The sequence below is a fragment of the Physcomitrium patens genome, chromosome 6, assembly GCF_059467195.1.
Source record: "Physcomitrium patens ecotype Gransden chromosome 6, ASM5946719v1, whole genome shotgun sequence".
Lineage (NCBI taxonomy): Eukaryota > Viridiplantae > Streptophyta > Bryopsida > Funariales > Funariaceae > Physcomitrium > Physcomitrium patens.
The window spans coordinates 13,752,569-13,823,664 of NC_143415.1; the positions used below are offsets into that span (position 1 = coordinate 13,752,569).

At 34.7% G+C, this 71,096-nt stretch overlaps 6 protein-coding genes across 16 annotated transcripts; 4 read left to right on the forward strand and 2 right to left on the reverse strand.

Annotated features, from left to right (window-relative positions):
• The first annotated feature begins 24,802 nt into the window (after positions 1–24,802).
• On the forward strand, positions 24,803–31,142 carry LOC112283841 (uncharacterized). 6 transcript variants are annotated; one of them, XM_024523082.3, is made up of 8 exons: positions 24,833–25,118; positions 25,736–25,831; positions 25,932–26,227; positions 26,375–26,442; positions 26,536–28,751; positions 28,872–29,763; positions 29,889–30,090; positions 30,216–31,142. In XM_024523082.3, exons 3-8 carry the CDS (start codon positions 26,074–26,076, stop codon positions 31,022–31,024), a joined length of 4,341 nt encoding a protein of 1,446 aa, XP_024378850.1. In that variant the 5' UTR covers positions 24,833–25,118; positions 25,736–25,831; positions 25,932–26,073; the 3' UTR covers positions 31,025–31,142. The 6 variants fall into 6 exon arrangements, with proteins under 6 accessions (XP_024378847.1, XP_024378849.1, XP_024378851.1 ...); XM_024523085.3 differs by having other exon boundaries at positions 24,984–25,118; positions 25,950–26,227; XM_024523079.3 differs by having other exon boundaries at positions 24,803–25,831.
• A 208-nt stretch (positions 31,143–31,350) lies between these two features.
• LOC112283843 (NADH-cytochrome b5 reductase-like protein) lies at positions 31,351–35,527 on the reverse strand. 3 transcript variants are annotated; one of them, XM_024523088.3, is made up of 13 exons: positions 35,056–35,527; positions 34,635–34,677; positions 34,418–34,493; positions 34,158–34,217; positions 33,874–33,921; positions 33,544–33,598; positions 33,259–33,329; positions 33,012–33,063; positions 32,640–32,717; positions 32,420–32,509; positions 32,151–32,264; positions 31,738–31,806; positions 31,351–31,646 (listed from the first exon to the last, which is right to left on the reverse strand). In XM_024523088.3, exons 1-13 carry the CDS (start codon positions 35,251–35,253, stop codon positions 31,590–31,592), a joined length of 1,011 nt encoding a protein of 336 aa, XP_024378856.1. In that variant the 5' UTR covers positions 35,254–35,527; the 3' UTR covers positions 31,351–31,589. The 3 variants fall into 3 exon arrangements, with proteins under 3 accessions (XP_024378856.1, XP_024378855.1, XP_024378857.1); XM_024523087.3 differs by having other exon boundaries at positions 32,420–32,512; XM_024523089.3 differs by lacking the exon at positions 34,158–34,217 and having other exon boundaries at positions 32,420–32,512; positions 35,056–35,409.
• A 313-nt stretch (positions 35,528–35,840) lies between these two features.
• Positions 35,841–39,146, reverse strand: LOC112283842 (L-cysteine desulfhydrase). The gene is made up of 5 exons (XM_024523086.3): positions 38,031–39,146; positions 37,173–37,841; positions 36,695–36,908; positions 36,234–36,386; positions 35,841–36,004 (listed from the first exon to the last, which is right to left on the reverse strand). The coding sequence occupies exons 1-4, from the start codon at positions 38,910–38,912 to the stop codon at positions 36,238–36,240; spliced, it is 1,914 nt and encodes a 637-aa protein (XP_024378854.2). The 5' UTR covers positions 38,913–39,146; the 3' UTR covers positions 35,841–36,004; positions 36,234–36,237.
• Positions 39,147–39,295: 149 nt separating this feature from the next.
• LOC112283845 (uncharacterized) lies at positions 39,296–40,698 on the forward strand. The gene is made up of 4 exons (XM_024523095.3): positions 39,296–39,511; positions 39,896–39,966; positions 40,104–40,228; positions 40,394–40,698. Exons 1-4 carry the CDS (start codon positions 39,382–39,384, stop codon positions 40,491–40,493), a joined length of 426 nt encoding a protein of 141 aa, XP_024378863.1. The 5' UTR covers positions 39,296–39,381; the 3' UTR covers positions 40,494–40,698.
• A 412-nt stretch (positions 40,699–41,110) lies between these two features.
• Positions 41,111–43,016, forward strand: LOC112283844 (uncharacterized). 4 transcript variants are annotated; one of them, XM_090251346.1, is made up of 5 exons: positions 41,111–41,336; positions 41,535–41,648; positions 41,812–41,892; positions 42,156–42,199; positions 42,475–43,016. In XM_090251346.1, the coding sequence occupies exons 2-5, from the start codon at positions 41,580–41,582 to the stop codon at positions 42,572–42,574; spliced, it is 294 nt and encodes a 97-aa protein (XP_090107472.1). In that variant the 5' UTR covers positions 41,111–41,336; positions 41,535–41,579; the 3' UTR covers positions 42,575–43,016. The 4 variants fall into 4 exon arrangements, with proteins under 4 accessions (XP_090107472.1, XP_024378862.1, XP_090107471.1 ...); XM_024523094.3 differs by having other exon boundaries at positions 41,578–41,648; XM_090251345.1 differs by having other exon boundaries at positions 41,111–41,302.
• Positions 43,017–48,437: 5,421 nt separating this feature from the next.
• On the forward strand, positions 48,438–51,423 carry LOC112283932 (protein CLT2, chloroplastic). The gene is made up of 2 exons (XM_024523342.3): positions 48,438–49,798; positions 49,979–51,423. The coding sequence occupies exons 1-2, from the start codon at positions 49,079–49,081 to the stop codon at positions 50,693–50,695; spliced, it is 1,437 nt and encodes a 478-aa protein (XP_024379110.1). The 5' UTR covers positions 48,438–49,078; the 3' UTR covers positions 50,696–51,423.
• The last annotated feature ends 19,673 nt before the right edge of the window (positions 51,424–71,096 follow it).

A 71,096-nucleotide genomic window follows, 5' to 3' on the forward strand; every position in this document is an offset into this window, starting at 1 on the left:
TTGGAGGTGACATCAATAATTTCTTCAATCTTTGCATTGCCTGAATATGCCTTTCTTTCCATTCAAATCGGTAACCCTTGCGTAACACTTCATATAATGGATCCGCTATGTGAGCAAAATGAGGGATCTAGATTCGATAAAATACATATGCACCCAAAAACCTGCGAACCTCTGTTAAAGAACCACAATCCTCTTTCATCCTTCCAATTGCATCAACTTTAGTCAGATCTGGTTTTCTTCCGTAAGATCCGCATAAATGTCCAACAATTACAACCTCTCGCACTCCAAATACGGACTTCATACCCGATAATGTAAGATGAACTTCTCCAAGCCGAGTTAAAATCTTTTTACAATCTTGTATATGATCAACAACATATTTGCGACACCCCTTCGTATCTAAAGTTTCATCCTTGTCTCCTTCTCTGCACCCTTTTATAAGAACATCATCCAGAAAAGGCATAGTCTTTTCCGGAATAAAATCTCTCAATACCTTATTCATCCCATTCATCATATGCGCAACTGAGTTGGTCGCGCCTTGAGGTAGAGTGCACATTCTAACCAATCCAAGCGGTGTCCTCATCGTTGTCATATCTCTACTTCCTTCGGCAAGTTGAAATTGATCATAACTTGAATACAAATCACCCATTGAATAGATCGCCCTTCCAGCAAACGCCTCAGCAAATTCATCCACAATAGGTCCAATTCCTGCATTCCTGAAAGTTACAGCATTCACCGGCTGCATATCTTGAATAAACCGTATTGACCCATTCTTCTTAGGTACCGTAAACCATCGACTAGAATACGGCGCAAATGAAGGTTCCAATATTTTCATCTTTATCTTTTCTTTTAATAGCTCAACCAATTTAGGTAAATGTGCCCTCGGTACTGGAATCGGTCTAAGATTCCAAGGTACATGTGATACAGTGAAGATATCCATAGGTGTTACAATATTTAAATCCACACACCCAATTTCATGAGATTCGAAGGCAAACGATCTTCCTTGTTTAGCCAACATCTTTTTGAAGCAAGTAATTTCCTCCGACAATAAAGAACCATCAGAACCAATCTTCAATTCTTCAAAAGTCTCTTCAGTAAATTGATGTCCAATACTCATTGGATCTCTTAAACTTGCTTTTTTTGATGCTTCTCCCATTTGTTCTTTAGAATCCTCTGGTAATGGTCTGACAACAGGCTTTACCTTCTTATCTGCCGTTTTATATCTCGTCTCTACTGTGACTTCTGGTGCTTGAAAAGATTCAAGCATGGTATAAACCTCTCTCGAATGAATCTCAACAATCTTATCATTATCCCCTAACCCAATAGATGTAATCAATTCCAATGAATCTTCCAGTCCATTTTCTTCATAAACACCCAAAATCCTCTCATCATCTTGCAATGTACCTATCTTGCGTAACTGTCCTTTAATATCATATAATCTTTTTCTTTCTTTTCTTTTAAAATCATCAACTTTCTTATACATAATATTTCCATTCTCCAATATACCAATAAAACTCGCATCAAAGGCACCTTCATTTCGCGAGAGTACCTCCTCTTTTGTACCTCCATAATCTCGCTTTACAGTGGTACCTCTCCAAAATCCTTAAATCCTTCAACAATCTTTGGCAATGGTTTCTCCCTCAACCTATCTCGATTCCGTTCATGGTTAGGAGGTACTGTTAGAAATGGTACAGCTTTCCTCCCATCTTCGCTCCGTACCCTTGCATAAGCAGAACCATCGTCAAGTACCTTTGTTTCCATCCGTGTTGCCGTGATATAAGGTTGTCCTAAAATCAACGGATAAGACGTTGTATCTTGAACGAAGAAATGTTGCTCCGTCGCAACATCCCCAATCCAAATTTTGACATCTAGACAAGCTCCATATAATTCGCCTCGTATGTTATTAGCTGCTCGTATTGCCCATCCATGTTCCATATTAATTAGCCATTTTTGCTTCTTATAAAGATCTTTAGACATGAGATTTATTTCAGAACCATGGTCCACCAAAGCAACTATTGGTTCTTCTATATCTCCTACCTTCACCAATACCTCAGTAGTTGCCCTTGCCCAATGCTTTCGAGTATAATGGCTCAAAGTTTTTATTTCCTTGTCACTAGAATCTTTGAAACGTACTCGCTGATTATACCCATTCTTTTCATTTGTTGGTTGCTTGTAACTAATATCAACCTCTTCTTCATCTCTACATATTCTTGCATCAATAGCATGACTCATTCCAGTTTCGCTCATTAATTGCCTCTTTTGCTTAATGCTGTCAATGATAACATCATGAAACTCCTTCTTTGTAATTTCCAAGACTTCTTTCAATGTGAATTCCACCTTAGCGTTTAATATACGTTCTTCCAACACCCCTTTCAAATTTGTTGCCGCTTCAATGTCAGAAAGTAGCTTATAAGCAATTGATTTGCCCTTATCTTTTGTCTCCGTTGTTTTTTCTCCCAATGATGCTGAGGTATCCTTTACAGGCAATTCTTGTGAAGCTGCCTCCCGAGCCTTGTCTCCTCGAGTTTGCCTCTTAAAAGAATTTCCTTCTCTAGTATCATCAAAATTTCCTCGTCTTTTTTCTTCCATCAAAGCTTCATGTTGGCTCTTAGCAATATATGCATGAACTGAAAGAGACTCAACAAGATCCTCCCAATCTGTTCTTCCTCGTATTGTAGCTGCAGTTCTCAATAACGCTTCTCGAGGTAATTTCCCTTCTTGCATTGTAGAAACGGCAGAAGCCCAAAACTCACTAGTTTCCATACTTCCACCAATTTCATCATCTACTCTAGCACCATAACTTGCACTTTCTCGTATTACTGTTTCATACTCTTTTAAGTAATCTTGAACCAATGCTCTCATTCTTCCCTTGCCAAAATTGGTTTGAAGAAGATCCTCCCTATCTTTCAATGCTATCTTCCCATCTTTCTAGCAAATAATTCCCTGCCGTATCATATTATTAAATTCATTGCAATCTTTTCTAGTGTGTGAAGCATCATCACACCAAATGCATCTTTGTACATATCCTTGTTTTGAAACATTCTTCGAATTATTTATAGAAGTATTCTCTTCAAGTCTTGCCAATTTGATTTGAAGATCTCGCATTCCTCGTATAATTTCTTCCATACCCATATCTGCTTTCTTTGACAAGGATGTCGAAGGTTGAACTGTAGGCATTGTCGGTGGTGTTGTACGTACTGGAACTTTGGGTGCTTGTACTGTTTTCGGAATATTGCTCCTATCCTTCCTCCTTTCTTTTTTTGTAAGCAACCCCACCGCATCTTCAACGTTCTTCCACTTCGTTGTCAATCCTTCATCTTTTTCTTTGTCTTCAAGAAGGGGTTCTAATTTCTCTTGCAATTCTCCATCAGCAGCTTAAAGAAATAGATCAACTTTGTTCGGCTCCAATGTCAATTTTTCTACCTTCGATAATTGAGAGTACTGCCTCTCAAATTTCCTTAGTAGCTCTGTTGCTTGCAAATTCTTATTGGGCCGTTCAATCCATCCCAGAAACAGCTTCTTAGTAACGCGATCAGCATCTTCCAAGAAATATTCGTCTTTCAATGCATGTGAAAAATCCTCCCATGAATTCCCACAACGATCCGTAATCGATGTAATGTGGTCCCTTATCTCCGGTATCGTGGCAAGTCCAAATAGTGCAACCATTTTCTTCTCAGAAACCCGATTTAATTCCATTTCACGAACATAACATCTTAAATACCTTGAAATATTCCTCCCATCAAATTGATCAATTTTATTGACCACTGCTTGCAATGCTTTGGTTGCCAAAGCTTCCTTTCAATCATTGCTTTGCTGTTGCTGCATTGACAATGAGAAGGCTTGAAACAAACTAGCAATAGACGGATCCATGTGCATACCTTGTCCTTTAGAAGACTCCCCACCAGAAACTTCTCCCAAAAATCCTTCAAAATTTTTATCTTCGTTTTCCATAAAAATAAAGATAAAATCAACCGAAATCCAATACCTTTTACCTCAAGCTTTCACGTCGGGTTCACCACTTATGTCGTATTACGTGCTTTCCTGCTCAAGAACACGCCGGGCGTTTGGTTGTAGAAGGTAGTATGGAGATCCGCCGATAGTCAAGCAGTCTATCAGTTTTTACTGCTGGAATATAAACGACTGCAAGAATACACCGTAAATCTTTACTGATGTCCTTCGACTCCTTGTCGAAATCCTTTTTTTGCCCCAGCCGGTAGGTCTCTAGACGTTACAGAGAACCCCAAACAACCCAAACTGTTAATCTTCAATACCCCTTTGTACTTACGATCTTGTATCCACTGACTGTCCTGTTAGATTAACCCAATAAATTTCATTCACTCCGCATACTCAATCCTATAGACACCCCTTTAATCCTTCAATCACAGACGTAACTCGATTTCACAAAACAGTCAAGAGTATTCAAACCCACTTCATTTAAAAATCCCGATTCACCATTACAACACTGACTTCAGCAGCAATTGCCTCAGTCGTCCCAAAACTCTACGAAGAAGAAAAATCCAAATTCTATGTCTTTCCTTCCCCGACCCAAAGCATGAAGCTCCTCTCTCTAATTCCCTTGATCTTCCAAAAACCTCCAATGAAAATCGAACTAGTAACCTTGCAAAAGCTTGAAAACTCCCTCCCCCCCGATTCCCCTCCAAAACTATATCCCCCCTAACCTTATCCTCTGAATTTCTTCAATCTTCCATCTTAGATCCGGAATTGGCTCCCACCTCAAGCTTGGATCCGAAATTGGCTCTCGCCGTCAAGCTTTCTCCTCCGTTTTTACCTTTACGAAATCTATTTTATCGAAAACAACGTTCACTGAAACGGCACAGAGAACAGGACAGCCTGAAACAGAATCGAACCCCGCAATCGGGACCACATTGAGTCGCCCGACCAATTCAGGTCCTATATTGGGAAAGATGCCCATAGTAACCTGGATGTTCCCGTAATTGGGTCAAATTGGTCGTCGCGTCAAACTGGCTAAGACCCGTAGTAAGACCTGGATTTCCCGTAATTAGACTGCATTGGGTTGACCGGCCAATCCAGGTCTCATATTGGATAAGAGGACCTGGATTGGATTCTCGAAATTGGATCCAATTGGCTCCTCGAACCCGTCGTGTGAATTGGTCCTTCTCTTCCTACTGACTCTCGTTATTGGAATCGAACGGAGCATTTCAGTATGCCCCGGCTGACTGTAACGGAGTGACTGAACCTGACCACTCAGTATTTGTACTGGAGTTGGTTGATGCTCCCAATATTCGAGGTAACTGAATATTAATAAAATTCCCCTTTCTTTTTATTTTCACTGTATACTCGTGTTACAACATGACAACGGACAATGATATATGATTTTTACATGAAAAGATTTAATTTTTTTTATTAAAAGTATTATATGTCTTTTTAAAAAAAATTACTTAAAAAAAATTAAACCTTTTAAATAAATATAGAAAAATATTTATGATTATTAGATCCTAATTAAATATCTATTACAAAATAAAATAAAAAGGTTTTAAGGAGAAAATAAGATCTTCATTAGATATTATACAAGATTCTATTTGTATACTCTAATATAGTTGAACAAGCTTGTTTTTCAATACATGATCTTTTTTAACAGCCATGCTCTTTATTTTGTGGTTATATTACTTTTTTAAATAATATTGGACAATATGCTTTGATTTTCTATAATATAAGCATAATCATTTTTGACAACAACAAGTCTTTTCTTCGTTACTAAGAAATTTAAAATATATTGTATCAATTCATATGTCTTTTACTTCCAAATGTATGTATTGAGAAGATATTTATGTTATCATTGATTTGTAAGAACATTGAAATACTTTTGTGTAACTTTCAAATTGAAATTCCAAAAACCAATTGTCAAATTGCACTTCAAAGTCAATTGTTAGACTTAATGTCTAAAGATCAAGTAAGTTTGATAACAATTTCTTTTTATCTTAAATTGTAATTCATAGAAAAATTGGCTAATGAACGCACTATCATTCTATATGATATTAGTCACAAGTTGTCAAAATTGTAAAGCATATAATGTTATTAATTGATTACATTGATGCAAAATATAAATTTTATCAGTTGCAATATAAACTACATAATATTTTTTATACAAAGATCTAAATTTTTTTAAAAAAAAACCTTCAAATAATCTAAAATTATATCATATTATTTTTTTAAAAAAAATTGAACCTAAAATTATTATTGCAAAAAATTTAATTTATAATCTTAAAATTAGATGGATTTAAAGTTGAAATTCAATTCTTAGTTATATTTGACTAATAAATTCTTAAAACTTGAATCTTTTGCTATTAAACTTCTTAAAAAAAGTAGCACTTAGTTCTTTGATTATTGAATAATGTTCTACAATACAAGAAGTAATATGATTTAGTGTAGATCTTAAAGTAATTTTAATCATCTCTATATCTTTACTTCTTGCCAATCATATTGATTCTTGTGGTGTTGAATAGATATGATGCATTACAAGCATTAACTTCATCATTTTTCTTATCTTATTATCGTTTTATTTTTTATTTTAACAAGATCTACTATAATATCATAATAGAAAAAATATATATCTAATATATTTTAAAAAAAAGTAGACAAGAGAATTTAAGAACAAAAAAATCCTAAAACAATATCAGTATACAAGTGGAAAATATATAATATACTTGTATCTTATAAAAAAATAAAAAATAAAAATAAAAATAATAATCTACTCTTAATTAAGAAAAGATAAAGTTCTTATATTGTAAGTATATTCATGTTCATCTATTTGTCACGGACATACTCATAATTACATATATAAATAGGTAGAAATAAGTAAAAGTAGGTAAAAGTAAGTTAATTCTATAGTATTTGATATGAAAGCTTCCTAGAAGCTTCATAGACACTGTTTTGACTTCATAAGTGTCTTTAATTGACTTTTTGGATTAGAAACGTGGTCAATAAGTTGGTCATGTGCCACACATGTTGTTAGCTTGAAGACCAAGCTAACTATGTGGCCCACATATAGAAAAACTTACCTTGTAAGTCAAGGCATGTATCCTACAAAGTCAACACATATTGGAGGTCCTATAGAACGTCGCCACGTAGCTCCTAATTAGATAGTATATACGGAGACAAGAGTGAAGCCTTCTTCACTCTTGTCAACCCCTTTCTTGCTTCCAGTCTAGTTTCAAGGATCTCTAGTTTTCTTGTCTATTGGCAATAGCCATTCCAGTTTCTCTTTCAATATACAAACTTATTTATTTATATTTTGTTACCTTTCTTTCAGTGAAGGCTCACTTGTCTGAATTGCCTTTTCATTGAGCTCTTGTCCTTGACAGATTGACAAGACTATACCTGCAATATCAGAGCTTTGTTTAATCTTGATTAAGAGTGGATTACTCTTTTTTCTTGATAAGATATAAGCATATTACAAGTTGTGGATTATCCTCTTCTAAATTGATATTGTCCTTAGTATTTTCTTTGTTCTCAAGTCCTCTCTTCTATTTGTTTTGAGTGATATTAGACATCTTCTCTTTTCTAAGTGTTATTATGGCAGAATTTATTGAAATGAAGAGTGCAATGGCACAAATCCAAGAGCAATTGAGGGAGTTAATGCTTGCGATACATCAACTGAACTTACCACCACAAGAAGCAACAAGTTTGACAGGAAGTGAAGATATACAAATGGTTGGAGCTGCTTCAACATCTTCACCAAATCATATCCTTTTTCCTATGGTGGAATGCCCTTCCAGTGTTAAAAAACCAAGGATTGTCCTACTTGAGAAGTTTGATGGCACTAGATCCAAGTTTCAAAGATTCATCAATCAAGTGTAACTTGTGATTGAACTTCAACCCCAAAGCTATCCAACTCCATGATCGTAAGTTAGATTCATTAGTACGCTTCTTTTAGGTTCAACACTATCGTGGTTTTCATCTTTTTTGGAACGACAAGATCTAATATTGAATAATCTAGAGGCTTTTTTGGTGAAGTTTTGATCCATGTATGGAGAACATGATGTAATTTGTATTGCAACCAATAAGATCCATATTTTACGACAAGGCAATCGATCAGTAATATTGTATGCTTCATAATTTTGACAACTTGCAACTGATATCAAGTTGGATGATGCTGCACTTATTAGCCAATTTTTCTACGGATTACAATATGAGGTAAAAAAATTAATGCTCAACTTACCTGATCCTCAAACATTGAGTCAAGCAATTGACTTTGTTGTCAACTGCGACAATTACCTTTTTGAATTTTGATCTAAGAACCGTAGAAGTGGACCTCAAAGTTACTATAATTCAATGGCAAAACCAACACCTCTTCAACACATACATTCGGAAGTAGAGGATATGCAAATTGATGTAGTATATTTCAAACCTCTTACTGAGGAAGAAAAGACTCGTCGTCATCAAGAAGGATTATGTTTATATTGTAGAGAACCAAAACACACTGCTCAACATTATCCAAAGAAACGACGCAACCACAAAATGAGGAGTATGGCTGTCAAAGAAGACAATATGTCGAAAAACGAGTTTGTCCAACTACAATAGGAATTGTGCCATTAGAACCTTGTACAACATCTAGTAAAGGTCATATTCTCTCCTTAGACCCCTCTCCTTGTTTTACATTAAATGTTATTTTAGGACCTAAACATTACAAATCCTTTGCTTTATTAAATTTAGGAGCCTCAGCATGTTTCTTAGATGAAGAATTTACTAAAAGACATTGCATATCTTTAGTAAAGAAAACTAAACGTGTTCATGGAGAAGTCATAAATAGTCATCCATTGTCTTTTGGAGATATTACTCACGAAATCCTTCCTATAGAAGTAATAATCAATGGTCATAATAGCTTTGTAGTATTTAATATCATTAGATCACCCTCTAATCCAGTCATTTTAGGTTTATCATGGTTAAAAAAATACAACCCTTAAATAGATTGGATTTTTTAAACTCTCACTTTCTCTAAAAGTATAACTAACAGTGTAATTAATCAAATAGAGAGTCATAAGTCCAGTTCAATCAAATCCGTGTTTATAGGTGCCAAAGCTTTCTTGCATGGTGGTATGAAAGAATTACCATATATTATTTATGCCACACCTGTTTCTATTGGTGGAAAGACTTCAAGTTGCATTCCAAGCCAATATCAAGAATTTTAAGATGCATTTGAAAAAAAAAATGCGGATACACTTCTGGAACATCATCCCTATGATTACTCAATTGACTTTCAAGAAAGAGCACAACCGCCATTCGAATCAATCTACAGTTTATCACAAAATAAGTTGACTGAACTCAAGGAGTATATTGAAGAAAATCTAGCCAAAAATTTCATACGCCATTTTAAATCTCCGACAGGAGCTCTAATTCTATTTGTGAAGAAAAAAGATGGATCATTGCGGATGTGTGTTGATTATCAAGGACTCAACAAGATTACCATCAAGAACAGGTATTCACTACCTTTATTATTTGGACTTCTTCATCAGCTGAATCAAGCTAAGATCTATACAAAAATAGATCTTCGGAGAGCATACAATCTAGATAACATCAAAGGGAGGAGTTAGGAGTGCAAATTAGTAAAAATTACCTCAAGAAGATGAAATTGATACCCGAAGAGGATCGGTTATGAACCTGGGTCGAAATCAGATCCCGAGGCACAAAACCACGCTTTGACGACGACTCAAGGACTCTTTGATAGATCAAACTATAGAATTTGATAGAAGATTGAATAGGATTCTTATGGGTGTTGATTTTGGGTGATTTGGATTTTTATTGACTTTGTAATAGCTTTGCAAAGTCAAGGTTTGTTTCGGAAGATTTGAGTTTTATGAAATAAAATAGGGTTTTTGTTTTGGATGATTTCAAGAGTTTTGTAGTAGATCTACAGGTGGAATTTTGTGGATTTATGGTCATAGTTGTGTTTAATATGAGTCATGAATTTGAACTCGATCTATTGGTTGAATTGAAGGATATTGAAGTTTAAGTAGATCAAGGTCTTAGAAAGTAGAATTTTAGGTCCAATAGGGTTTTTTAAGATTTCGTGCAATCTACTAGTTGGATTGGAGTAAAACTTATGTGAAAGGATATAATACTTGTTTTTCTATGTGTATGAAAATTTTGAGATGAATCGAACAGTGTAAAGGAGAGATATTGGCTCTAGAAGATTGGCATCAAGATTGGAGAAGGAGGTCGACCAATACCCGAGAATATTTTTAAGGTTATTGTCAATTTGGTAACTTCGATCCTTTTTAATTTTTTTGTACTTTTTTTGAACTTAGTTTTTAAGAAGTGTGAAAAAATTGAGTTAAGATCAATGGTTTATTAATTAGTTATTGAGGTTTAAATCTGTTGTAGGAATTATTAGGATTTGGTTTAAGATTTGGTTAAGGTTTGATTTAGAGTTTAAGATTTAGGATTTGGATTAGGATTTAGTTTAGGATTAGGGTTTGATTAGGATTTGGTTTAGAATTTAGGATTTGATTAGGGTTTGGTTTAGGATTTAGGATTTGGTTAGGGTTTGATTTAGAATTTAGTTAGGATTTTATTTAAAGTTTAGAGTTTGATTTAAGATTTGGTTAGGATTTGGTTTAGGATTTGGTTGTGATTCAGTTTAAGGTTTTTTTTAGGATTTATTTTAGGATTTAGGATTTTATTAGGATTTAAGATTCAATTAGTTTTGGTCTTAAGTTTTAATGAAGTTCAATAGGATTTTAACTAGAATTAAATTAAGATTGAATTGAGATATATTTGAGTGATATTTGTGATCCTTCTAACATTTCTTTAAGAATTCTTATTGTTTGTTTGAAATTTCTTTGAGGTTTGGCCTTCATTCTATTCGAAGGAAGTTATGAACGCCTCAACAATGATCAAATAATTGGATGGTCTTCCCGCCCTTGTATGGAACACTACCGATGGATGAGAGGCCCTATCAATCATCTTCGAAGAGAACAAAGATCTAAGTATGTGGTGAATACAATTTGTCACATCATAGATTTCTTCAACATATGATGACCGCTCCTCGTGGAACTTCTCCCTAGAAGGGAGGTAATATCACAAATATACTCATAATTATATATACAAATAGGTAGAAGTAAGTAAAAGTAGGTAAAAGTAAGTTAATTCTATAGTATTTGATATGGAAGCTTCTTAGAAGCTTTATAGATGCTGCTTTGACTTCATAGGTGTCTTTAATTGACTTTTTGGATTAGAAACGAGGTCAACAAGTTGGCCATGTGTCACACATGTTGTTATCTTGAAGACCAAACTAACTATGTGGCCCACATGTAGAAAAATTTGCCTTGTAAGTCAAGGCATGTGTCCTACAAAGTCAACACATATTGGAGGTCCTTTAGAACGTCGCCACGTAGCCCCTAATTAGATAGTATATATAGAGACAAGAGTGAAGCCTTCTTCACTCTTGTCAATTCTTTTCTTGCTTCTAGTCTAGTATCAAGGGTCTCTAGTTTTCTTGTCTTTTGGCAATAGCCATTCCAGTTTTTCTTTCAATATACATATTTGTTTATTTATATTTTGTTATCTTTCTTTCAGTGAAGGCTCACTTGTCTAAATTACCTTTTCATCTAGTTCTTGTCCTTGACACTATCAAGGATAAGAACTTGAAGAGTATAAGTAATCAAATGAAACATTTTTTAAAGAAAAATTAAAAAATTATAGATATATATATTCAAAAAAATTAAAATGAATATGTCTAATGACTAAAAAATTAGACTAGAAATAAAAAAGAAATTATCAAAAGAATGGAAGGCCTCACTCTTGACTCTATATATACTACCTAAGTAGAAGTTATATGGCTATATTCTATAGAACTTCTAATACATATCTAATTTACAAGATATATATCTAATTTATAAAATAATTTTCTTATATGTGCACCTTATGTCCAACTAATATTACAAGTGTCTAATTAGTTGGCCAAGTTTTCAACATATCAATCACCTGAAGATATGTATTAAAGCAAAGTTATATCTGTAAAGCTTCTACAAAGCTTTTCTATAAAATATTATAAAAAAAAAAATACTTTTATTTACTTCTACTTATTCTTACTATATAGATAATTAATAGAATAAATATGTATATTTATGATACATTGAAATAAATTAGAATATATCATACAATGGCAAAAGTATGGTATTAGTAAATGTACATGGAAGTTATGTGAATCTAGAAAATGCATCAAAACTTATTTTTATTTTTTATTGACAATATCCAAAGAAATTAAAAATTAATCATTGTCAATAAGATAATATAAATCAGAGAAAAATAAGTTTAAGAATCAATTTATAAAATTTCTTTACAAACATGGAGAATAAACAACTAATAGATTTATTTAAAGAATTTATATTTATAAAATTATTAAATAAATTACTTAGAATATCTCAACTTAGATCATCTTACAATTATAATAAAAATCTTCAAGAGAAACATGTTCTTTTTTAAATAAATGGTGAAATATAACATATTTGTATCAAAGACATGAATCATAAGAAAATTCTAAAGAGGTAATAAATTTTAATAATATTCTAAGAAAGAAAATAAAAAAATAAAAATTAAATATAAGATAGAAATCAAAATATTTATTGCCAAATACAAAGAGACTAAAGATTCTTAAATTTAAAAAAATAAAATAAATAAATAAAGAAATAAAAACATAAAAAAGGTATTTATTAGAATAATAAAAGTTTCATTCTTGCTTCCATATATACTATCTAATTTGAAATCTATGTCTCAATGTTTAATAGGTCATTTAATATGTGTCTAATTTATAAAAATAACTTTAAACATGTGTGCCATATAACCAACTTGTATAAGAAGTGATCAACATGTACAACAAGAGGCCAAATTTTTAACTTATTAATCACTTATAAATACTTAAAAAGTTAAATTTGTATCTATAAAGCTTCTAAAAAGCTTCTCCACAAGATATTATTAAATTTACTTATTTTTATTTCTTCTATAATGATCAAAGAACTTTGTGATCTTTTAATTTTGGTATGGAATATTAACAATGATTAAAAGCACCAATTAATCACCTTCATGTGGAACAAAGATCAAAGTTTTTTGCTAATACCATTTTAAGGATCTTAAATTTTATCAACTTATAAAGCAATGATACAATTCCTTGTGGAATTCATAGCCTTGAAGGAGAAGTAATGTAATAGATAGCTATATTAAATAGCAAATTTACTTAAATAAATAGAATTATATAGAAGTAGATAAAATTATTCAGGTCTTGTTGAAAAGCTATTCAAAAGCTATGTAGATTTTATATATGTTTATAAATGATTCATATTTTGATAACATAACCAACAAGTTGGCCTAATGTGACATATTTAGCCACTTGTATCATAAATTGGCTATGTGGCATATATGTCAAAAACTTGCCTATAAATTAGACTCATGATTTGTAAGTTGGAAATGTATTGTATAGCCTATAAGACATAATTACTTAATTCTTTAATAGATAGTATATATATTGAGGCATTCTTTAATTACTTAAAAAAATTTATGGTTCATATCCTTAACATATTTGGTGTATAAGAAAGATTTTTTTTTAATTATTCTTCTTTAAAAAAAATTGGAGAATTTACTGTTTAGTCTTTAAATTATTTTAATATAGATAAAAAAGACATGTAAAAATTTTAAATAAAATATATGAACTTTAATTCAAAATGATCAAAAAAATTAAAATTTATAATACTTTAAACAATCTATATCAACAAATTTAAATAGTTTGTATCTTTTTTTAGATATTTATTTATTTACTCATTAAATTAATTATTTTAATATTCAATTATTACTTTTTCTAAAAATTAAAATAATTTACTAATTTAAATTTATTTATGTTTTTAAAAAAAATCTATCCATAGTAGATACATTCAATTACATATTAGGATAAATAGACAATAATTGCTATTTCTTATTATTATTGTAGTAAATTATTTTATCTTATTGTATTTTTCTTCTAAATAGATTTTTTAATTTAATTTTTAAATCTGTAATAAAATAAATTACAATATAGATATTATAATTATAAAATATCATTATATAATAATAATTTTAAAATATATTAAAATACATATTTGTTGTATAATCTCTGTTTGGCATTATTAATATTCAAATGATAATGCCAAATATTTTATTTTGATATCAATAATTTTTCAGTAATATCAATGTCGAACATTTCTACAGTTTACTGTAATTTGTGGTTGCCTACACAGAAAGGAATGAGCAAAGTATATAACTATATATAACTCTCTCTCTCTCTCTCTCTCTCTCTCTCTCTGTATATATACATACATATATATAGTTTTTTTTTTATTATTATTGTGTTTTATTTTATTTTATCATACTTACACACCCATGTACACATACATGATACAAACTTTGAATTGGGCATGAACTTTGTGGTTCAAAATACAACTAACATTTGATAATTCATTCATCAATACTTCTAGCTGAGCAGTTCCTCTCCATGCCAACATACTCTACAAGGTGGCATGTGCACGTGGCTGAATTGCGGATGTTTGCCCGACTGTTGCAAGACTGTAAAGGAAAAGGAAAAGGAAAACAAGTAAAGTAAAAAGGGAAGAAAGGAGAGGCTTTTACTTTGCCGAGGTCAGGACACGAATGCCGGGTTCAGAGGGGGGGAAGGACGGGCTTCCAACCCCAGGTTCCCAATGGGACAGGCCTTCGTTGTCTGCGACAAACGTCGCGGGTGCCCCCGCCCGTGCCGGTTACCAACTTCATTGGGTAAAATAAAAACTCTCATTCTTACCGCTGAATGACCTTAGTAACTGCGGGTAACTTCTATTCTGAAACTGAGCACCGCAGAGGGGGTTTCAGGATGGGAGACATCCGCGGCCACAGGAACGTGATACTTCCACCACCACAACCCCCCATCCACCACATGCAAATTTTGGTCAATATATTACAAACCAATCAAAAAAAAAATTGTTCAATGTCTTTTAAACCACTTTGTTGAATAAATTGTTTTGATTAAAATAACAAACAAACAAACAAAAATGTTGAACAGGTGGCAGATTGTGGTGAGAATATCAAAAATTGTGATAAGATTAGCAAGACATGTATATAAATAATACATTACATCACATGTTACAATCATTTCATTCTAGAAAAACATAGTTTGAATACCATTCACATCCCTTATTTTTTGAATCATGTCATTTTAAAACTAAACCATTTCAATTGCATTCACTATAAATATAAATATAGATACACATACACAAAAAGGGTTTAAAGACCAGTCATTGTCAATAAAATTTAAAACTATAATCTTTCAATACTGTAACATATTTTTGAGATGTATCAAGCTCAAATGTAAAAATAAATAAATGTGAATTCAATAGAATTGAGAATTTATCTTGAATATATTTATGGCTAAACGGAGTTCCCAACATTAATTCAAACAGGAAGAAGGTTCCTTGACAATCTCCTTTCTGTGGATTTTAAAGAATCATTTTTAATAATATACATATAGTTGCAATTCTAAGTACAGTGCTCTGCATTTTTATTTATTTATTTATTTATTTTTGTGATTCTTACAAATTAAGTTTCACAGAATGCATATAGGAATTTAGGTAGAACAGCATGCAACATTTGCTTAGTCCTTGTACTACACACAATTGAAAATTTCCATTTTCAAGCATTCTAAAAACACATGGAAGCAAGTAGTTTTTTCTATTTATTTAGCAGAAAACAATAATTAAGCTTAATGTAAAATGGGCCAACCATATGTTCGAAGAGAATCCAAACCCTAACCCCAGACAGCAGGTTGTAGTGTTATGCTCACAAGAGGGCCACGTCACCGAGGGGTGGGGATGAAAGCCACTTCGCCAGTGTGAAAAGGGATCCAAAGGCGGAGAGAGGGGGGGAGGAGTTTTGCTAACCCGCCATAACGATGGATAACGTGAGCGGTGTAAGGCGCTGCTGGATATAGCGGGAGCGGTAATAGGAGAGGCGGGGACACGCCACAACCCCCCCCCTCCCCTATTTCCATCTATCACCATCATCACGGCTAGTGGGCCGGTTTCCCACCGGCTCATGAGTGCAGCGGCGTCGTGTTGACCCACCATTTCCCCCACCCGGCGCCCTTTTGTTTTTACCCACCCTTCATTCATTTAACCACTCAGGCATTCATTCATCTCTGCTAGCGCCAGGTAAACTGCATCAGTCAAATCTAGACACGTTTCACACCATCATTGGCGGGATCATTAAACCACAGCAATACTCAGCACCCTCGTATTAATGAAGTGGGGGAACTATTTCTCGGGTTGGTTCTGCCTCCATCATTGTTGCATTTTCCCTTTTTTATTATTATTAAATATAATGGAAAACAAAATTTTCACTCTTGGTTGAAGTTTGTTCCGAGTCTATTTTTCATGATGATACTTTTGGAACACATTACTAGTTCAAAAATTGTAAATACAAACCCAAATAATCGACCCCCCCCTGGAAAAAATTGTACTGCTGCACAAGATGAGCAAAGGGGGAAAAGATGAAGCTGCTGCTGACATTTAAAAAATATGAGCATAGAGAAGACATTTAAGAAGAGGGTGTGCTTATTGCTTTGGGTAGCTATGCAGTACAAGGCCCCTTTGAGATGGTGGAGCCATACAGATACCCAAATCTTTGGCTATCTGTAAGGGTAAAAAGCACTATAAGCAGAGGGGTAAAGTGTGTGAGCAGGAGACTAGATTCCAAGCGGAAAAAAGGTTTGGGGGATTTCACAAACCATGCATGCTCTGCACTGATGTTGCCATTTTCTGTCATGTTGGGGTGTCTGGAATCTGGAGATTTATAGTGAGGGGGTGGCACAACTCATGATTGTTTAGGATGGTGACCTAATTCCTCCCAGAGGGGTACACAGATGAGCCCGCTACCACCTGTACAATTCTGCCTGGAATTTTCCTCCAGCACACATGAGTTCAGCCCCAGCAAGTCGGCTGCCACAACCTACTACCCTTTCCCAGTAGAGAGCATAAAATTAAAAATAAAAATCACGCCCAAAGCCAACATGATGGGGGCATGAAAGGACACGAGCAACAACAAAGTGTTGAGAATATGTGTATCATCTTACCCCTCAGAGCGTGCATGATCTCCCAAGTACTACTCTTCTTATTCATTCAGAAACTGGTTCCCTATGGTGTGCCCTCTGTCTGTGTTCCCAAAGCCTTGCAGTGAGAACCCATTAATGTGTATTACTGGTTGCCATTGATTGTGTAGGGTACATGGGTTTACAGGCTCCCAAGGTTCAGAACAGGGCAGTACCCCCACTTGGATGAATGTGTGAACGGATGGATGGGATGGATGGATTGTAAAGCCACATGCTGAGTTATAATGGCAGCATGATATCATCAGGAGTAAAACTTGGTGTATCTTCTCATCATCATGGCCTTTCACTACTATTAACTTAACCCCAAACTATGCCAGTGGCTGCCTTTGTCTGGAGTACATGAGGTGTACATTATACTGGGTATTTTCCAGGCATGGCTTTCTTTCTGTCCATTCCTTTCATCAATCCATGAAGCTTACTTACACTTGCCATCTCCTCTGCAACAGTAGGCATGTCAGGCATTTCTTTCCAGTTGGGTGTTGATTCCATTGTTGTGCAAAGTAAATTGTATTAAACCATTCTTCTTTTCCATTCCTCTCCTTTTACTTTTTTCTTGCATTGGAGAAGTATGTTCCACTGAAATGCATTTTACATGAACAACCTAAATGGATGACATGGATGTTGAGAATACTGCTGAAAATGCTTCAGAAATTCCAGTGTTATAGTATACAATACTTCCTGTGCTGAATTTGGACAGAAGGAACTCCTCTGCCTTTTGCAAAGAGAGTTATTGTATGTAGGTATGTTTCATAGTTACAAGGTGAGTCTATACAAAATATTATTACTGTTGATATTTTAAGATTAGATGAGTGTGTGAAGAAAATTAAATAATTTTCAAATCACATGATTAATAATTAGGCCATATACCATTTGAATGTTTTATCATGTGTTTGTTTTTATATTTAAAGCAAGTAGAATGTTCAGGGTCAAACTTCTAATATCAAGCATACAATTCTCCTACAGGTGCTTTATTATCCAGATGTCCTTTTAGTTTTCAAATTTAGAAGTGAAAATTTTGTGTCATTTTGTAATTCTTGCCACTTTCCTATTGCCTGTAGTATTCTACCCAGATTAAAAACGACCCTCTTGAATGCTGATCCTCACTTCTCTCTCTATCTTACTCTTACTTTTACCACTTATCTTTTGCAACTTAGACAGGTATCTTTGTTGAGTAGATTGTCCAATATTAAGGCATAAAGGTATCTAATGAAACTAGCTCTCCAATATAAATTGCACCCATACCTGTCCCTGTTCTGATGTTAATTGGTCTTCTGCAGTAACCAACATGTTTAGAGAATATCCCCTCCTCACAGACCTTTTGCATAACTTCCATGGATAGCAATGAATAAATCTGTTGCATTGTCAGCTGAGCATGTTCAGTGAGCAAATTTCTACATATCTCCATTCACGTTCTTCAGATGGCCATTTCTGTACAGAGAGCACATGAAACTAAACACAGGCTGCAGTCAGAGTTTAGGGTTTGGGGTGATACTATGTGGGCCTTGTATTCAGCTCAACTCAGGAGATAGCTCTGTCTTCCATTATTAATTTCTTGTTTGTACAACATAAGAAACTGAAAATTTAAGCTCAGTATGTTTCTCAATTGAAATAAAATCAAATCAAAGGAAAACAAAATCATTTTGTTGCATGTATTTGACTATCCATGTATCTTGTTTTTGATAACCCCTTTCTGATGGCAAGAATCACTTTCAATGTCAAACATTCCTGAACATTTTCCCATTAAAAGGAACAGAATGTACTTATTTTACTTCCACAGAGTCAAACACTTAGAAAGCATGCATTGGAAGTTGCTGCAACAGAGGATCACATATTTGAGTTTTCAGGTTCAGATTTTGTTTATATATTATTTTCCCCTATTTTTTTTTCAATTGAAGGTGGCAAAGGATTGTGATGCATTGTAGCATAAAGGTACAAATATATAAATAAACAAAGGAGAACCCTGTGATCATGGCATCCTTCTGTAAACAAATAATTGAAGTCTCTGGGCTCCAGTCCCCCCCTCACAGGTTGTGACTCAAATGGAGAGCCCACTTTTAAGCTTCACTTGGGTGCATTGTTCCTTTTCATCTCTCTTACCTGTTCCCCTGGTTGCATTCCTCAAAGTCTATTGTATTTTCCTTAGGGGGGCAGCTGTTGTTCAGGAACAACACCACTACTAATAACAAAAGAAGGGGAAGAGCTGGAGTATAGGATTTAATTGCCTGACCAGAATGTCATGGCAGGCAGATTGTTGCACTACTTAGAATAAGTGCCCAATCAGCAGATATAAAATAATAAAAGTAAAAATGTTTAACTGGTTATATATATAGACAGTGAATATCTAGGGGCTATATTTCAAGCCTTGAGATTTGGATAGAGAATATGGACCTTTCAGGGGGGAGAAAACTTTTTAAAAATAGATTTTTCTTCACTTGTGACTTCCAGTTTGTTTAATATATTTCACCCTTTTGTAAATTTCTTAAACTATTTTTTTCTGCTTGTGAGTGTGTTTTTCAATCAATTACATGGTTTTAGCAAGCAAAGTTTGCCATACTCTGTGAGTTTGCTCTACATGGTCCTTTCTCTCCATGCAAGTCTTGCCCATATTTCTTTGCCAAATTTCAAATACTGTTATATACCTTGGAATCTGTTGCTGATTCTTAAGTAGTTGTTCTCATGCAATGTTGGTCTAAAAGACACTTTGTTGTATCCTTGACTAATTGTGTTTGTTTAACTATGAATCTTAAAAAGTAATTAGGTTTAATTGACCAGTCATAAATATTTGAACAGCTATTTTATAAATAAATAAGTAAGAGAAAATTTTAGTTCAAAGAATTTAAACCTGTGTTGAAAACTTACTAGTTTGTGATATTCTAAGATATTTTAGTCATAGAATTTATTTCTTTCCTACTCAAAGAAAATTCCTTGTTTAGTAATAAGAAATCTTTATCATTTCAGATTCAGTTTTATGAAACACTATAGTCTTAGCTTTTTTAATACTTGTTATTTGAAGTGATTATTAACTACTAAAGAATGAATTTCTCATCTATAAGATATATTCGATATGCTTCTTTTCTTTTTTTAATTGATCCATTTCTATTTAGGTTTTTTTTTATCCATTATGGTTTAAATAATTGTAAACACCACCCTGATTATTTTTTAAATGGGGATTAAACTTAAAATAACCATTCTAAATAAAGATGATATCAATTACAATATCCATATTTTTTTTTAACTTATCTATATTGGCTAAAAGTTGAATGATTTTTAGTTCATATGCATTCTAAGTCTATAAAAAAAATTATATAAAATAAATTTGGATCCAATTTTTTAAAAAATAATAATCTGAGATAAAATATGGAGACAATAGATTTTTTTTTTTAAATTTTTTATACCTATTGAAATTGGAAATTTTGGAAAAAGAACTCTACTTATACTTACTATGATTTTGCTCCATTAAAGAATAGTTAATTAATTTTATAAATGTTGGTCTAGAACATAATGTCTCTCTGGCTTCAAAAATAAAATTTCAATTGATGCAATCATAAGCTTTAATAAATTATAATTGAAATATTTCAAAATTTTAGTTTCTTTAGATTTAACAATATTCAAATCATAATTTTATTTATTTATTTATTTATTTATTTTCTTTTCGTGTTTATTTGTGGTTTGTACTTATTTGGTTCTATAATTTGGATAAGTTGTAAACAAATAAATTTTGACCACTTCCATTTTAATGTAGAGGTTATTAAATAAATATACTTACTACCCATACATAAATCAGTAGTTTATTTTTTCTAATGTTTGTTGGATTTTATTTATTTATTTTTTAATACCCTTCGACTTATTAGTAATGACTTTTAGAAATGAAGCCATCTTTATCTATATTACATTTTTTTTCTTGTTATTTTTCTTCTTCTTGTGTGTCTTCCTTGATTATCATATAAGTTAGATTGTTGAGTTGCACAAAATATTAAAAATATTAATCACTATATATATATATATATATATATATATATAAACATAATTATTGTTCTACTTGTCATATATTTGATTATTCAAATTGAGAGTTCTAATTGTTTCTTTGAGGCCATTAATAAGCTCAATTTTGAATTTAAGATATTTTAATAGGATTTCAATGATATTTGCAATTGCTTTGAATTTTATCCTAAATTCGTTTAACAAATTCCTTAGAGTAATCCAAATTAGATTTTTTATTTGTTTTTGCATTGGTAAAAAAAAAAAAAAAAAAAAAAAAAACTGATCAATTTTTTATATTTATTCTGAAATTGTGCAAACTCTTTACTGAAATTTGTACGCATTAACAGTTAAACTTTTTGGGTGATTTTTTTATAAGCTTGATGTCTCTAAGTTCATTTCAGAATCTTTGCTATCTATTGCAATGTAGATCACAATATTCCTCCTTTGCCACGGCTCTTATTTTGTAGTCTTTCTGTTCTTTTTTTAGCTATTGGGTGTTGACACATTTTTTTTGTCCCTGCCATACACAATGGGTGACTAGACTCCATTTTTGATGAGACAATTTTCAAAACCCTAATTCTGAAAGCCCTAACTTTCACAGCTCTGGAAAAAAAACTCTGATTTGTACTTAGATCACATGAAACAAAAAACCTTGTGATTCCTTTGGTTAAGGATCAAAGGTATACAATACAAATTCTACAATTTTGCTGAAAAAACTAGTGAGGATTAAGAACAAAGTAAGATAATTTGAAAAAATATATATATATATATATATATATATATATTTATTCACACATATTCACACACACATGCATACAAATATATCTGCACAATTTTTTGTGTGTGATTTAAGGCACAATCAGTGGAAGTTTATATTTATTTTATTTTCTTGTTTATGATAAATATAGCATCTGTGTTTTCAAAGTGTTTTAATTTTTTTTTGTTATATATAATTTTCTTTTGAAAAGTAAAAATCTTTTATGCATAATTGAAATGGAGGATGCACACCATCCAAGAATGGGCTTTCAAAGTGGTAGGAAAAGGTCCTTGACTTTGCATACTATGATGAATTGCAAGGAGATTCTTCCACAACATAATGAACAGGAATTTATCATTGCTGATATAAATTGATTACTTGATCTTTTTGAATTAAAAATTAAAAAATTAAAAATGAATTTCATTCATGACAATTGAGCGAAAGTTTTTCCTTTCTTCATGTTGCTTTCTTTGATTTTTTTGTTATTTTTATTTACTCATTTATTGATAATCCAGGTTTTTTCACATGTATGGATTGAGAAGAGTGGAGTAAAGTAAAACAGTATCAGAATATCAGATGCAGACTAAGAGTCCCTAAAACACCAAAAACAGAGCATTCAAACTTTGTGACCTTTTATCTGTTTCAGTTAATGCGCACACACACACACACACACTTATATATCATGAACCTGATTACATATGTGCAGGGAAAAGAATAGATGGAGAAGTAAAAAAAAGAAGCAAGGAAGTGAGAATGGGATGTATATGGAAGTGTTTTGACAGAGTGGCAATCATGGTCAATGGGTGCAAGTCTAAGTCCCTGCCAGCAACTTAGTTCCGCACCCTCCCATCAAACCACCCATGGATATAATAGAAATAGTACAACTGAAAAGGATAAACAAAATTCTAGTTGCATGTATGTGTGCCAAAAAGGGTTTTGTATGGGGGAGCCTGGGGAAGGAATAAGGAAAGAAAACAAAGAAGAAGAACAAAAAACCCATGGTAGTCCATAAAAAAAAAATATAACAACAACAATAATACTAACAATAGTTTATATATACCTCCCAATAAGAGAGTAAGCTACTATATTATGTCCTGCACAAAGCTCCAGGCAGGGCTGATTTTAATGGGCTACGCTGCCTAGTCACTACCCTCCAAGTGGCAAGAACATGGCCCAATTGCCACAGTGGACCCAATCCCTGCTGGCCTATGGAGGACCCCACTTTCAGTATCGCCCCCAATAATATTCTGCCACATGGTTATCCAATTTGTGCCATTGACAAATCAGTCTTTGTCCACAAATTCAATTGAAAATGGCTCAAGTATTTATTTATTTATTTATCTAATTTTGGAAAATTCAATCACTTAAGCCAGAAATGAAACAACAGAAGACTAATCATGAATTGTAGAACTTCAACAAAATGTTACCCTTCCTACTTTCCCTTCTTTCCTTGTTTTTTTAAACTATGTACATTTAGTTATTTTGATAATTATACATTTGACATGATGGATTCCCACACATATTCTCTAAAGAAGTTGTGGGGTAGCCTCACAAGGTGACTCTCAGGATCTTCCCACTATGATGCAACCACTACTACTACCACCACGATGACTACTTCTACTAGGACTACTACTACTGATGATGATGCTCCACTTCCACCTTTGCCAGCATCTCTGCACTGCCTGCAGACAAAGCCTGTGGCATGGACATGATGAATGAAGCCCTGAGCAGGATTAAGTGGCCATGACATGACTCATTGTAATTGTGTATACAGGTAGAGCACCTGAGACCAAGTCTGCAGCAGCCCCTTGCTGCCAGTACTTCAAAGCCAATCTCACATACTCATCTCCTTATTTGTTCTCCTCATTGTCTACTTGTAGCCGCATCTATTACAAAGAATACAAGGGGAAGGGAGCAGAAGCAGGAGGGGGAGGCACTTAAACTTGGTGGGCTTTATTCTTGCTGACTGGGCAGCTGACTTTACTTAAGTCATGTGTTGGAAGTGCCCATCAGTGGCACTGCAGGGGGGGGGGGGTGTTTGCATTGATGCTGTTGTGAGTTTGGCTCTTGACTCAGGTTGCCAGGTTGTGGAGGATACTTGAAGGATCACCATCATGGATATAGCTTGGTTGCTTTTGAACTGTGATGAGAGAGAGAGCTAGGCTAGGCTGCTTGTGGAGGGTGAAGGACTTGCCCTGTTGGTGTTATTAGCTGCTGAGATGTTGATGATGGCCTGAATAAAGATGTGGGTTAGCTGCAAGAATAATGGGTACAAAAGCCCCAAAAAGAAGGGAAGGAAGAATAAAAAGAAGAGGCAGTGATAATGAAAGAAGGGCAGTGGTTGAAGCCATTTTTTTAAAAAACGAAAAATTCCTCTAGTCCATCGGTCACCAATGATTTTATCCATCAGCTTGTTTCGCCAGTAGCCTCCAAAACAAAGGAATATTCTCTACTTCCGGTTGGGAAAGATGGAATGGTATTGCACTGTAGAAGTGAGCCACGAATGCTGCCGTGATCAAACACGAGGAAACATGGCTTCCTTATTCCGGTGTAACTTCGTCAATCATGCTGTTGGATGGAAAGACGATCGGATGGGGTACCCAAGCATGGTGTACCAATGTTTCGGATCAATCCTGGTAAAATTATTCCGCTGAAACCAGTGAAAGAAAGAAGCAGAGATGGAGGAGTAGAAGACGAAGAAGAAGAAGGGTGGGTGTAGAGAGTACTGTAGACAGGGGCTGCGCGCAGACAGACAGTGAGACAGACAGTTCGCAGAGGCTGTTGAGGGGATGGATGGAGGGAGGGAGGGGGAAACAGCGTTGCTAGGCATCGAGTACCATGAGGACTCAGTTTCATAGCTCATAAGTGACGACTGTGAATCTGGAAGAGAACTTAGCTAGCTCCCTTGTCCCTGCATCCCAGCTGTCCCTCCTCCCCCCCCTCGTCCCTCACTCTCCTGTCCTCTCTCCCTCCCTCCCTCACCCCTCTCTCTCATCAACATGCCAGAATCATAAGCATGCATTCTCGTACGCTGGTCTGATGAGCTTGAGCTTTGAGTACAAGACAAGAGGTCTATGATTGCGAGTAGACAATTTCGACCTGGATGCACCCACAGGGTGCAGTATTGTATGTGTAGAGGAGGCTTGAGCGTGGAGGACGTAGAGAGCTGCAGGTTGTATCTCGATGTTGATGTTGCGAAGATCAATGAGATGCTGAGCTGAGGTAGGTTGCTTGTGATGGAGTGGTGGGTCGTGGGTCTATAACTTCCCTCATGAGATGCTGTCGGGTATTGGGTTTCTGTGGACTTGATTGGTTGAGTGAGCAACCGTGGGATGATGCCAAGAGTGGATTTCGTTGTTTCAGTGAGAGTGAGCGATAACAACGTATTGGCAGAATTTGTCCCACTGGAGGTTGCTGCTCTTAGCTTTCGGAACACAATGCGCTCGTGTTCGACATGGCCCTGCGCTGGGTGGTCACTGTAGTGTCATCTGGTGTGCCGAGCTGAAGCTTCTTCCTGTGCTCCTTCACATCGGTAATTGGTTTGTATCCACACAATTGCCTCGTTACAGTAGAACCAAGATTCTGAAAGGTTTGATAGACGACGCGGCGTGGGCGGACCGCTCCTCTGGCACAAGATGCAGAAGAAGCGTTTCATGTCAGAGTAGCGCTTACTGAGATAGGGGTAGAAGCGCGATTGTATGCTGGCTGTAAGAGGCTGTGCATTCTGCTCGATCAGCTGTTAGGGTCAGGTATCAGGAGTCCAACAGTAGGAAGAGATTGAAGCGAGACGTTTGGTCGGGGACGATTACTCAAGCGCGGGACATTATCGGTTGGATCAGATATTTATTTCTGGAGCATACTGCACTCATTCAGACACCCCGCTGCAGCAAAGGGTGAATTCTCTGCGAGAATCCTTTCTCACGTTGAAGAGCTCTGTGAGTGGATAATCGATCACATGGTTTTTTTTTTTTTTTTTTTTTTTTTTTTGCAAAGTAGCAGGTAACGAAGTGATTATTCTGCGATTTTAACCTGCAGACTTGCAATATGTTGAAGGAGTGCGCTGCGCTGCGACGCGTATGCGTAGATGTAGACGGCTGACCATTCTCAATAAGCTGAAGAAAGTTTTTCGATATCAGAGTAAAGGATATAATCCGGACACCTAGTGCGGTTCGTCGCAATGCCAGTGTCAGCAGACCTTCTCAAAGCCTTGGCAGAAGACCCCAAGGCACTGGAACAGCAACTCGGCTGTACGACAGGACTGTTCCAGATCTTTGATCGCCAAGGCCTTGGTCGCCGCTATGGATCTAAGCGCGTCAGCAATGCTGCCAGTGGTATGCGCTCAATCGCCATCATCAATCAATGTTTTTGCTTACCTACAGCGAGCTGGTATTCCCAAGTTTTGTCCACCACGAAAAATTCAATGAAACTCAATTCGGTCACAAATTTGATATGTTGAATTTTTGGTGTGTGTATGATAGGGCAATCACAACCTACATCAGCCTGCGAGACGCCCCGCCATGACCGCAGCAACAATCCATATTGGATGGTGAGCAACGTTATCCATATCGAAGCTACTGTGACATTACTCTGTTTTATTTGATATTTTATTGGTTTCATTGAGAATCTGTTTGTTTTGCAGTTTGAGGATGACTCGTCGCAGAGAATTTCTGCCGACAGCTTCGACCGCCCTAAAGACTCCACAGCCGAAAGCACACGAGCTCACCACCACCACAGGGCCTACTCTGACAGCAGCGAGGTATTTACCAAATCCTGCGAGACGCGGACCGAGAGCAGAACCTCCCCTGATGAGAAATCCCAGGTCGACAACTCCCCGATGTATTCCGAGGGGAGCGTGGGCGGATTAGCATTCTACTTCAACGATCAAGCGTTGGAGAGCACCGTGAACTCTGCCACTTCAAATTACCCCAACTATGATCTCACCACCGAGTGCAAGAAGCTCAATGTTATGATTCCATCTCGTGCAGATTCCGAGCCGAAAGCCAACGGCTCCAACATTCGTGACATAGTTCGCGCCTCCCTTAACCGAGATAATCGGGCTCGTAGGGGTTTAGTGAGCTCCAGAGAACTACCGCGGTTGTCCGTGGATGAGCGTTACAGCCAGGGGTGTGTGAAAAATTTACCAAGGTCTTCTTCTGTGGACGGTAAAGATAGGATGAGGTTGTCAGTGGACGGAAGATTAGACCCTGGAGGAGCTCGACCAAAACCAGCCGATTTGCCACGATCTTCTTCCGTCGGTGGGCTAGGGACTGTGCGGGTGCTAGCTGATTGGAAGGATGGGCTTCGAAGCTCGGGAGGGTCGCCGAGGCTGACCGTCAAGGAGAAGGATTCACTCAAGCATCAGAACTCGGAGGTGCTTCCAAGGAATTCTGTTTCGAATACCGCGACTGATGGGCGTGACGCAACCCGATTGACAGTCGAATTGAAAGAAGGCCCTCGGTTGTCTCTGTCAGGAGACGATCGGCGAGCGTCTGGGAATGGAAAAGTGTTAGTATCCCCGAGGCCGATTCGACGCTGCAGAGAAACGAGTGACCTTCCATCGATAACTCCAGATTTCAAGGATTCTATCCGCGCTGCAGAAATCAAGGAGTTTCTACGAGCCCCTCAGAAAATTGGGTCTAAAGAGGGCCATCGATTCTCCGTGGATGGTACTCGAGACGCGCCTCGCGCATGCACTGCCCCACGATTATCTGTTGATGGCCGTGATTCTGCAAATTCGAGCACACTGGTGCTGCGCAAGCTGAAACTGGGCGAACTCGATCGATCGGAGCTGGAGGACACTAACGAAAACGCGCAGTTCAATCGACAATCGTCTGGAAGGAGAAATTTGGACGGTGGTACCCGTCCGAAGGCATCAAATGTGGTTGCGCGGTTGATGGGATTAGATGAGCTGCCGAGGGCTAAAGAGCTGCCTGTGGGAGTTAAAGATGCCTCAAGGAGAAGCGCTAAGACGGAGACTGATCTCCTAGCCAATAAGTTTTCGCGGTGCCACCCATTGAATGGTGGATCTCCACCTCCCCCGCCATCTCCTTCAGACGACTACGATTATGCGCACCACTCCTCTGACCACGAACATTTTCAAGGTCATAGTCGGAGTAAAGCTGCTGCTGGCCATCATGGTTTGAGGCCTGTAGAAGATCCTTATTCGCAGAGACAACCTCCTCTCTCAAATTCCAAGCACCAATACTTTGAGCAAGAATCTCCGAATGTCCAACTCCAGATCATCACTACACCCTTGAACATGAGGACTTCAGAAGATCATGCTGCACTCGATTCCAGGCAGTCGGTTGAGACGGACAAGTATGATTCCAAACCGCGAGATGATGAGTTGGATCTCAAGGAGCCACGCCAGGTGCGTAAGTCTCCTCAAGGAAGGAGATCACTGTGGCATATCTTCGAAGCCATGCAGCTCAAGAGAGTATTTCATACCTCTTCTCGTCGGAAGAATGCGGAAGCTTTGAAGTTACAAAGTCTGGAGGTGACAGGGGAGAAAGAGTGCCAGGTGACGAGGGCTCGATCTCAGTGCGTTCCTCCAGTTCTCTCAGCCTCAAATTATCTGGATTACCAAGATACTCCAAGGGCCAGCCTTGTTAGTACGACTCCTAGACCGCCGGAGCAGAAGAGATCTATCCATGGGCAAGGCCAGAAAGCTGGTGTATCAGAAGCAGATGAGGAGTCACCCGTGGTAGTGAAGCCCATTATCACGAGGGCCGTGTCATACAAATCGCAGGCTCCACCTTTAGCAGCTCCATATCAACCATGCGCAATGGCGTACAGTAAGACGGATAAAGGAACATATAATCCTGACGAAGAAATTTCGCCCCGAAACATCTGCAGGTAATACCAGAATTCAACTCTCTTTTTTGACCACATGTAAGCCTCTACAGGAAACTCCATTTTGTGTTTCATAATCCATTCGTGTGATCTGCTCTGACATGGCTATGTTTCCTCACTTAGCAATTTGATCGAGAATGCCCACAATCACAAGGCCACTGTCAACGAGTTGTTTCCGAAAGCTCAGCCGCAGGAGTCCTCGAAGGTTACAGATCCTTCAAATAGCAGTCCTAGTCTTCGGCAGGCTAAGAAGGAGCGCAGCGCAGCTCGCATGTCGAAGTCGCTTTTGGATGCCCAACAAAGTGGGCGAGATTCGTCTAGTCCCAGGGGTCCTCGAGCTACCACATCGACCCAGGAGAAGCCAGCTCGGCCATGCTCTCAACCTGACTTGGCGACCTCGGTATCTCCTAGATGCTCCATTGGCAGACTGGAACACGTGAACCGCCCGGTGGATGCTGGTAATGGGCGGAGGAAAGCTTTTGCTGTGAAAGAGGTAGAGACCAAAGCTTCCCTTGCGAACTTGAGGGCGAATGCTACGAAGCAAGAGTTTCTCAAGGGGAGGGCGAGTGGTGATCCGGATACCCCGAGACCACTGCGTCGAAGCAGCTCGGAAAGCAAGCTTTTTACCAAAATTGCTCAGAAGGCCACCACTGCTGAAATTCCAGCTCCGACATCATCTGGTGGAAAAACACCTTCCAACATGCGTTTCAGATCGAAGAGGCTGGTTTCTAAAGATAACAAGTCATCTGTGAAGAATGGTCCCACATGTCTTGATGTGAACGTAAAAATTTCGTCGGCAAAAGATGATTTGGTGCTGGCATCGCGTGTTATTAGAGTTCCGTCTGTTTGTGACAGTGTCGCAGATACAGAAACCTCTTCACAAGAACAGAAGACTAGTGTTCCTCTTGCAAGAAGCTCGTTGCCGGAGACAGTGCGTGCCACACAAGGTGGAGCATTAGACCATAGTGGGGATACAACTAACGCAAATGCAAGGCTACACAGAATGGAGTCCAAGGTAAACCCTTCATTCAAAAGTAGCTGCAAAACAAAAAAAATCCACAGATGCAACGAAACCTCAGATCACATTCACTGCTTGCGTGAGTTTCCTTTCGTAATGATGATGTTTGGTTTCATGTGCAGGCTAACGAGAAGGCAATGGACATCGACGAGGTAGTGAAAACACCTCATGGGGTTTCAACTAAGAAGATGGATTTCTTGGAAGATGTGCTAGCTGAAGTCGCTGACCAACCAAGTCCCGTCTCTGTGTTGGATAACTTTCATTTTGATGAGGAGCTAACGCCAAGTCCTAAAGCGGGAAAATCCAGTGTTGCCGGTCTCCAAGGTTGGCATTTCTCTGGGTGTATAGACTAGTAATTTTTTTCATTGTGAGCATTTTGTATGTTGACATTCTTGGCCTTGATGGCTGCGAACGTTTTCTTATATCCTGCATTCTTATTTTGTGTGCAGATCAACATGGTCCAAAGAAAGATAAACTCTGGAACACTGCACGATTTTTAGATCTTGATCTCGAGGAAGCATCCCCTGCAGCCTTGTTGAAAGCTCCAGACGATAGTGACACTCTCTCAGAAACGAAGGTTACACCCCCAGTGGATACTTATTCACAAGTTCAAGATAAGAGTATATCCATGCCAACTAAAGATTCGAAGCACCGAAACTGGCTTCGTATATGTCTCAGAGACGCAGGTGAAGAGAGAATGTATGTGAAGGATCTTTTGGAGACTTCCGAGGTTGCAAGAAGATGTGCTACTCCTAACTTCGTACGTAGCTCCACCGGCTATATTTTGGATTCGAACGTCTTCGATCAATTGGAAACAAAACGCAGATTTTCGGAGAGTGATGAGCAAGACATTTTGAACCGTCGCATTCTCTTCGAGAGTGTCAACGAGGTTCTAAAAAGGATATTGGAGACGCAATTGAGGTCAATGCAGTGGATGGGGTTCTTCAAGCCGAGCTTGACGAAGAGATCCACGGGGACGCAGTTACTGAAGGAAGTTTTGACCGAGTTGGGGGATCTTCCGTGTGCTGCTTTGGAGGATGATTATGACACTGTCCAGGTGATTTTGCGCCAAGATCTGGAGCGAGGCCGAGGGCTGCAGTGGTTCGATTATAACACAGAGCTTGAGAAGATCTGCGTTAGGGTGGAAAAGATGATCATGAAGGATCTTATTGGGGAGACAGTCAGGGAGTTGAACGCCTGTCGTTGGCAGAATCCTCTTGGAATAGCGGAGTCGAGTAGGAGACAACTGTTTGCCTAATAAATATATATATATATATATATATATATATATATATGTTGTATAGTTCACTACCTTGTACATTTGATGCTAAATTTATCATATTTAAGTCACTAGCACATCACTGCTATTTGATGAATTTACCGTCTTCATTTTGTTGAAACTTGTATCACTTGCAATCACATCATAGCAAAATGTTAAGTGCAGGTACTGTTCAACATCATTCTGGGCCATAGGCTTGAACCTTTTAAGGGTCAACCAGAATAAAACAGGAGTGCAGTTGAAACACAGCCAAAAAATGAGAGCGTTCATATGTTATTGTTACACCTAACTCAATATCCTTAGGATTGCACAAACACACGAACTCCAGAGTGGTCGATTATTTGTACTTTTACTGTACATACATGTTTTCCCATTCCAGGGCAAATCACTGAGAAATACAAGGTCCCTGGACGTTCTAGCCTCTCAGAAGAATAAAACTAGTCCCTAAACGAGAAAGCTTTTAAGATAGTATAATGTCAATGGGAGTTAACATGCACGGAATGAGGCAAATGTGGAGTGACGGAACAAGTGGGTACTTGATTCTCTAAAATTTATAGACGTGCTCCTTCTTGTAGCCAAGCTGCTTGAGTAGTCCAAGCACCTACATGAGAATTCCAGGCGTTAGAAATTTATTAACCCTAATACACTAAAATTGCAAGGTGATGGTTTCTATGACAGCATCATTTACTTACCTGGCCACTGTACCGTTCCTGGTCTTTCCTTCCACAAACACGGTCCATAAAGGTTGAAGGTCCGGCAACCTACAACATTCATGGGTGAGAGGCTTAAGTCAATCAAGTTGAAGGCCCTTTTAAATTAATTCGTTATTTCGTATTCTTCAATTCAGTCGCGTGACTTGAAAGAAAATTTGAGTGAATTCTTGAATATTGACTTCAAACATTTGTATCCCAGTTGAAAGTTTAAACAAGATCTAACATGCTAGTACGAGTTAGTAGGCTTTCAATTTCAACAAATTTAACACGATGTAGGTCCAGACTTCCACATGCATGGTTACCAGGACATTAACAATAAACTTCACCATCTGCAATTATAACAGACTTGGAATAAAACAATAAAGCTGAAGCATTGCATTAGAAGCATTTACCAGCACGAGAGTGTTAGGAGACGGATGTGGTAGTGCTTTGTAAATCATTTCTGCCGTGATGTGTCCCACACCGCCCTCCCATTCTCTACCCGCAATATTTACTGTATAAAACACCTTACACACACCAAACACAATCCATACGAAACCACAATAATTTAGAAAAGTTCATTAATCAACAAAACTCCAAACTCTGTTCCATGATCCACAATAAACGGGCCACAAAAGGTAAGTAAAGAATGAGACTTGTAAAAAATTATGAAATATTATACCTTAAAATTTGGATACGCTCGAGATAATTTATCCAGTTCCTCTTTCAACAGAATGTCTTCTGGAGATTCATTTTCATAGATAAGCGAGACCTGCTACACTTCCAAGAGACTTCTTGCGGATAAGCTTCAAGACATATCATATCATATAAAGGAAGTTTTTTCAATAAAGCACAGAAATAGTTATTATAGGTAAAACATAAATATATCACTGTAGCCCCACCTGAGTATAATCATTGGGATTTAACACGATGGCCTTGATCAACTGCACCATGTGGGTGATTCCAATATCACCAGCAATCTGCATACAATCTCCATTCGTTTCTATCAACCTTGAATTTAATTTCGAGGAAAAACTCCTTGTTTTCATTGCGTGTGAAAACATATCACTTCATGCTTATTAATATGCTTTATTCTCCATGCAGAAAAAATCTCATACTCTTGCCTGGAACCACGTGAAACCTTGATACTCCCAAATTTCAGTATTCACGTGTTTCATTAAATTTACCAACTAATCTCAACTCTAACCCATGTATACAAAGCTGACTCTGGAACTAAATCGCAAGCATGGCCAAAAGGTTACGAAAGGGCTTACCATACCCAAATGTGTTTTCATGTTGGCTTTGTAAGGCAGCTCTACGACCGGGCTACAAACATCAAAAGAAGAATGTGAAAAGCAGACTCTTATTCATAATTATAATGCAAAGTCCCTGCCCAAAAGATAGATTGGTCCTTCAATAGTTCTCTCTTGAATCTAACGAGCCAATGAACAGAAGTTGCAAATACTACGACAGACTAGTTTTCTGTAAGAGATTCAAGAGGCACAGAAGCCAAAATCTTACCCTCTCATTTCAAGTGAATCACCAGGATTCAGACGAGCAATTCGTTGACTCAACATACCATCGGGGAGGATCTACACACGAAATTGTAATTAAAAACCACAAAACGAAGAGTCTCACTAGCTATAATTAACATTTTTGTCGAGAATAATGAATTCAATAAGTCTTTCTAGTCCAATTAAAACTATCTAACTGAAAAGATCGCAATCCTAATGATGTGTACTAAAGTTTCTACTCAATAAAGGGCGGTCGCTTCGTCACTGTCAGTAAAACCCTCATTACACTCACCTTGATCAGTAAGTCAAAATATCCTGTCGCACCCAGGTCTGAAACCGGTACATATCTGGATGCAAAACCCCATATTTCGAACATTCTAAATTAGAGATCCAGCAATTCCTTATGAAAATTTACGCACAATACTAACCTCAAATCTCTTATCTACGGCACAAGGGAAATTAGTGGCTGTATACACACACAATGAACCATTATGAAGCACTATCTTAACACTAATATTATTTCTCAAAAATGTAAACCCTGCTTATAATATCGACTTAGATATCCTGCTGCAAAATGGGCTCTTTCTATAATGTTTCTAACCATAAGAACAGACAGACTTACGAGCGTGTTATTTTCTCTAGCCTTCCACGGCGATTAACGACCTCACCTCTGCAAAATAAACAAGCCATCAAAGATGAACTCCATTTGCCAGATCTCTGGGAATCTTATGAGAGTCACCACAAATTACCTGCATTTAGTGAAGCATAAACTTCAAAAGAAATTTTCGAAATTAGGCAAGATTAATATTCCCTACACACATCATATGAATCCTAAAAACAGGACATGGAACGAAAAAAAATGTAAAATTTTAAGGCTCTTGTGGAAAAGGTATACATTAGGCTAACCTCACGAGGATATGAGAAATCGGTTGAAGGCCCAGGCTCGCTTTTGGATCAAGCTCAAACCTAAAACAATTGATGACTCTTATTCATGCAGTAATTGCGAAGCTTCCAATCAAGAGTTTCAACTCGTCTTTGGCCTAGATTTATTTCAGTAATCAGATACCAAACGAACACGACTGCAAAGACTTCGCAAAAAAGACTATCCCTTTTGATACACATATAAGGCAATGATGAAGCCACCAGATAAGAGTCAAGACTGGCACCTGAAAATCCTCGTGTTATGTGCAACTCTGTGGCTCTCCAGCAACGTAAAATTCACCCAATTCTTCATATTTAATGCTACACACATAGAACAAACACATTCTAGGTCAGCTCAATATCATTCAAAGGCACTGTTCTCTATGCTTTTCCATTGACATGACAGTTAAGCCACGGGAGCATGAATGAAAGCCTGAAACGTTACAAGGGGGTAACACATACGAGTGCTTTTGGCTGCTTTTATTTCCGAAGACAATGAGCTTCCCTGAAAGCAAGAGAACAGCACAAAGTTATCAATTAGGAATAAACCACATCCACTACAGATGTCAAACTGGGAAAAAATCGTCCTATACATTTCTTCCGGATATGTCCAAACCGAAGCCGAGGGTTATCATAAGTTTCCTCATACATGTAATCCGAGATTCAAGTGATTTATCATTTCCTTATGATCATCCAACACAATCCACCTTCCTTCCAACATCCCATCCCTATTCCACCGACAAGTATCTTGTTATATAAATCCAATTAAATGTTCCACATGAACACACTCGACGCTGCGAATGGACAACACTTCTGAGGTGCGTTGTTTGTGAAAATTTAGAATGAATTGATTCTTCTTGTTCTTCGAGGATTCGGCGCTTACCCTATGATGTAAAGCTGGGTATAGCGCCGCAATACCCACGAGAACCAGAACAGCAGCAAATGCGAGCTCTCGGGTATTATCCGCGATTCCAGAAGTTTCACCTGCATCGCGATCAGGTCTTGATCCCGGGACAGGTCGCCGGTGCTTCTCAGGATTATACCGCTCACCATACACCGCATGCTTTCTGCTCCAACCCATCTCGCCTCCTTCACCTCCCGTCTAAGTAATCCCTAGCTGAAAATTAGATTGTAGGACCACACGTAATCAGCCCAACATAACATCGGAAAAGGGTCAAGGAACAGCCTTCTTCCACACTTTCTAGCATAGCGAACCGAGTCGGATTCTCTCACGACGATGGAATAAAACACCTTAAGTAACGAGAATCGAGATTTATAGATTCAGTTTGGAGTTGGCTCTAGAGTTCCAGCTCCGCGAATGCTTAGCGGAGCTTTGTATGAGATTATGTCGTCGTATGTTTACACGTGGTGCCACGTTCAGAGATTTGTGAAATGTGTACTGATTCGGTCAACTATGGGAAAAGTGCCCCCATCACCTAAACCAAACAGGTGCTACAAAGGTGGTGGGGGTATGACCAAAAGCTCCATGTGTAAAAATGAACTTAGAGTATGCAGTTGTGTCATTAGATGCTTTTCTGATCCATTTCCCACAGTTTTTGTCGATGTTGGAGGTAGTAACATAAGACGAATTTGCATAACACATGGCGCTGCTTTACTCGCACAGATATACGAAGCATTAACCAAATTTATCACACGTGGATGAAGGAATGATGTAGAAGGTAACGATTTGATTTTTTTAATGACATAACAGCTGGGTATGCGACGTGTCTAGCAGTGTATGCTTTGTTGCTCACCACTGTGATCCAAGTACTCCAGCGCCATGTTTTGCTTTTACGAATAAAAAACAGCGCGTTTCGAACTCAGGTGTTGCCCTGCAAATAGCTCAGTTTCGTGAGAAGAGATAGAATCGAATTGGGAACTTACTGATACTACACAACAATTTGAGAAGTGGGTGAGACCCTGCTACTTGATCAACCGCAACTGGAGCAGCAAGAGAGTGCACGCATCATGGACTACGTCAAGGATCATTGCAGCACCGGAGAGAGAGAGAGATTGACAGTCCTGGGCCGATGTAGTACTGGGCAGAGAGGGACGACATACCTGTTCATTTTTCTATCTGAGAGAATGTGCTAGACATGGTGCACTCGAAGAACGCTGATCGTCTACAAATCAACATCACCCAATGTACGAACTGTATGACTAGGGTAGCTTGGCATGCGAGGTTTGCATGAGTAGGTGATACTCCGAGGTGTCCTGCCCAAACAGACAATGTAAATAGGATCACATTTCGCTGTGTTGATCAACACAGCTCAGGAGTACACTGGCAGTAACTCCGGAGGAGCGTCCTAATACAGCCCTTCTCTTTGTGGGAGGGTCAACCTCGTATCGGATCTGTGAACGTCTGCTGAGATATCACCATAGAATTTCCGCTCTAGATGTCGCAGACGTTTGCTCAACGAGAACGTAGGAGAGAATGGAACCCACAGGATTAATTTTTGAATTTCTTATTTACAGAAAAAGTTTGACGAAGTTTACAGTGCAGTGTCAGAGGTATGACTAACTTTTACGTGCAATGTCATTGACAACATCTCTCAGCTTTATATACTCGTCACTGTTGTTATAAATTTGATGGGATATACGCACGTAAGCGGTGGTCCTCGTCCTTCCTTGAGACGCATCGTCAATATTGGCTGGCGCTAAACTTCCTGCATAGTACAGATGCACGTCCACCTGATACTCTTCTCGGATACGCCTTCGCAGAGCTAATAAATCCACCTTCAACAACAATACAGAGCAATTCACCTTAGTTTCTCGAATATCCTCAGCGTGACAATTGAATCTACACACTGGAACAGACATAGCAAGCTTGACCTTTAAGTATTCCAGCTACTTCAACCAAGATTTTGACGAATCCAAAAAACCTGGTAAATCTTGCTTTAAGGGATATCCTCGAACTTCAATCATCTTACCAAAACCTAACTAATGATAAGAAGCTAATTCTAATGAGTAGAATTGTATTTTGAGGGTTAAGATGATTACCTGCGAATGGATGTTCAAGGCAGGGGGCAGAGCAACCATAGCCATCGCCGCACACATCTCCGGTGGTGTGCCCAAGAATGTACCCCACGAACTCGCGAGCATCTCCGCCATTGCTACAACCTTGCAGTGATTAAATTTGCTATAGTTCTCGATACTACCAGCTACGTCAATCACAAACTTAATTGCTGCTGGAACTGCGAGAAGAGGGCTGTAATCCCGGGTGCCTAACCACGAGCATTCAGCCGCAATTCCAACACCATACAAATGTGAGACAATCGGGTGATGCAGCCGACCAAGGTGCTTCGCTTTGCAATGAACAAAAGCAGCGGTGGTGGGTGCAAACATCCACTTGTGCAGGTTGCTCGTGTAATAATCAGCGTCAAGTTCTGTCAGGTTCAATTCAAGGTTTCCAATGCCGTGTGCTCCATCAATGAAAATGTTCTCTACACCATAGCTGCGACAGAGCTTTATAAGTTGCCGTATTGGGAGTATCATTGTGGGCATGGAGACGATGTGGTCGAAGACCGCCATGCGAATTATGCTTGATGGATTCTCCTCTCTCTCCTCCTCCAATGCTTCTTCGAAGACTTGCAAAATCTGCTCCTCGGATGACACTGGAAAGGGAATCTGAACTTGAAAGATTCTTCCCCCAGCTCTTGCAGCATAAGCCTGCACGACGGATTCCAATCTTAGGTTTCATGACTTTCAATTCCTGCCCTTTGACAGAAACCTTTGGAATGAAAGCGAGACTTACAGAAACTCGGAACTGGAGGAAAAGAGCTTATAAAATCTCTGCTACCGTCCAGACCGTTGAGATTCGTGAAACGACTACAGAAAAGAGAGAGAAGACAAACATACTTGAAAAGACTTCTTCAAAGCTCCGTATGTGAAATTCAACATCAATATTGAGTCTCCCTTCTTATAACGACCTTCAGCGAAAGCCCACATGACATCCAATGCCACCATGGAAGCAGCTGCGGTTACATTTTCCAGAAGAAATACTTCTTCAACAGGTGCATTGACAAGGTCAGCAACCTCTTTCCTCGCGCGATACAACCCCTCCTCCAAAGGACCAAAGTAGCTTTTATCAGGCTGGCGTAACCAACAACGAGAGCAATTCTCTTGTGCAGCTAACACAGATTGTGGACAGCTTCCGAAGCTGCCATTGTTCAATCTTGCTAACCCTGGCTTGTGATGTGAAAATTCCTCCTCAATTGAAATGCTCAAATTCTTCCTGTCCACTACTCTTTTCGATTCAGCATCATCATCTTCCGCCGTATCGAGCAATTTTCCCGGAATTCCAGCTTTTCCTGCGGAGAGAAGCTCTGCAATTAGAAGGGCGGAATTGCCCTGGCAAACTCTTGATGGAGACAAAGATTCTCCGTTACAAAGCTCGCCGGGTGGACGCTTACCCTCTCCATATCCCGCTTCATCATCCTCCTCAGCTTTTCCTGCTTCATGATGCGCGGGTTCTGCTAGTGGTTGAGACCCACCGCCTTCATCAACTGCTTCAATAATTCCCCTCTTGATTTGCATTTTTTTTGCCACTTGTGCTCCTAATGCTTCCCTCCCCAAACCACACCCTCTCCGTCTCTCAAAACCCTGGCCCCCCCCTCCAATATTCCCACCATCCATACTCAACATGTCCAATTCCTCACTCTCCTCCGCATCCTCCATATCCTTTCCCCATGCGTTACATTTTGCAATCCGTCCCTCTATCATTGCGTCCCTCATCTTCATTGTGGCCTTGCTGTGTTTGTAATTCGCTATGTCTCTTGCTTGACAAACGATACTGCGAATTGCAGCAAGATGTCAGTACCTCTACGGAAATAAGAGTGATTCACAAAATTTGCCAAAATTCGCAGTTCGGCTTGGTGGCATAGCGGGCTGCCGCGATAGAGAATGAAACCACGGTCGCTGCAGCGGCATTTGCGCCCACCTTAATGCCGCGTGTGATACCTGAGACTCGTTCCTGCTGTAACTCAATACCTTACCCAGTTGGGTATCTGTTCGGGTGTCGTCGTTTACTGTACATGGTATCATACTTTTAGATGTGCCGTTCCGGACGATTCGGGACAGTCAAAGTCCTGATTCGGCACATGGTTGGGTTCAATGTAGACTGCACCAGCAAGCGGAGGTTGTTCTGAGCGTGACTACCGTTTCACATGTCGCTGCTCTAGGGGTTAGCTCACGTAAAAGTGCGGTTGCTATGGGCGACGCAGGAGAATACAGTAGTGGCCCTGATCGGCATGAGCTTGAGGCGTCGTTGATGCGACGACGTCCAGACAAGGGTCCGTTGGACGAGGATCAGATTTGGCGCACAATTGCAGGCATATCTGGTATGTGAAATTACTCTGGATTCCTCCAAAGAACTCGAGAAATTTATTTCATTTTGCGCATTCCCTTGGCTTCATGCGCTCTGTTCTCTGATGTCGTTTTTCGAAAGTCGGGTAAGTTTTCGCCATTCTAGCCTTAGTAGTATATTTACAGCTAGTCCCCAGAAACCCGAGTTATGGTTACCGCTTCGGATTTCTATGGATTTGTATTCTAGTAGCGAGGCCTAGAAGCAGAGTAAGAAGCAAAAAAATTTCATCCTAAAAGCTAGTGTAGCGATAATGTACAAGAAAAACCTGACTGCTCAATCATCTAGGTGGTACAGATGTGTCATTGACGAGGCTTGGAAGGTATCTAAAGCTATCGGATTTTTGTGAATGCTTGCACAGGGATTATGGCGGTAGGGCTGGGTGCATTTGGAACACACATGTTTAAACCAGTCAATCCTGCTAACAAAGTTGTGAGTATACACTGACTTCTCTCACTCCTTCGGCGACTATTTGCGCAATCCATATGTTGACAGGATTGCATTATATGTTCTTATATCTCTAATTGTGAGAACCAACAGACGATCTTATAACTTGGAGGGTATGGCAGGTGTGGGAGACGGCAAACCTCTATCACCTAGTCCACTCAGTGGCCCTTTTGGCAGTTCCTCTAACGAAGAGACCACGTGTATTTGGAAGTCTCTTAACCTTCGGGCTTGTAGCATTTTCTGGATCGTGAGTTTCTTTCACCTTTTATCACTCACGGATAGTGCTAGGAGGCAGTTGTGCTCAGAAACTCTGTTGATGTGGGTTGAAATCTTGCATGGTCATTGGGGAATCTCCGTTGCTTGTGAACATGGTGAATTCGAGTCCCTGACAAAAGCGTCTTCGTTGTGTCAGATGTTACTTTGCAGCATACTATGAGAACCGCAGCCTCTCGCTGCCAGCGCCTTTTGGAGGTTTTGGATTCATGGGAGCATGGGCTTCTTTACTGTTTTGAATGTGCATCATACAACGAGGAAAGCGACGAGGAGTTGCATTTCTTTAGAGTTACATATCTTAAAGAATTATGCTACTGAATAAAAATCAGTGGTCAGATTCGAGAATACGGCAGAAGATCGAGTTAAAAGATCTGCATCCTTATGGAATGGACTTGGGTTTGTTATTTAAATAAAGAGAAATTAGAATTGCCTATTTGTTGATAACATTGCCTTGCAAGGTAACTGTGTAATAAAAGATTAAATCTCAAATGGAATATGAAACTTGCCACAATAAGTTGCGAAATCGTGCTCAGCGAAGAGGCCGCAAGTATCACAACATTCCGAGGACAGATTTGGAGGTTGAAGGCTAATGCAGGCCATCTTCTCTGCGTTTTGCATACATGCCAGATTTGTTTGATATTTGGGTCTCATAACACTGATCGCCATCTGAGCTCGCAACCTACGCCTACTGTTGTTATAAACACAGTAAAGTTGTTGGGAACTTGCATCCAACGTCCAGGTATAATTAGATGAAGTCATTCAAAAGTTATAATTGATCATCCATCCTGCGTTGGAACCTTTCAATCGATTTGCAATTTTGAAGCACCTCGCTGAGTGCAGACCATGCATGCTTGATTTCATCCTGCATTAGAACCGTGTTTAGGGCTCCGTCAATGACCTTCAGAGCTTGGAAGCCTAGGTTTTACTAGCTAGGCTGTCTTCACAGTCTTGAAAGATTGAAGCGTGCGTTGTCGCTGCAAAGTTCCTCAACGGGATTACAATATTTAAATGGCGTCCTTGCTCTGGCATAAAGTTGCTGGGGTTTCTGGTATGTGGGCACAGCGCTACAAAGACATGATGAGGTAGTGTTAAATTTGGTTTGTTTTGTTGGGTACACTCAGATGACGATAAAACGATCAAATTAAGAGGAATTTTTTGTACCGCTTGAAGGGCTGTGTGCTTCCTGAATCTGTTAGAGAAAAATTACTTCTTGATTCCGCTGTAGATTTATACTTATTGTTCTTAAGGTTCTGCTTCGAGGGATTTTCTCTTTGTCGCAGATAGTCAAATTTGAAGTGAAGGCGCAATGTTGAACTCGTGCAGGGATGACAGCGTTAGCAGCGGGTACATATGGGGCGCACGGGTTCAAACCGGCTGATCCTGTTTACAAAACCGTTCGTTTATACTAAACTCATTTTAATGCGGAAGGCAATAGCAAATTATCTGTCTGTAACGACACCGTGACGGCAGATTTTAAGAATAAGGCAATTCTCGTGGTGCTTGCCATGCTTTGTTGCTCCATGAACATTTTGTAATGTGAGGAAGTGGCTATGGCAGGTTTATCAGACAGGGAACATCTATCACCTGGTCCATTCATCAGCCCTTCTCGCTGCTCCTCTTTCTAAGCGACCTAATTTGGTGAGTTCTCAATCAACCAATTCGTTTAGTGAATCCATTAGAAGTTGGCGCAACTTAGAATTTAAGGGCCGTACTTCAGAGATTACCCCAATGGCTGTCTTCTAAATACTCACAATAATGGTTGTGACTAAGTATACAGTATTTCCCTTTGCTGTTGTAGCACTCATGCTTTAATCATTCCCTGTCCAACTATGATCTAGCTCCTAAATTTCCTCCCCAAAGCGCACAATCCCATTCAGTTAACATTCGAACTTGAAATGCAGTTTGGAGGGCTCTGCTCTTTCGGGATTGTAACCTTCTCAGGAACGTAAGTTACCTTTACAAATCTTAGCGAGACACTTCCTTGAAGATGTAGTCTACATTTCTTAGGAGTAACGATTTTCACCATGAGTGGTCTTTCCTCTTGATTCTGCTTTGTCTCCATGTTGTGATGCTTCCTATTAGCTTCTGCTTTTTTTTAGTAAACTCGGTGCTACCTTGGATTTTGTGTGGTTGCATTGTCGTCTGTGACTGTGGATGTACATGAAGTTAATTATTCCAAATATCCTCGCCACAAACCTTTTGATTTGTTTTTGGTTACAGGTGTTATCTTGTGGCACTGAAAGAAGACCGCTCACTATCAAAGCCAGCTCCCGTGGGAGGTTTTGCATTTATTGCTGCTTGGGCTTCCCTGCTCTTTTGAGTGGGCATCATCCAAGGGAGTTGAAATGTATTGTAGGTTGCAAATCATCTATCTTTCGGAAACTTTCAAGCTCCAGAAATTTTTACATTCGACTCAAAACTAATTGGATTTGTGATTGGGACAGAGAGTGTTGACTTTCAATAAACATTTGACGCCTTTCTTACTTCTTATGTCACTCGTAGTTGGGAGATTGTGTTAGAAGTTTATTACATACTGCACATGTGATAATTTGGCAAAGTTTTAGCCGTGGTGAGATAACCTCATCATGGTAGTCAAGGAGAGGATGCAACTTACTGTCTAGATTTAGGAGTCTCGACATCAAGACTCCATATATGTTCGCTACGATGCGCACAGCAGGTTACAATGGAGACAAATTCCTATGTGGGTTGTCATAACCGCCGCCTGGGGTCGGTTTTAGAGATGAAGTGTTGATTCCCTGGTACACTCTTCTCACCAAGCCGAAAAGTTCACTTGTGTTATGTGTATTTGTACGATAAATGCTAGTGATCATTATTTCAGCAGTATGTCGATAGTCAAACTTCACAATGTTTTCTAGATATTCCTATGCCTTGCTTCTACTAAGAGTTGCTCGATATCACATGATAGCTTGGTCTGCTTAGCAGGACACCTCAAAAATTTGCAAGTCACAACCATGCTGCCATAATCTGGCTGGCTGGTTAGGCAGGAGCATGAATGAATGAAAGGTTCATAATATTTCTTATTGTCCTGAACCCTCCGACAATCAGAAAGTTGAATGTACACTGCCTTGATTGATGGCAGAGGGTTGTATTTAACAACTTGTCAACTAATTAAGACTGCGAGGATTACATAGTGAGCTTTTGGTTTTCATTTTATATGCTTCTGCAGTTGCAGTAGGTTGTCGTGCTTGTGGGTTGCCATCCCTAGAGCGGAGTTATTAAAAACTTGATGATCTGCATGTAGTGAACGAAGCGTGGACGGTTCTTGATTTAGCTCTATGCTGTGGCTTGTGTCTTGTAGCTTGTGTGTTGTAGCTTGTGAGGGACCTCGGCTTGGGTTGCACATCTGTTTCGAATGCTATCTTCTTCAGGTGTTCACAAATTGTGCAAACTTCAATTGCTTTTGAAACGCCATTGTTGACTTTCAATTGAACTGACGGATGAATTTGGATTGTGTTTATTCCCACACGTATGCGCATCGTCATTGAAATTGGATTTTATGTGAACCTGAAATATTTCATTGAGAATGGGGGTTATTTTACATGAAATAGGATTGGCAAACTGAGGCTGAGTGGGCAGGCCAGTGCAAGAGCGTGTTAACCCGCAGCATCTTTGTTAGAGTATTTTATGTAGGTGGGTACGGCTAATGCGAATGCTGCGTCTTCCGCCAGCCAGGTTTGCAGAGAAGATTTTACCTTAATTTGAAACTAGTGATTTATTCAACATACGGCACTAGGAATTATCCGAGGAGTCGACTTAGAAATTGGTCTAAATAGTAGATCAAGGATATCTTCCAATGGAAAGTACAAGGGAAAGGAAGTACAGCAAAAATTCAGGTGTTGCTAGAGCTTCCATGGAACCAGGTATTTGTGGTGGAAGGATTGATGGAGAGAATGTGATCGGCCGTGCAGTTGTCAACTTAGCAATTACTTGTGATTTTTCTTATTTGACCATCACTGAGAAACTCACCTGGTTGTGTAATACCTTTGTTTTTCTCTAAGTCCACATTGTCAAACATATGTATAATATGTGTCATACACTATGTACTAACTCTTTCAACATATTAAATGTACAGCTTGACAAGTTTAAAGAATTTTTTGAGAGCAGAAGCACAAAAGATCCCTGTCGTTCACGTTTACACTCAAACAATTTTTTTTTTTTTTTTTTTTTTTGTATGTTGCAGTGAAAAAGTTCGGGGCATCCTTTAATGATTTAAGCAGGGTTCGTTATATGAGTTGTAGAAATGGCATTCGGAGTTCTGGAATTGTCGAAGAGAGTAACATTACAAATAGCTGAAATATTCCTGTATTAGTCAGTCTTTGATATGCTCTGGACACTGCTTCGATTGGATTGAAGAGTGAAAGTTGATGTTCAATGGCACTAAATGTGGTTTTATAACTGTCGGTAGTAGTGGTAAGGTCCCAATGATTCAGAATACCCATTGTAGGTTTGTTTGTTGTTTGTGGAACAGCTCTTTGTCATGTCAGACCCAATTCAGGGGTTTGCATTCCTCCTGTGGTTTGTTGACGAAGGAATTATTAACATAATAGTGAGTGCTTGCTGTGATACAGAGCCTGATCTGGATTTAAAGACAGTATCATCTATTCTATAACGGGATGAGTTCATGTACAAAAAGCTTCTTAGAAAGAGGTTCTTTACAAAACATAGTGCATACTTCTAAGTTTCTTTCCTAAATATTAATGTCAGTATACCTCATTGTTATGCAAATGTCTTGTAATTAATAATAAATTAATAAATTAAATTATAAATTTATATAAAAAAAAATAGAAGTGTTGTAATATATATGTATATGTATTAGCTTTATAGAAAATTATAAAATAATAAAATTATTTAGATTTTTATCTGAGAAGACATTAATAAGGTCTACCTATCTGCAAGAATTAACATAATATATTTAAATATTTTTTCTAGTTTAAATGAATTAAAAATGGTTAATTATATTATCTTTTATGGTTTAATTTGTATTTACATAATTTCCTTTAAGTAGGATTTATTCTTAATGCAACTTACTTATAACTTGAATAAATATAATTTAAAAGATTACATAATTTATATTAGTAGTCTGTAATAGAAGAAATATCTGATAATATGTATCATTAAATAATAAACATTCAATTTTTAAAGATTTTTTAGAAACATAGCTTTAATAATCTTTAATGTTTATGAAACTAAAACTAAGCAATCATAGCTTGTTAATTATCAGTAAAATCAAATTACTAGCTTTTTATGAACTTGCTTAATTCTTTACATCCAACATCTAAAGACTTGTTATGTACATAGAAACATTAGCATTTTATCTCATATCCATAAATTGTTTGAAATAATGTCCAAATGTTTTTTTGTAAACATTAATTGGTTACATCAAATTTTTTCAACTATGATTTTATTGATTTATGTAATACTGGATGTATATATATATATATATATATATATATATATATATAAAATAAAATAAAAAACTTACAAGTAATATAGTTGTTGTTACTTGTTATTCCTACATATTTGACCTAAATTTAATATTTATATTTAGTCCTTAAAATTTATTACCAACCAATTTTTTAATTTTTTTTTATTGATAACCAATATACTATTGAGGTTTCAAATCATACATATTTAGATTTCTAATTATTAATCTTAATTTTATTATGCTTGTAATGCAATGTAGCACTACTATTTAGATTGTTTAGAAAATATCATATAGTATTTAAGCTTTAAAATATTATATTAAATTAAGAATAATTCACTACAATAACAATAATTTAAAATTATAAATAATTTTTTTATTACAAATTTTATTTGAATCATTATTGACACTATAATTTAATTTTTTAATAATCATAGTATGTTTAATCTTCATAATTTGTAAAGGACAATAAATATTGCATAGATGAGTGGAAATAGAAATGAAGATTTTTTGCAACTAGAAATTAAATATGTTAATTTCATAAAAAATAAAAAATCTAAAACATGTTCAATAATTTCTAATTTTTTATATAATAATATTTCAACTAACTTAAAACAATAAAAGAAAATAAATTCCTATTTAATGTAATTTCCCGAAGATATTTTATTAAAATAAAAAATAAAATAAGAATTTTGTATATTCCTTTTAATATCGTATATATATTTAAATTTAGTTTTTTAAATCTAAGCATAACATGAACTTCTAATCTAAGCATAACAAGTCAAAGTAACATTAATCTAAGCATAAGATAACATGAACTTCTAATCTGAATCAGTGCGATGGTAAATTAGGGCATTTCTATTCTCGCGCGATATTGAAACTAAAGTGACCACCATCCTTCTGCAGTAAGTTTGTAAAATGGGGTCCTCTATTCTTGCTCAGTCTTGAAACTAATGCCACAACTCTTTCCAGACCATGGAGCAGACCAATGCATGGGGGTTGTCTGTCAGCGCACAAAACAACAACAATTACAACAACCGTGAGGAAGTAGCACAGGAACCTCCACACCCAATGCAGAAGCCTTCGACATGTGTACGTGGCTTATATCAAGCACTGCCGAACACGTGGACACAGCATGAATATCCATCTCTTTCTCCATGTCCCCTCTGTATATTCACATGTGGGAAGTGGAATTGGCTACTCATGGATGGACCTCAAACCTGGTTTTTATGAGAATCGACGAGCCCTTGTCATTGCATTTAGAATCAGTAGCCGAGGCCCAATCACTCTCCTCCAATTGAGCGCTGCTGCACCAGCTTGTCAGCGAAGGACGTTGGAGGAATTGGTCTGTGGCCTATGTTTAGACACATGGAAGATCCTGCAACCCTCGCGGCAACAGTCCTCCACAGTTACTCGAGCTGGGGCTTTACTTATTTGTGATAGGGATTGAGTGAGTTATCTATACTTTTGCCGTGAGATTGTAACAGAATCACTGAGACATGGTTTGGAATCGCCGTTCATGGTTGCAGGGATGTAGTTGTCGTTGAAACGCAGAGAGATTAGAGTTGCATGTTTTCTCCGAATTCCCACGACTTCCATGTGATTTTTCTAGTGATTTTCCTCCAGTCAAGAAAGGCAACCCAAGCATTAAGTCTGCCGGGAAAAACCAAATAACCTTTACGTACGTATTGCATGTGCCTGTGGAGTCGCTGCCGATTCGTAACACTCTCCAAGCCCCACCAGCAAAGTGTCAAAGTGGCAAATGGCTCACTTTGTAAGCTTTGCTTTGTTACTTTTACGAATGTGTTAAAATCTACCGGAAGTCACATGCCACACACACTCCAATTATGCAGACATGATTGATTTCGAGATTTGGGAATCACGCATCCTTCTGGAATCTTGTATCCTTTTGTGATGCCATAACCTGCGTGTGATTCAGTCCAGCGTTTCCCAACAAGCGACTGTAGGACCTAGATCTTGGTGGATCGAGGATGCGAAAGATAAGAAGTGATCGCGTCCTACCCCATGTAACTGTCAGTGTGCCGTGTACGTGATGCGTGTTGGTGGGATTACCAAAGGATTCTGGTGTCCCTTGGAATCCGAAAGGCTGATCGTTCACCACCTCCGAACAAACAATCGCATGCTGAGGCGGGTTGCGTTCTAGTAGACATTTCGCCGATCGTGGACAAGCCTACAAAGCACCTACACAGAATCACTTAAGAATATTCCTGCGCGTGGGTTACAATTGCTGTGGGCACGAATTGGAGCAACCTCCCGTTCTGTGGTGAGCTGTGCCCTTGTCGTTCATTTGTTGTCTGAAAGTAAAAAAAAAATGAAAAGGATTCACTCGAGATTGTGCGGGAGGGAGTGCGATCAGAAACCCATGGAATAGGACTCTGCGTGCGACATTCGATTCGAAGCCGAGAACCTGAAAAAGAACGGGCTGGAGAGGTTAGAACTGGAAAAGGGGATCTTGAAGGAGGCGAATCGTTTGGAGTTTGCAAGTGAATAGAGATTCGCGCCATGCGACCGACGCGCAGCGGATGTCTCTAGATGTGTGAACGGACTGTTAATGAATCTCGAGCGGGATTAACTGTAGCAACCCGGTCCCACTGTTGCTACTCTGCATCTGCTCAAGCGGTTTCCGGAGGCCACTTCGGTCGCTACTTTCTAAATTAGTCACACGGTTTTCCTTTTGTCGTACGCTGCATGCTATAGAAGTTGCCGATCAACCTTCCTTTCAGAGGAGTGCGGGCTATTCGACGGCTGCTGTTTCGTTTAACCACCTAATATTGCTGCTGGGACAGAATTGAGCTTGGAAACACACCTGTTTACATATGAGCAGTTTTGAAGTGGGCGTGGCAGTGCGCTGGAATCGATGATCGTTTTGGGAAAGAAAACACCATGTCATTTTTTCTTTGTATTAGTTATCCTCAGTCGTGGTGAGGATCCGCGGTGGTGGTAGTGAAAGTAAGGTGGTTGAAGTCGAGACACAGAGACGTGAGCAAGTGCGAGGGACGCACTTCTAGTACGCGGATTTTAGCTTGTATCTCTGCATGTTTGCGTTGAGGGTCTTCAGGTATTTCATTTCAGTGAACAATCAATAGAAATGATTGCAAGCACGCGAGGAATGTGGCGATGAACTGAATGGTAGTTTATGCACTCTTTAGTGCGCTTTTTCAAGTGGGGAATGTGTGCAAGATCAGAACAGTGGGTTGAGGATGGGTGAACTAGCTGGACTGAAGATTGTGTGAGGTCTTGTGTTAGGGTAGCCGTTATTTTTGTCCTCCCCTCTTTTTAAAGAGATTTGTCGAGAGAGAGACGAAATCTCTTGGAATTGATTAGACCTCGATTTTTTCTTTGGGTTGGACCCAACCAGCCATGGCCTTGGCACTACATTGGAGTAGGTCACTTCAATTTGGTACATGCAATGCAGTATCTAGAGACTTTCTTCCTGTCCACGAGAGTTGGTTTTTGCGGGGATCACGTCGTCCTGTCAGTGTTGATTCACCAGCATCGATGCGAACACTCTGCATTGTCCCTACAACTCCCTCTGATCTTTTGAAATCCAGTATGAATTCATCCGCACATCTTTCGCGGATTGCATCGGGTCGATTTGGCATCGATTATGCTCTGGCCTGTCGTCATTCTCCGAACCTCAAGGTAGATAGATTACTAAAGAAACAAAGAACTGTGTATGAGGCGGCAGCTTCCAGCGCGTCTTCTTCATCTGGAGCGCAGGGAGATTTTGACTGTGTCACTTTTCTAGGTAGAGAATTCCTGCTGAAGGACGTACAATTCGTTTCCGCGGCTGTAGCCACAGTTCTTTTGGCATGCACCAACAAAATTCTGTACAAAATGGCTCTTGTACCTCTAAGTAGATATTCTTTATTTTTGGCACAATTCAACACATTCACGTATGTGGTCGCTTATTCATCGTTACTCCTCATGCGTTACCGGGCCGGGATAGTCACGAAGGAGATGCTCGCTATTCCGAAGGCAAGATTTGTAATGATCGGTGCCTTGGAAGCCTTAGGCATCGCCATGAGTATGTCGGCTGCTGCAGTTCTTCCCGGTGCAACCATCCCAGTTTTGGCTCAGGTATTTTACAAATCAGCAAGTTGAGTGCACACATGTTAGTATCCTTTTTTCTGCTAAGGTTAATGATAACATTTTGCCGACGCTACCATGCTTTGAATAGTATTGGTGAAGTCTTAGTAGGAATGAAGCCTCACCACTTTTTAACATCCAGATCTAACAGCAGATGTAACCTTATTTCAGGTGTTTCTAGTGTGGCAACTTCTCCTTTCGTCAACAATTTTAAGAAAGCGCTATACATTTGGGCAAGTTGGAGGATGCTTGCTGGTGATTGCTGGTGTTGTGGTCGTGGTTGCAAGTGGATCGGGAGGAGTTGGCGTGGGCACATTACAGCAGTCTGGCTATTTCTGGCCTATTGTAATGATAGTCTCCACACTGTTCTTCGCAGCTTCGTCAATTTTGAAGGAGCTTGTGTTCCGAGATGGTGCCAAACAATTGAAAGGAGGTAATCTGGACCTCTTCGTGGTGAACACATTTGGATCATTTTTCCAATCAATTTTCGTCTCGATCATCCTTCCAGTGGTGTTCAATGCTCGAGGAATACCTTTCCATCAGATTCCACAGAGTCTCAAAGAAGGCTATATGTGTTTTTTCAACCTTGGTTCCGGAGTCAGTGGCTGTGAAGGCGCTCCTCTTGTTCCTCTTCTGTATGTCGTAGTAAACATGGCTTTCAACATCAGTTCCCTTAGTTTGCTGAAACACTACTCCGCCATAGTCTCCTCTCTCTGTGTAACACTGTCGATCCCCCTTGCAATTTGGGCTTTCACTCTACCGTGGCCTTACTTGGGAGTCCCACCAACTTTACCGTCTGGTTTTTTCCTAGGTGCGGCCATTCTTGTAACGGGCCTTGCCACGTACAGCTTATCAAAACCTGCCGAGCAGGAGGTCCACCGGGATTAGAGTTAGTCCTTTGATGTAACGGCCAGGTACTAGACGCGGGTGGATAGTTAGAATCTCACTGATTCTCCACCACTGCGTATTGAACCGGTGGAGAACATGGCAATCACAAAGTGGAGGCTGTGGAGCGTGTGGGTGGATTTCGGGTTCATTTCGTGATCTCAATACTTGTAGAGGGGGTTTAGCTCCTATTTCTTTGCGGCATTCTTCAAGCAGCAAGGACTAGGCTGCCGACTTCAAACTCGCCGACATGATGTCTGTAACGTATTTGTGCATGTGTGAAGATTGGAGCGATGAAGACAAATATTAGCTTTTGTGAACTTGAATAGAGTGGCATTTAGTTAGAACCGAGGTGATTGGGATCTGCTAAGGTGACAGCACCAGCCCTCAGTCTCCACAAGACGTCGTTTCCTGAATGTCGTTAGGTTTGTTTCTGTAGAGATTCTTAGTGAAAGTAGTTTTATGAAGTTTTCAGATGAGAGTATGTTTAGAATATTCCGGCGATATGAACCCACATCTACAGTACTTATGGTTCGTGTCTGTTGGAATTATTGCTACAGAACATTGTTGCTACATTTGTGTCTGAAGCAGAACACTCTCGTCGGTTCTTCACTTTTAGCAGAATCGTAAACTTCATCGAATGTTTTGAAGATTAGATTTACACTGAGCTGAAAATTTTCAAAAGTGGACGTTTAGTAATTCAAATCTGTTGTGTAACAGCTTTCGATTTCTTTGAATTGCAGTCATGTTTTGGTCATGAAAGGGATGTGATGTGTGTCGTATGTTGCCAACCACATTCTAATTGTAGTGAAGAAGAGTTATGAAGCACCCATTTCAAGCAAGTATTAATATTTGAGGCTTTATGATTCCTGACATTTGCAACATGTATTTGGATGTCTCTTTCAAGTCAAATTTGTATGTCTTTCAAATATTGGACTATATATAATGATTTATGACATATTTCACAAATCTTATTAAGTTATTTGTAGAAATTAGAATATCAATGGATAGAAATATACTTGCATAAGGAATATATATGATCCAATCTCTTTATTGTCAATTTGGTCTTTATTTCATAATCTTTTCTTTAATATTCTAAAACTTTTATTGAACAAAAGATCAAAAATGTCCAATGTATGCACTATCTAATATGAATGCTCCATGATATGGTTTTAGTACTTGCTATTTTGTATTTACAAATATAGAAGATTTTTTATAAAGTTAATTTTTTATTTTATTTTTATAGACTATTTTGTTTGTTTGTTTGTTTTTTTCCCTAAACAGTGCATTCTTTGAAAGATTTCAATATAGATATCTTTAACGTTTCTTAAGAAGATATCTTTAAATTTACTTACTTTAATTTCTATCTAATTTTTCTTATTTTTTAAATTATCAATGCTATTGTTGATGTTTTTGACATTTCTCTTCTTTATAAGAATAAGTTCCACAAAGAGCAGTAATCATATATTAAAAAAGTAAAAAATACAAAAAAATTATATTAATTATCTACTTTGTTTTTGTTTTCTTTGAAGGTAATTGATAGATCCTTTCAACCATCAATAGTGTCTCATACCAAGATACAAAGACCACCTTGTTAGTTTGATCATCATTAAGGCTTTTATAATTTTCCTTAAATAATATATATGGAATACCATTGAATGTGGTTCTTACTTCCAATAGTATCACCAAATATCAAAGGTCTCTTATAATGTTGTGATACCAAATGCATTATATATTGCCATCTATTCAAGAAAGAATATGTTATTATTGAAGGTCTTAATTTTTATTATTACATCTTGAAGCTTGTGAGAATCTCAATGCCTCATCTAATATTGTATTATGTGAAAATCACCTGGAGAATGCACTAGGCATTTGATTGTGGAAGCATTTGATCTGACATTGATGTTGGATTTATAACCTAATACAATACAAAAGGTCTTTAGAAATATTCTTTGGCAAGCTTGAACAATCTAAGTAAGCTCCTAATTATTCTAAGTACATTCTATCAATCTTAAAAGAATCCTAGATATATCTTATCATGCTTTAATTAATTCCAAATAATTCTTAAAAATCTTTAACAAACTTTAATAAAATCTTAATCAAATTATAATTAAATTCTATTTATATTCTAATAAATCCTAATTAAATCCTAATTAAATCTTACTTGACAAATTTTAGTTAGATAATAATTAAATTCCAACAAATCATAATCAAATTCTAAAAAAATCATAATCAAATCTTAACAAATCTTAGTCAAATCCTAATAAAATCCTAATAAAAACTTATTTTAAATCAAAATTAAATCATAATAAATTATAATTAAATATTAATAAATTATAATAAAATATTGGAATAAATTTTAAAATATCCTAATTAATTCTAAATAATAATAATAAAATCCTAATAAAAACCTTAAAAATAATCTTAATCAAATTTTAACCAATTTTAACCAACTCTAATCAAATTTTATAATAGATTCAAAATCTCAATAACTAATAAATTAATTACTAATCTAGGCTATTTTTTAATTTTAATTTTAATTTTTTATTTCTCAATCTTTTAGTTTACAAAAATTACAAATAATTTGAAGAAAATTCAACTTATTAATTAAAAAAACTCATAATTTGCTGAGATGTTGGCCAACCTCCTTTTTAAACCTTGACTCAAGCTCTTAGTACCATTATCTTTCTTTTTCATTGTTTAATTGATTTTTTTAAATACTATAAATAAATTCTATTAATAGTTTATTAAATTTCACTTTAATTCAACCAATAATTTATTACAAATCTTAAAAAATCTTATTGGCCCTAAAACTCCAATTTTTAAGATCTTTACTTACTTAAAATTTGATAACCTTTAATCTAATCATTTGATCAAATTAAAATCTAGAATATAAATTTAATAAAACATTTCTTTCTTAGATTAGCTATCAAAGTTATAAAATTTTCTAAAATATAAACCTTTTTTATTTCAAAAAAATTAAAGTCATTCAAAACAACCATGATTTTGTAAAGCTCTTAAAAAGCCATTATAAACTTAAATCATTTAAAATCTACATTGAAAGAAGTCTTCCTTAGTGTAACCTCAAACCTTGTTTTTTAATTAACAAAAGAACCTTGAAGTTGCTATAGGTGTGCAATTTTGTGCTTAAGAAAATGGATTTGACTTAGGTTAAAAATTGATCTTCTTTCGATATCCACATGTAGTTTTTTTTAGATAATTTTTGTTAAAAGCTATTATCCACTTCTATTTCAAAATATTCATAATATTAATTTTGCTAATCCACCTTGTTTTTTCTTATTAAGAGTCATATAAAATAAATAAAAGCTCTTTTTACAAAAGTTTTTAATAATTATTAATTTTATAACTTCATTAATCATTATCTATATTTCTAAGATAATTTTTTACTATATTTTAAAATAATATCTTTAATAATATAATACTTTATTTCTATTTTATCCGAGAGCTGTATTACAAGATAATACTAATAACTTAGAAAAAGATAGCTTTTTTGTTGAATCTATTGGTTGTTGATTCTTTATTTCTTTAACACCAAAAATATAAAAGAACCATAATTAAATATAAAAAATGTAATACAATTTTTATTTAACTTGTTTTGATTTATAGAAAAGAATTTTTTTATCTCTTCATTTTGGTCTTAATAGATGTTGTCAATAAAAAAAACATCAACTTTTTCTATTGCATTTATATGATACTTTGATGGCTCTCATGTACATTCACTAATATTGAATTTGTACTATTGTGAAAAGAATTCCAACCTATCTCAGTACTACCTTGAATCCATCTTGAATTCTTGCTTATTTTCCACTTTTGGAAAATGATGCAAAATTTGTTTTTTGTTTTTGTTTTTGTTTTTGTTTTTTTTTATATTCTATTTTCTTATATGACTGAAGAAAAGACACATAATATACATGATAGATCTTCATAAATCCTAAAAGGTATAATTAATATGTAATTAGATTGATCTATTTAAAAATAAGATATAATCCAAATATGTGATAATCTAACTTTTCATAAAAAAAATAATCTTGATATTATGACAAAGTAATTACATTTTATTTTCAATAAAAAATCAAGGTTGTTCCTAGCAATAAATATTTGTGTTAATCTTTTATTGTTCTTGAATTTTAATTAATTATACCTTTATTGTTGCATATTGCTTTAATAAAAAAATTATCAAATCTTTTGTCATACAATTATTAATTTTTGAAAAGTCAAAAGTATCAAGATATGGATGATAACTATAATTAATATTCAAAGGTGATTTTTAATAAAAGAATGTACCTTGTTATTATAGACAAACTTTACAAATAATAAAGTAATTTTTTAATCATTTTAATGGTAATTTGATGGAATATCTTAAAAAATTGCTTTGATGTTTGATTCTCCCATTTTGTTTGTCCATCAATTTGAAGATGAAATATTGAAGATAGTTTTACATTGACCTTTAATATTTTAAAAATAATTTTCTAAAACCTAGATACAAATTAAGCTCCTCTATCTATTGTAATATTCCTTAGCAATCTATGATGGCAATAAATATTATCAATTTTTTTTTTAAATTTTTTTATTTGTGATATTTTTTTATATAGTAAAAAATATATTATTTTAATTAAATAATCTACTATCACAAGTATAGAAATATAAGAACTTAAGATTGAAAGATTTGTGATAAAATCTATAGAAGAGTAAAAAGATTTACTTATATATTTGACAAAAATCTATAGAAGTGTTGTTTTTTTAATTAATAAGTTATAATAATTTTAATTTTTGACAAAACCATGCTTCAACATGCTTGGTAACGACTCCAATTACACATTGACATAAAATACTTGAGATTCTAGTAATTTTTATAATCAATGAGTAAAATAGAAGAACCTTTTACATAATGACGCTATTCTTTAAATGAATCTATAATTGCAATAAATAATTTCTTGTGGATCTTGAAATTGGCTTGACTATTAAAACTTTTCTTAAATGAGAAGCTACAGAGTGAAGTTTTTTATTTGCTCCTATTTGTGATAACATTACATTCAAGGAAAAATATAATATATTAATTTTTATAATTTAAAAAAAAATCAAAGACATAAAAAATTAATATTATAATAAAGACTATCTTTGAAGTTTAAATATATTACTTTGGCTTCTTTATTCTACTTAAGCTTATCCTTAAAAATTAAACATATAAGTATAGCTATATCTTGAGAAAAATTCTTGATAAAGATTCAATAGTAATTGAAAAATTCTAAAAAAACTTTAGATGTTTCTTATTATTTTTTAAATCTTCTAATCTTTGATAGATTAAAATTCTATAATATCTATTATAATCCATTATTTGAAATGATACATCTTAAGAAATCAACTTGAGTTGTGTAAATTTTATACTTCTCTATCTTGGTATATAATCCCACTTCTTTAAATCTTTGTAATACTAAAAAAAATATATAGTTTATATTTTTTATATTTTTAGAATATATTAAAATATAATCAAAATAAAAAACAATAAAATCATCTGAATTTTTTTAATAACATCATTTATTACATGTTAAAAAGTAGCTAGTGCATTTGCAAGCTCAAAAGACATGACATTATATTCATAATGCCTATATTTAATTTAAAATGTATTCTTTTATTCATCTTTTTTTTTTATTTTTTTTTATTTTTTTTATGCATACCATGTGAATACTCTTTGTAAATAAATTTTTATATAGATTTTGCTTGATTTAATTGATCAATAATTATTGATATTAAAGATAGAAGATATTTATTTTTTTTATGGTAATCTTATTATATCTTAGATAATCCACACATATTTGTAGTGAATTTTTATTTTCTTCACAAAAGAAATTAGAATTATTATTGGAGATCATAAATCGCATAAGATTTTTTTACTTAAATTTTCATAAATATACTCCTTAAATAAAGCTAATTTATTTTTATATAAGTTATAGATTGGTCCAAATGGTAGTGAAGTTTTTTCTTGAAAATTAATTGAGTAATCATAAAAACAATGCTTTGAAAGAACATTTGTATTTTTTTAAAATGCTACTAGAAGTCTTTTTACCAATAAAAATAGATGTAACATAAATAATATAATATGATAATTTTATTGTAGTATACATGAAAGTCATTACATCTACAGATAAAGGTTTGATTATACTAAACATATGATTTTTTACTTGATTAGCAAAAGTCTTGATTGTGCTATAGAAAAAATAGAAATTATAAGAATTTTAATCTATTTAAGGATTATATTATTTTAACTATAATAAAATTAAAATTATTAGATTTGAATAAGATCTAATAATATTAAATATCACTAAATTATTTTAACTATTTGTTGCTACTTCTATAGGAATAGTTTTATAAATAACATCTTCAAAAGACAAAGTATGACCATCTTTGATTTTTATGTATATAAGCTTAATTTTTTTAAATAAAAAATAGTATAATTTTATCAAAGTCTTTACCTAAAAATAATCTAAAGCTCCTAAATCTAACAAGGCAAAGGCTTTTCAATTTTTAGATTTAAAAAAATATATTATAAAACAAAAAAATAATTTTGATAAAAAAAATAAAAACTTTATTAGATATTGTTTAAGATTCTAATTGCATGGTTTCTATTATAGCTGAAAAAATTTATTTTTTTATATATTTTTCTCATTGAAAATCATACTCTTTATTTTATGGTTGTATTTTTTCTTTAAAAAATATTAAAAAATATTTTTAGATTTTCTATTATAAAAATTTTATCATTTTTGACAATACCAAGTCTTTTCTTATTAAATCAAAAATTTAAAATATATTGTATCAATTTGTAAAATTTTCAATTTTAATGAATAAGTTCCTAAAAACTTAGTAGTGGTTGTCACGACTCAATTTGTTCATCTTTAATCAAATCTTTTTTTTTTGCATTTTTTTAAGAATCAATTGTTATATGCAATAACTTGAATAATAAATTATTTTAATGAATTTACTTTTAGCATTACTTATAATAAATATTTGACATTATTCTTTAATGTATATTAATTTTTTTTAAATAAAGGCTTTATTTTTCTAATCTACATTGCTACTAAAGCTTTGGAATTTGATAGCCTAGATCTTATTGTTAAGAATCTTAATTTGATAGCCTAGATAGCCATTCTAGTTCAATATACTACCTTCTTTAGTGATTTGCTAGTCTTTTTAAGTGATAGAAGAGTGTATTAATATTTTAGTTTTTTAAGGTTCATATCCTTGACAGTTTAACAAGAGTGCTAATTTTTTCTTCTTATCTTATTTTAAAAGTGAGTGGATTACTCTGCTTCTATTATTGTATTTTGAAGGATGCAGATTATCCACTTTTAAACAAAATATTTGGTTTTTTAACACCAATTTTTTTTCCTTAGAGAAAGTGAATTATCTTTCTTTGCAAAAATATTTATTTAATATTAGAGGTTGCAAACTATCTTCCTTTAATTTGACTTGTGGATTTGTTAAGTTATTTAAAATTGAAGAAAAAATCATAGATGCAATATTTGGTGGAAGTAAGATTAGATTTATAACTATTGTAGATCTTTATAAATTTATGAATACTCTTATAGTAGAAATTTCACACATCACCAATGCCAATCATGGAAATACTAATCCTACCCTATCGTGACATAATACAACTATATAGTAAAAATATAATCAAAATTAAATTTTTAATTATATATTTAATTATCTTGATTCAATAATAATTTAAGATATTTAAAAATGGCTTTTATAAAAGCCTCTTAATTTATTTTTTTATCTTAATAGTTAGTAGGTTGAAGGTTGATTAGTAATTTTACCTTCTAGAAAGTAGAGACTCTTTTATTACCTTAGAAAGACCATAAATTAATAAAACTAGGTTAAAAGAAATAAATAATTAGCATAGTTGATACTTGAATTAAGTTGAGGATACGATTGAGCTAAAAAATCCCTAAAATAGGTTTGATTGATACTTAGGAGTGGACCATTTGTGAAAAAAAGGTTGAAATCAAAACTTTGGTAATTAAAATGACCACCTAGGATAAAATAGGATTTCATTTGAAGATCGGAGATTAGAATTCAAGATCTAGCTTAGAGCTTGTTGTAAAGATGTAAGGCTTATTTTTTTAGGGTTTTTTTGGACTTTGTAATTATTATTCAAAATTAGAATTTGTATTCGCAATGTGGGATTTATACAATACAATTAGAGCTAACATTCTCAATTAGTTCGTAAAATTAGTATTACATCTATGGTTAAAATTTTGATAATACTTAGTTAATTTAGTGTAATAATTATGTATAAAATCTTGTGATAATTCAATGGTGTAATTAAGAGATATTTAGATTTTGGTATAAGAAGGTACCAAAAATTACCAATTTAGAGTTGGATAGGGTTTCTATAATATATTTGTCCATCCAATAGTTGAATCAAAGTGAAATTTAACATGGTCTTAGAAGACTTAAAGATCAAGCTTTATATCAATTTTGAATTATAGTTAATAGTTGGAGAAGGAGAAATCACTATTGGAACATTTGCATCAACTTTCAAGTTGGTAGCTAAGTAATATCAATGTGGTTTTTGGACTTTTTCTCACGATTTGTAAGTTGGATTGGAGTAGATTCTTCTCTAATACATAAAAGACTTATGGTGGCATTTTTATGCAAAATTTTGTATCAAGTAGAGAGTTAGATTAGGAGCTCTAATTCACTAAAACTTACTAATTAGGATTAAGGTTTGCAAAGAAAATTCAAAATTATCTAATTATGAAAGTAATAAGACAAATGGAGTTTATGTATGGTTGAGATTCGTAAGAAGAGTATTTTTGAGCACTTTATATTAGATTTAAGTGCTTTTGAATTAAAGTTAAATTTATATTTTTCTTATAAAAGTGATCCATATTAAAATTCTTAGATACTTATAAAACACAATCCCACCTTCCACAATCAAATTCCCAATGCATTTCTAAATAGTACGACACGTAATATGACAATGTCTATGAAAGAAGTAAGCAAATAAATCGACCTCACAACCAAATCTAAGAAGTTTTGCTTCTACAAGTATGATGGAGATATAGATTAGTATGCCAGATAAGTTTAATGGAACAAGCTCAAAATTTTGGGGATTTTTGCAACAAATCAAGCTCCACTTAAGATTGCATCTCTTCTAAGATCTTCATGGATTTATTCAAGTTGGATTCATAGGTGCATTTCTATCTAAAAGTTCTCTCTTTAGGTTTGTATCTTTAATGGAATAGGATTTGTGACTTTTTTATGATTTGAATTCATTTCTAGAAGTATTTACGACTACATTTGAAGAAAGTGATTAAAAGTAGAATATTAGGAAAAATTTATTTCTCAAGCCATTATATGGGATAATCAATTATTTGAAAGGCATCAAGAATAAAGACTTGATTGGAGAAGATCAAATCAAGTAATGACTGCAATTCCAAAGTTTTCAAAAACTTATTCATCAAGACCAAAATCAATGCAAATTGATAAAGTATGTTTTAAATTTCTCATGGAGTATAAAAAGATTTGATATTGTCAAGAGGGTTTATACTTATATTATGGAGAAGCTAAGCACACTGCTCAATATGGTCCAAAGAAGCAATACAATCACAAAATGAGGAACACAATTGCCAAAGAAGATAATGTGTCAAAAAATAAGTTTTTTTAGCTACAATAGAAACTGTGTGATTAGAATCATATGCAACACCTAATAAATGTCCTATTCTCTCATCAGATCTTTCACTTTTTTTATAATAGATATATATTAAGGATCTAAAAATCACAAAATCTTTATATTATTAGATTCAAGAGCCTCAACTTGTTTTATAGATAAAGACTTTATCAAAAAATAAGAAATTTTTTTAGTCAAGAAAACTAAATCCATAAATGTAGAAGTCAAACATGGTTGTTTTTTGTTTTTTGGAGACATTACTCATAAAATTATTCTTTTAGATGTAATAATTAAAGATCATAATAGTATAGTAATATTTAATGTGATAAGATCTACTTCTATTCTAATTATTTTAAGATTATTGTGATTAAAAAAATATAATCCTCAAATAAATTAAATTTTTCATAACCTTAACTTTTCTTGTAGTTTAATCTAAAATTCTAATAGTGAAGTAGAAATAGATAAGCTTAATATATCCAAATCCTTTCTAGTAGATGCAAGAATTTTCATGCATGCAACAAAAAAAAGGTCATCTTTTGCTACATATGCTACATCTATTTTTGATGGTGGAAAGACATCAAGTCATATTTCTAGCTAGTATTAAGATTTCTAGGATATTTTTGAAAAAAAAATATAGATATTCTTTTAGAACATCCATCCTATAATTGTACAATTGATCTACAAGAAAGAACTCGACTACTATTTGGACCAATCTATAACTTATTACAAAATGAGCTGGTTGCATTAAAAGCGTATATTGACAAGAACTTAGCTAAGAATTTCATACACAATTCAAAATTTCTAGTAAAAGTTCCTATCTTATTTGTGAAGAAAAAAGATGGATCCCTACCAATGTCTGTAGATTATCAAGGATTGAACAAGATCACTATCAAAAATAAGTATCTCCCATCTTTGATTTCAAAACTTTTTGACCAACTCAATCAAGCAAAGATATATACAAAATTAGATCTATAAGGAGCATATAACTTAGTCCGCATTAAAGAAAGAGATGAATAGAAGATTACTTTTTGAATTAAGTATAGACATTTCAAATGTAATATATTCCATACTACTTAGGTTGATGTTTTAGAGTACATCATTTCCAACGAAAGATTAATGATGTATCTTAAGAAAGTCTAAACTATCATAGATTGAAAGATTCTAAAAATAATTAAAAATATATAATATTTTTTAGAATTTGCCAATTTTTATCAAATCTTCATCAAAAAGTTTTTTCAAATTGTGGCTTTAATATGTAAAGACAAACTAGAGTAGAACAAAGAAACAAAAACATCTTTTGAAGCATTAAAGATAATATTTATTTTTACACTAATTTTATATTGTATTGATTTTTTTAAGGTGTTCTTTATATATAAAAAAAAATTGGACTTTGTTATAGGTGCTATTTTATTAGAAATAAAATCAAATGATATGCTCCATCTTGCTGTTTTTTATTCTAAGAAATTTTTAGCAATTGAGATTAATTACAAGATCCACAATAAAGAGCTTCTTGTAATTGTGAATTTACTTCAAGAATAACATCATTATCTAGAAGGTACTTTTAGTCCAGTTATTATGTATATGGATTATAAGAACCTCGAGTATTTTATATTAGCATGTATTTTGAATCATTATCAAGCCCATTGGAATATATTTTTTTTAAGATTTGATTTCAAGATCACCTATAGACTTGGAAAACTACAAGGTTTACCACAAATCCTTTCTATATGTTCTTATTTTGTATCAAAAGAAGAAAATAAAGCTTTTAATTATTAAAGAATGATTCTCTTTAAGCCAAAGTATTTTCATCTTCAAGCAATAAAATCAATATTGATTGTTGATTCAACTTTTGTTAAGCAAATTCAATCAAGTATGTCTTTTGATCCTCTTATTCATGATATCAAAAATGATTCTTTTAAGTTTTATGATACTTCCAAGTTTGAGCTTTAAAATAATCTACTCTATTTTGAGGGGCAATTATACATTTCAAAAGATGAAGCATGATTACATGTCCTTTTTAAGATATTAAACGTGGATATAAATCTCTCTTCAACTTTTCATCTTCAAATTAATAGGCAAATTAAATGGATGAACTAAGTTTTGAAGAAGTATTTGAGGTATATTATTAATTATAATGAAGATGATTAAATAACTCTTTTGCCATTGGTAGAGTTTGTATACAATAATTTGATACATTCTTCTACTCAACAAGCACATTTTTTTTGTCAAATATGGTTATCATTCATGACTTGTTACTTTTAACTTTTTTAAAGTTAATAATCCTATAACAGAATATTTGATAAATTGTTTGTTAGTACTGCATGCAATAATGAAGGCATAGTTAAGAGATCTCAAGAATGATAAAAGATTAATGCCAATGCCTATTGCAAAGAATAACTATAATTTAATATAAGTAACAAGATATGATTACTTTGTTGTAATATCAAGACTGTTCGTTCTTGTGACAAATTGGAATATTATAGACTTGAACCTTTCCTATTAGTAAACAAGTCAATCTTGTTGCTTATTGATTATATCTACCGGATTCTATAAAAATCCATTCTATAATCTATGAATCTCTTCTTGAGCCAAATAAGACAATGAATATCTCAAAAAGAAGACAAATGTCACTTCTTTCTATAGAAGTGGATTATAATCGAGAATTTATAGTGAAAGAAGTCTTAGATTCAAGGCAACATTGAAATAGATTAAAATATCAAGTTTATTAGTATGGATATGATATTAGTGAATGTACATAGGAACTAGCAAAGAATCTTGCAAATGCAACAAAGAAAGTTGAAGTTTCTTATTAAAAACATTTATCAAAACCAAGATAAAGAATAAAAAATCTTTGCTATAAAAAAAATAAGATCCAAAGAAGATAGTATTCTACCTTCTATTCTTATTTGGTCTTTTTTATATATTTGTGATATTAACAACCAATAAATTCAATTTAAGAGCTATCACTTATTGATTTATCAAACAAAATATTACAATTGTCACAACTTTCAAGATAAAATAATTGAAATAAAGATCTTCAAGAATGATGTGTCTTTTTTCAAATAGATGGCAAGATACAACATGTTTGGTATTACATCCTAAGAAGAGACTCCCAATGTTTGGTGATTTTATTAGAAGTCAAAATTATTCTTAATAGTGTTCTAAATATCTTATTTGAAAGAAGTTATAAAGGCCTCAACAAAAATCAAATAACAATGTGGTCTTTTTGTCCTAGTATGGGACATTATTGATAGTTGAGAGGATTAATCAACCATATTCAAAGAAAATAAAGATTAGAATATGTGGAAAACATAATTCAAAGCATCTAGGATTTTTTCAACATATGATGATCTGTCTTCATGGAATTTTTTACTAGAAGGAAAGGTAATATCACAGACATACATATTTACTCTAATATTTACATATATAATTAAGTAGAAATAAGTAAGAGTAGATTTATTTCATAATATTTTTTAAAAAAAATTCATAGAAGCTTTGTAGATGCTGTTTTGAATTTACATATATTTTTAGTTGATTGATAGGATAGAAAATTGATTAATAAATTAACCACATGTTGGTAGCTTGTAAAATAAGCTACTATGTGGCATATATATAAAAAACTTATCTTACAAGTTAAGATATATGTCTTGCAAAGTGAATATTTTTTAGAAGTTTTATAGAATATTGCCATGTAGCTCCTAGTTAAGAATATATATAGAGTTAAGAATAGAGTCTACTTCACTTTTGTTAATGCGTTTTTAGTCTTTAGTCTTATTTCAAGACTTTTTAATCTTCTTGTCTTTGGCAATAGACATTCTAATTTAATACTATATTATCATTGAATAAATTTCTAGTTCTTTTGACTAAAAAAATATTCTATAGGATCTCTAATATGTATTGAGAATTTCTTTCTTTGAGCTTCATGTCTTTAATACATATTAGAGATCCTATAGAATATTGCCATGTAACTTCTAGTTAGAGAATCTATATGGAAGGAAGAATGAGTCGTTCTTCACTCTTCTTAATGCCTATCTAGTTCTTAGTTTTATTTTGAAACTTTTTAATCTTCTTGTCTTTAGCAATAGCCATACTAATTTAATACTATATTATCTCTGAATTATTTTTTAGTCTTTTTAAGAAACACAAGAATATATTGACTATTTAATTCTTTGAGATTCATATCCCTAATAATTTGACAAGAATACTAATTTATTATTCTTATCTTATTTTAGAAATGAGTAGATTACTTCATTTCTATTATTATATTTTGAAGGTTATAGATTAATAATTTTTAAAATATTTAGTTTTCTAATATTGATTTTTTTCTTAAAGAGAGGAAATTATCCCTCTTTGAAAAAAAATTCATTTGATATTAGAAGTTGTACATCACTCTCCTCTAATTTGACTTATTGATTTATTAAGTTATTATAAATAAAAGAAAAAATCATAGATGCTATACTTAATAGAAGTAAAAATAGATTTATAACTATTATAGATCTTTATAAATTTATCAATGCTCTTAAGATGGAAATTTCATACATCACCAGTGCCAACTATGGAAACACTAATCTTATGTCTAAGGAAAAAGTTCACAGTCTATGTCAAAAAAATTTACAGTTGAAGGAAGCAAGTAGATTGACCTCACAACCAAATTCACAAAGTTTTGTATCTATAAATATAATAAGGATAAGGATTAGTATGACCAAGTAGTTTGATGGAATAAGAAAAATATTTCAAGGATTTTTGCAACAAGTCAAGCTTTATTTAAGATTGTATCTCTTCCAATATCTTCATGGATTTATTCAAGTTGGATTCATAAGTGCACTTCTATCTTAAAGTGCGCTCTCTTGGTTTGTACCTTTGATAGAAAAAAATTTAAGATTCTTTTATGAATTGAATTCATTTCTATAAGTATTTACAATCACATTCACGGTGTCTTGTTGTAACACGACTATATGGTGAAAATATAAATGAAAAAGATTTTATTAATATTTAGTCATCTTGGATGTTAGAAACAGTGGCAAATTCCAGTGCCAATATTCAGGGGCCAGTTAATGTCACCCCATTGCAAGCTATACCACCGTATGTGACATCAGCAATATGCTCTATCGGCATCATTGAACCAAGTATCCTCCGTACCAACGAGACAACTAGGATCATTTTCTAATCCTACATGGAACAAGCCTAGTAGGTATATATTGGTGGAGACACCCAATATGCCTGATAGGGGTGCAAGAAGACCACTTTGTTGTTTCCGTTGTAGATAGATTGGTCATTATGCTAATGAATATTTCAATCCCAGAGCTAATAACGATTATGCGCTAGTGTGTGGGAATTGCAAGCAGTCAGGGCATACTTATCAGCAATATAATGCTCCGTTCAATTTCAATAATCGGGATCAGCAGATCCAAAGCTAAGAAAAAAATTGAGGAGATAAATCAAGGACCTCAAGATTCTCCGGTAAAGCAGATGGAATGTGTCTAAGCCATTCTTACGAGGAGTCGATAGAAGGAGAAAGGACCAATTCAACATTTGCATGAACTTGATGCAAAGGGCCAATTTGATCCAATTATGGGGACATCCAATCTAGGTCCTATTACGGGCCTCTTATTCAGTATGAGACATAACTCAGTTGGGCAACGCAATGAGGTCCTGATTACGGAGGCTTCGGTTCTATTTCAAGCTGTTCCATTCTCTATGCCGTTTTGGGAAAACGTCTTTTCCATGATAAGATCTTCTTAGAAGTGGGAATTCTATGGAAGCACGGTCGACTATTCCAATTCCGAGTCCCGAGCGGAAGAAAAGGGGACCTCACGGAATTAATGGAAAAGAGAGGAAAAGAAAGAGGGCATTCGGGGGAGATCGGGGATTTTAGGATCAGAGAACTAGCTTCAAGCTCTTTCAAAAGGTATAAGACTTGGTTTTCATAAGGTTTGGCAGGACTTTGCAATCGTTGTTCAAAGTTAGTGTTTGTATTGGTGATTTGGGTTTTTTGCAATAAAATTAAGGCTAGTACTCTTGACTGTTTTGTGAAATTGGAGAAACATCTGCAGTTGAAATTTTAGAGATGTCTAGATGGTTGAGTATGCCAACTATATGCAAAAATTTGTATTAATCTAACGATACAGATAGAGGATATTTGATCATTAGTGTAAAGAGGTATCAAAAATCAATATATTGGGGTTGTTTAGGATTTCTATAATATCTCGAGATCTATCAGCTGGAATAAGGTGAATTTTGACGTGGTAAGTTGGGGACTTAAAGACGGAGCTGCATACAAAGTTGAATGAGAATTAACAGTTGAAGAAGGAGAAATTGCAATTCAAAGTTTGTCATTAACTTTCTAAGCGACGGTCAACGAACATCAGTGTGGATTTACGACGTTTTCTTGCAATCTGTAAATTAGATTGGATTGAAATTTCTTGAACATTTAGAAGACTTGTAAAGACACTAGTGGTAGAAGTTTTACAACAATCAGACGGTCAGATTGAGAATTACAGCTTGCCAAAGCTTGTTGTTTAAGATTAGGGTTTAAAAATTAAAAAAATTAAAAAAAAATTAAATAAAAAATTAAATAATAATAAAATAAAATAATAAATAATACTAATAAAAATAAAATAAAATAAAACTAACAAGTAACAAAATAATTTGTGCTTATAAAATATTGAAGTTATTAAAAATAGTATTTCTAAGCACTTTGTATTGAGATTAAGCTTTTATATTGAAATTCGAAATAGTTTGTATTTAGATGGTTGAAACCCATTAGACTACTTGGATACTTGCAAAACATCATTTTATCTTCTATAGCCAGATACCCAGTGTATTCTCAAGCAAGATAGCACGTAATATGACAACGAAAAATGATTGAGAAAGAGTATCAAAGATCAAGTTTTTATTTTTTTAACAAAAGTCAGGGTCAATTACTATATATGCTACTAAATTTCAAAACCTTGCTTGTGACATAGATTATAATGACAAAGCTATTATCAATCGATTTGGATATATGTTGAAGGATAACATCAAAGATTTCTTATTGACAATGTTAAAAGTAAAATCTTTGAAACAATTTATTACTCAAGTTATTACATATTATAATCAATTATATAAGAGGTGTCAAAAGAAAAGACTTGGTTGAAGAAGAACAAGTCAAATATTGATAGCAACTCCAAAGTTTTTAAAAACTTATTCATGAAGGCTAGAATCAATGTAATTTTAAATGATACATTTTGAATTTTTTACACAAAAAAAAAGGCTTGACATTATTAAAAGAGATTGTGCTTATATTATGAAGAAGCTAAATATATTACTTAACATTATCTAAAAAAATAATACAATTATAAAATGAAGAGCATAATTGCCAAAGAAGACAATGCATTTAAAAATAAGTTTATAATAGGGACCAAGCATGAAATTATAATAATTATAATAATTATAATAATTATAATAGGAACCATGCATGAAATATGACTAGTCTATCTCAAGTGTCCAAGACCTTTCTCATCCATAATAATATAAAACTTCATTACAAGATATGATAAACTCAACCAGAATAAAACTAAACAAAATTAAACAAAATAGAACACAAAAGACAAAAGTGAGTGACCGAAATTAATAAAAAATAGAAAAAAATATGAAGATATAAAATCCAATTGTATTAAGAAAAAAGATCCAAAGTCATACCTAATTGGATGCGTCAAAAGACCCTAGTTAGTTCTATTTATACTTTATTCTACCACCATGGACTTTCTAAAATATTCTTAGGTGGTAGATCTCACTTAGATAATTATCATAAGCCTAGTCTAAAAGATTCCATAGTAAATCTTATCTAAATAATTGCCTTAAATTATTTTTAGAATATTCCATGGTAAATCCTACTTGGTCCACTAATTTAATTCTAATTCTAAAAAAATTCATGGTTCTAATTATCTATCTCTATGTGTCAATAATACAAATATCTTATCTATACCTTATTATAATGTGGTTAGAATCATATACAATATCTAATAAAGATCCTATTCTTTGTTTAGATCTCTTACCTTGTTTTAAAATAAATATATATTTACGACCTAAAAATGACAAAATCTTTACATTATTAGATTAAAAGTCTTAGTATATTTTTTAAATAAAGATCTTGTCAAAAAATAAAAAATATCTTTAGTTATAAAATTAAATTTATATCTATAGAAGTCATAGATGATTGTTTGTTGGCTTCTAGAGATGTTATTTATGAAATTATTTCTTTAAATATAGCAATTAAAAATTATAATAATATAATAATATTAAATATGATAAGATCTTTTTTTTTTAATCTAGTTATTTTAGGATTACCATGATTAAAAAATATAATCCTCAAATAGATTAAATTTCTTATAATTTTATTTTTTAGTAGTTTAATCCAATATTTTACTAGTCAATTGTAAATACATAAATCTAGTACATTCAAATCGTTATTAATAGGTATAAGAGCTTTCATGCCTATTGTAAAAGAAGGGTCATTTTTTGCTATATTGCCATGCCAATTTTTAATGATGAAAAGACATCAAGTAGTACTTTAAACTAATATAAAGATTTTTAGGATATTTTTAAAAAGAAGAATAAAAATATTCTTTTTAAACATTAAACTTATGATTTTTCAATTTATTTACAAGGAGGTCAATCACCATTTGGATAGATCTACAACTTATTATAAAATAAGTTGGTTGCACTTAAAGAGTATCTTCATAAAATCTCGGATAAGAACTTCATATGCTCATCAAAATCTCAAGTAGGAGCTTCTATCTTATTTGTAAAGAAAAAAGATGATCTCTACTAATATCCATAGACTATCAAAGACTTAACAAGATTACCACTAAGAATAAGTATCTCTTATTTCTAATTTTAGGAATTTTTTATCAATTTAATTAAATAGAGATCTATATAAAAATAGATCTACAAAGAGCATACAATCTCATCCATATTAAAGAAGGAGATAAATGAAAGATTTCTTTTTAGACTAGGTATGGACATTTCAACTATAATGACATGATTTTGGAACTTCAAATATACTAATTATTTTTCAACATCTCATAAATGATATTTTTTGTGAATTTTTTGATGATTTTTGTAAGCAAAATCAACCTACTTTAATTGTATTTGGTAGTTCGGTGGAGTAACTTCACTCACATAAAATTAGATGTCTTTTCTTCTTTAACCATGGTTTATTTATGATTTTCTTTTATCAAATTTTATATACTTATTTTATTTATTTATTTATTTATTCATATATTTTTTTTAAAATTAAAATTATTTTTTTATTTTAATTAATTAATTTATTTTAATTTATTTATAATATATATTTATTTATTTTATTTATTTTATAATTTATAATTATTTATTATATATATATATAAATTTAATTAATTAATTAATTATTTAAATTGTCCAACAATCAGCTCGTGAAAGTTTTTATATGTATTACATTCTTCAACAAAAAAAAATGACCATACTAAAAAAATGTCACAATACCACAATTGCTTATTATGACACCAAAAAATATGTACAAGAATTCTTTTGAACTTACTGTCTAACAACTATTGAAAATCAACTATCACCTTATAACAACATGACAAATCATGGCTGATCTAGTATAGTCGTCAACTCCCAAGCCATTTCTTTTCTTTGCCTTTATCACACCATCTCCACATCCTTGCAACACCACTACTCTAATCTCTTCCAGTACGAATGTCTTCATTTTGTCACCTCCTTTGAAATAATCCCACAACTTAAATCCGTCAACACCAATCCAATGCATTACTGCCATTGCCTCTATTTTAATTAGCTTATGCTTCTCTAGAATCTACATTCTATCCTTTTCCTGATCTATAATCCTCTCTACTGACTTAAATCTAATCCTATGTCCTATGCCCAAGAATCTCTTTTTGTTGTAATTTTCATATTTTTTTCTTAGATTCTCCCACTCACTCTATAAAACTAGATCACAATTTAATCTTCTATGCAAACTAAATCCAAACTAAATCCAAACTAAATCCAAACTTTTTTCTTCCTAATTCAATTGATTTATTTTAATATTTTTTCTAATTATATTATGAATCAAAAAATTTGGCTTATATTACTTGTGGCTATTAGGTGTAAACCTAAAAATCTCTTTCTTTGTAACTTATTCATAAAACTAATATGAAATATAAGTAATTAGACTTAATTGTCACAAGTATAGTAGATAGGTAGTCATTATGGATGTAGGCTCTTCAATTACATCCTATATTCTTTACACCTACTTCTTAAAGTGTAAGTTGGAAATAGATCTCCATTTAATGTTTCTAATTGTATTGAGTTGTTTGGAATCACTTTTCAAATAAAAAATGGTCCAAGCATTATAACATCAAATTTGCTAAAAAAATCAAGTTTCTTAGCATCTTAAAGCTAGATTGGCATCTTCAATTGTAGTACATGTTTCTTATATTTTTGATCAAATGTTCTCTTGCATCATTGCTCAATAGCTTCAATGTGTTGAGCATTCCATCTTTGTATCTCATTAAGAGCTTGTAAGATGAGTATTTAATCTTGGAAAGATTAATTTTTTGATAGTAGAATATTTATCGTAATTTAAAATGAAGAAATCTCAAATTCAAATAATGACATGGCTTCAATATTGTATACTAAATAAAAAATATAATAGCTTGTATAATTATCTTGAATGTGATTTGATATGCC

Excerpts from the sequence above, each read along its gene's own strand:
- LOC112283841 (XM_024523079.3), top strand. The coding sequence starts at position 26,074 with ATGCCAGTGTCAGCAGACCTTCTCAAAGCCTTGGCAGAAGACCCCAAG. Across the intron at positions 26,228-26,374 it reads CGTCAGCAATGCTGCCAGTG|GGCAATCACAACCTACATCA; the intron begins GTATGCGCTCAA and ends TGTGTATGATAG. Across the intron at positions 26,443-26,535 it reads GCAACAATCCATATTGGATG|TTTGAGGATGACTCGTCGCA; the intron begins GTGAGCAACGTT and ends TTTGTTTTGCAG.
- LOC112283843 (XM_024523087.3), bottom strand. The coding sequence starts at position 35,253 with ATGGGTTGGAGCAGAAAGCATGCGGTGTATGGTGAGCGGTATAATCCT. Across the intron at positions 32,718-33,011 it reads TGAAAACACATTTGGGTATG|ATTGCTGGTGATATTGGAAT; the intron begins GTAAGCCCTTTC and ends GATTGTATGCAG. Across the intron at positions 31,647-31,737 it reads AGGAACGGTACAGTGGCCAG|GTGCTTGGACTACTCAAGCA; the intron begins GTAAGTAAATGA and ends ATTCTCATGTAG.
- LOC112283842 (XM_024523086.3), bottom strand. The coding sequence starts at position 38,912 with ATGAAGATGAGGGACGCAATGATAGAGGGACGGATTGCAAAATGTAAC. Across the intron at positions 37,842-38,030 it reads CTTTGAAGAAGTCTTTTCAA|GCTTATGCTGCAAGAGCTGG; the intron begins GTATGTTTGTCT and ends TCCGTCGTGCAG. Across the intron at positions 36,387-36,694 it reads CAATGACATTGCACGTAAAA|GACACCTCGGAGTATCACCT; the intron begins GTTAGTCATACC and ends CTGTTTGGGCAG.
- LOC112283845 (XM_024523095.3), top strand. The coding sequence starts at position 39,382 with ATGGGCGACGCAGGAGAATACAGTAGTGGCCCTGATCGGCATGAGCTT. Across the intron at positions 39,512-39,895 it reads CACAATTGCAGGCATATCTG|GGATTATGGCGGTAGGGCTG; the intron begins GTATGTGAAATT and ends ATGCTTGCACAG. Across the intron at positions 39,967-40,103 it reads TCAATCCTGCTAACAAAGTT|GTGTGGGAGACGGCAAACCT; the intron begins GTGAGTATACAC and ends AGGGTATGGCAG.
- LOC112283844 (XM_024523093.3), top strand. The coding sequence starts at position 41,263 with ATGGCGTCCTTGCTCTGGCATAAAGTTGCTGGGGTTTCTG. Across the intron at positions 41,303-41,577 it reads TAAAGTTGCTGGGGTTTCTG|GGATGACAGCGTTAGCAGCG; the intron begins GTATGTGGGCAC and ends GAACTCGTGCAG. Across the intron at positions 41,893-42,155 it reads TTTCTAAGCGACCTAATTTG|TTTGGAGGGCTCTGCTCTTT; the intron begins GTGAGTTCTCAA and ends CTTGAAATGCAG.
- LOC112283932 (XM_024523342.3), top strand. The coding sequence starts at position 49,079 with ATGGCCTTGGCACTACATTGGAGTAGGTCACTTCAATTTGGTACATGC. Across the intron at positions 49,799-49,978 it reads CCATCCCAGTTTTGGCTCAG|GTGTTTCTAGTGTGGCAACT; the intron begins GTATTTTACAAA and ends ACCTTATTTCAG.